The sequence below is a fragment of the Muntiacus reevesi genome, chromosome 4, assembly GCF_963930625.1.
Source record: "Muntiacus reevesi chromosome 4, mMunRee1.1, whole genome shotgun sequence".
In the NCBI taxonomy this organism is placed as follows: domain Eukaryota; kingdom Metazoa; phylum Chordata; class Mammalia; order Artiodactyla; family Cervidae; genus Muntiacus; species Muntiacus reevesi.
This window is the reverse complement of record NC_089252.1, coordinates 146,134,103-146,205,648: the sequence shown is the minus strand read 5'-3', so window position 1 is coordinate 146,205,648 and position 71,546 is coordinate 146,134,103. Positions and strand designations below refer to the sequence as shown.

The 71,546-nt window shown below is 48.5% G+C and overlaps 1 protein-coding gene across 1 annotated transcript; it reads right to left on the bottom strand.

Moving 5' to 3' along the window:
• Positions 1-15,067: 15,067 nt before the first annotated feature.
• FAIM2 (Fas apoptotic inhibitory molecule 2) lies at positions 15,068-50,511 on the bottom strand. The gene is made up of 12 exons (XM_065932119.1): positions 50,367-50,511; positions 46,823-47,015; positions 43,640-43,743; positions 43,160-43,224; positions 42,662-42,715; positions 36,538-36,588; positions 36,206-36,245; positions 35,678-35,715; positions 35,049-35,136; positions 34,671-34,766; positions 32,988-33,041; positions 15,068-18,615 (listed from the first exon to the last, which is right to left on the bottom strand). Exons 1-12 carry the CDS (start codon positions 50,379-50,381, stop codon positions 18,466-18,468), a joined length of 948 nt encoding a protein of 315 aa, XP_065788191.1. The 5' UTR covers positions 50,382-50,511; the 3' UTR covers positions 15,068-18,465.
• Positions 50,512-71,546: the final 21,035 nt, after the last annotated feature.

The window sequence follows — 71,546 nt, the reverse complement described above, 5'->3', positions numbered from 1 at the left end:
CACCTGAAGAGAAATAGGCAACAGTCCTAGATGGTGAATGGGAGGCCCCCCAGAGAAGCAAAGACAAAAGTGGCCTGGTAATATTACTGGGGACCTGAAATGCCTCAGAAGTGAGCCCATAGACGTTTGAATTGGACTCACTCTGGGCACTTTTTGAACCTATCCTCGTTTTCAGAGCCCAGTCAGCCTAAGTGACCTGACAATACTCAGCCTGAGCCTGAGTAATCAGCCTTCAAATAGCTGTTGTTGTTCAGTCACTAAATCGTGTCCTACTCTTTGTGACCCCATGGATTGCAGCACGCCAGGCTCCTCTGTCCTCCGCTATCTCCTGGAGTTTGCTCAAAATCATGTCCATCGAGCCAGTGGTGCTATCTAACCATCTCATCCTCTGCCACTCCCTTCTTCTGCCTTCAATCTTTCCCAGCATCAGAGAAATAGCTGTGATAGCACCAAAGAGCATGCTCTGTGCTGTATTTGGCTAGATTTTGTGGAGCCTGATGTTTACACAATTATAGGGGTGGGTTTGGTGACATAATTCCCTGATGGCTCAGTGGTAAAGAATCTGCCACTGATTCTTTAGAATTCACAGATTCAAAGAATCTGCTGCAATGAGGAGACCAGAAGATGAAGGTTTGATCTCTGGGTCAGGAAGATTGCCTGGAGGTGGAAATGGCAACCCACTCCAGTATTCTTGCCTGGAAAATCCCATAAACAGAAGACCCTCACAGTCTATAGTCCATAGGGTCGCAAAGAGTTGGACACAACTGAGCTTGCACATGCACGAACGCATGTAGTTTTTAAAGAAAAAAGATAGGTGTGAATGTGAATATTTACAATGAGAAAATAAATCACAACAAATTATAATTTTTAAAAATCTGAAAAATACTACAAACATCACAAAAATTCCCATTATAGTTGGATGAATCAAATGCCAGTCACACTTGAATATTACTTTTTTCTTACATTTTTTGGCTGTATATGCTTTGATGGCTTCTTCATATGATAATCTGAAAAGGAAACGGTAACCCACTCCAGTATTCTTGCCTGGGAAATCCCATGGATAGAGGAGTCTGGTGGGCTATACAGTCCATGGGGTGGGAAAGAGTTGGACATGACTGAGTGACTAACACTTTCAAATGATAATGATTTGAAAATAGCATTTTACTAAAAGGAATAGAAAGATGATTTAGTCTTTTCTTAGCTTGGCAGATAAAATTTGTCTTTTTATTATTTAATCATTTAGAAAAATTTCTTTCAAGGTTATGATTTATTATTGGCAATGTCATGTAAATGTTTAGGTTTGTTATCAAATTGGGAAAAAAACTTGATCAAGTTTCTTTCATCTTGGAAACTATATGATTTCAGAGCTTTTCAAATTTTCTTGTGCAGGGATTAATCTTAGATATATTCTTCAAATTGACTATGCTTACTGGCTAGTTTGTCTTTGAAAACCTCATTACAAATGGTGTATTTGAGTTATTTTATTATGTGTATTGGTATTAGTAATTTGTATCTTCAAAAACTGTAAAGATAGAAGTTTTGATAAATCATATTTTGAACAGTTCCTATAAAAGAGAAAAGAATGCATGGTACATTTATAATACTATGTGCTGTGTTATGAAGTATACGGATGACATAACAAAACTTATTTTGACTGAAATCAATAAGGACAGAGTCTTCTGCTTGTATTTTTTATTTTAAAATTTTATTTATTTTTTTATTTGTTGGAGGCTAATTACTTCACAACATTTCAGTGAGCTTGTATTTTTATATAGATGAAGAATAGAGTTTTCTTCAGACTAGCTTCATACATTTTCTTTTCTTTCTTTTTTTAAAAATGTGTTTATTTTTCTAGTATATGTTATTTTTAATTAATTTTTGTTAGAATATAGTTGATTTATAATGTGCTAGTTTCTGCTGAACAGAGAATTAAATCAGTTATGTATATCCACTCTTTTTTAGATTCATTTTCCATGTAAGTCATTACAGAGCATTGAGTAGAGTTCCCTGTGTTATACAATAGTTCTTATTAGTTATATAATTTATATGTACTGGTGTGTATATGTCAACCCCAGTCTCCCAGTTTATCCCTCCCTCTCTCTCCCTTGGTAACCACAAATTTGTTTTCTGTATCTGTGACTCTATTTCTGTTTTGTAAATAGGTTCATTTTTTTAAGATTCCAGATATAAGCAAAATCATATGATATTTGTCTTTCTCTGTCTGACTTTGACGTCATACATTCTCAAAACTTGATTTTCTTCTACTCCCACACACTTCCGGTACCAAGTGCAGTAGGTCACGTTTAGATCTTGATTTGACCTCTGGTCTTGCACCCTCAGGTCACAACTTCAGGTGAGTCAGAGTTATGAGTGGATAAGAGATTCCTGGAACTATTCCTTCATCTGAGCAGCAGGTCATAGCCATAATAGATCAACTATAAATAGAAGTGACTGTAAATTATGCGAATAGACCCCAAACTGGAGTGTATCCCCAGCTAAACTTCCCTTAGCTGGATTCCAGGAAAGTCTGTGGCCATTTCAGTGTTGTCTAACACAAGAGAAAGTGTGAAGGAGGGGAAGTCAAAGTGGAGATAGCTGTTTTAATCAACTGCCATTAATCAGCTACAATATTAACTGTTTCAAATTTTATAAAATCAAATGATCTTGTTAATACAAGGGCCTTGGAAGGGTCCTTTGTATGAGTGAGGACCCTGAAGGTTGAGTTTCATTAGTTCCATAGAAAATCCATCTTTGCTCTGCACAGAATATGTATCCGAGCACAGTTAAAATGAAGCAGTATATGTAGAACTGGAAATATCCAAGTTAGGAACATTCACATGTATAATGGCATCTATTGCCTCCCAAGGAAGCTTGTGCCACTGACATCCTGGCCCATGGTCCAGCCCATCCTGCCCACCCATCCAGTCCCTCTCTAATCATGCCCCAGAGCCTCTGCTCAGCCCCTGCTCTCCCACCTCACTCACTGCCTCAGAACTGAGGGTTAAGTGGGAATCTACACATATTTTAAAATATTGAATCTATATTACTGCAGAAACCATGTTCCAACAAGGGACTCGTACCTGGACTTCTGGAATACAATCTATAAATGGAGAATTTGCTGTTTATTATAGTTGAGAAATTCTGCTATTAATCCTTGTGGCATTTTAAACCCCTTGGGAATAATGGCCATACAATTTGTAAACGGAATATTATAGCCGAAAGGCAACCGACAGAGTACCGATTCTAAACCTCTCAGTTTCAGGTGAGGAGATAAAGTCAATTTCTCTGAAGACAGAGGTTAGTAAGGGTCAGTTAGGTGCTGTAACAAACAACCCCCAATCTCAGTGGCTTACCACAATAAAGATTTATTTCTTCCTCGTGTCTCAATTCATTGTGAGTCAAGAGTAGGATGGAGGGGACTTCTGCTTCTCAGAGACTTCACGGACACATCTAGAAGCTCTAAAAAACATTTGGAAATGTTTCACTGAAGACCAATAAACACATGAAAAAATGTTAAACATCACTAGCCATTAATGCAATGCAAACTAAGGCCATCACAAACATCTGTTGGAACAGTGAAAAATAAAAACATACTGACAGCAACAATCGCTTGAATTTTTGGATGCAGAGAAACTGGATCTGTCAAATATTTGTTGGTGAGAATGTGAAATGGCACATCCACTCTGGAAAAGAGTCAGGCACGTTCTTAAAAACAACCAACAACTGGAGTTGGGAAGAATGAGGACAGATATAACTTTTCTTTTAGGGAGACAAAGTGTTCTAAAATTAGATTGTAGTGATGGTTTATTCACACCCTTTAAATATACTAAAAAATGTTAAGTAGATAAATTGTGTGATTATTATATCTCAATAAATCTCTTTTTTAAAAAAAATGAACATGTACTTCCCCTATGACCCCAGCAATCATATTCCTGGGCATTTATCCTAGAGAAATGAAAGCTTGTATCCACGTAAAACCTCTACATGAATGTTCATAGTGGCTTTATTTGTTGTAGCTAAAAATGGAAAAGAACCAAATGCCCTTCAGTGACTGAATGGTTAAACAATCTGTGGTACATCTACAGCATGGACTGTTACTCAGCAATAAAAGGAACGAACTGCTGATACATGCAACAATTTGGGTGGATGTTAAAGCTTTATGTTGGGTGGGAAAAAAAATCTCAAAAAAGTAAAAACTGTACAGTTTCATTTATATAACATTTTAAAAATGGAAAAATTATAGAAAATGCAAAACAGATCAGTGGGGGCTTGCTAGGGTTAGAGATGATAGCGGCATGTATGTGAGTATCACATGGTAGCTTAATGGAGATTTGTATGACGGTGGAAGGGTTCTGTGTCTTGATTATAGTGGTGGCTTCATGAAGCTATGTGATAACATGCCACAGAATTATGTAAACACTTTGCACCCATGTTGATTTCCCAGTTTGAGTAGTGTCATGTAATTATATAAGATGTTATCATGGAGGGAAACAAGGAAGAGTATGGGGGAACCTCACTGTCCCTTTTTGTCCCTTTTTGTGACTTCTGGTACATCTATAAATGTTTCAAAATAAAAAGTTTTTAAAATATGAGGAATTATTAGAGAATCAATATAATTTCCTGAAAGTCCTGTTGGGAGTATAATAGATAAAAATAGTTCCACAATGAGACATAACATGGTACATTTTCAAAACATTGAGGACAAAGAGGAAATCCTACATGTTTCCAGAAAGATTAAAACAAAAGAAGCAGGCAAAGGATCAAGGATCATAATAGCACTGGATTTCTCAACAGCCATACTGGCAACCTAGAAGACAGTGAAACAATGCCTTGAATATTCTGAAGGAAAGGTTATTTCCAATCTTTCATTCTATATTCAGTCTAGTGATTAATGAAGTGTGAAGATAGAATGAAGACATTTCCAGACTCGCAAGAAGCCAAAACTGTTACCTTCAAAGAACTACTTCTCAGGACACTACTGAAAAATGTTTTCCACCAAAATGAGATAGGAAACCAAGAGAGAGAAATTCACGGAATCTAGATTGCAAGTTTCTAATAGAGGAGAGTGATGAAGGGAATCCTCAGTATGGGGATGAAGGAAGATTCCTGGATAATAGTTGTACAGTGGGTCTTTAGAGTAACCAATGCAAGTTAGAGGATTCAGGATATTCAGAAGAGAAGAGGGGCTCAACAAGATGAAACTGATAGAGCATCTAGTACATTTGAACATACTGAGAGAATGTTTACCCACTTAGGGGAGAGTTAAGAAATAAGTTGTTAATGGGAACATAAAAACTAAGCACGTGGAGACTTCCCTGGTAATCCAGTGGTTAAGAATCTGCCTTGCAATGCAGGGTAGCCAGGTTGGATCCCTGGTCTCGAAACTAAGATCCTACATGCTGTCGAGCAACTAATCACACGAGATAACAACAAAAGATCACGCTTGATGAAATGAAGATCCTGAATGCCACAACTGAGACATATTGCAGCCAAAAAAAAAAAACCTGTTAAAAAAATAAGCAAATGAAGAACAGCTAACAACAACAGCGATTAACCTCAAGAAAAACAAAATATGCAAGAAAGGAAAATAATCATTGTATACTACATAGTTCAGTGGTCACCAGGGTTTTGAGTCTTAACAATGGAAACATTAAATATTGATCAATCCATAATTATCCAAATCAGAAGAACTTGGGGTGGGGTGGGTAGGAGGAAGAATGTGTCACAAGTCCATGCACACAGGCACTTGATTTCCATCTCTCTCACAGTTTGTTTTTAATCTTTTCTGTTTCTTTCTCTGACTGCCCTTTTCTCTTTTCAAACTAATGTATTTCCCAAGCTTTCTATAATGAACATGTATTAATTTTGTAGTCATAAAAAATAAAGATTATTACAAAGGAAAAATTAGGAACTGTGTCTATGAACAGCCTCAGATCCTCTTCTAATTCACCTGGACTTAGCATCTGTGACTTTTTCTAAATGCTATTTGAGCCTACTTACATTTTTAGCATGTCCCACCGCTTGAATATAGTGAATTCCACAAGGGCACCCTGCTGCGCAAAGTGTTCTTTCATACAATCTTGTATTTTTCATTTATCATCTTTCAAATTCTTGGCATTCAAGAATTTTCTAAGGTGTATTCAGAATAATGTGACTGAGGCAAGATCTGTGAAGGGAAACAGTGGGAGAAAATATTTGCCAATGATATATCCAGTAAGGGTTGATATCCAAAATATATAAAGAATTCATACAGCTCAGCAACAAAAAAACAAATGATCTGATTAAAGAATGGGCAGAGGAGCTAAATAGACATTTTCCCAAAGAAGACATCAGTTCAGTTCAATTCAGTCGCTCAGTTGTGTCCGACTCTGTGACCCCATGAATCGCAGCACGCCAGGCCTCCCTGTCCATCACCAGCTCCTGGAGTCTACTCAAACTCATGTCCATTGAGTTGGTGATGCCATCCAGCCATCTCATCCTCTGTCTTCCCCTTCTCCTCCTGCCCCCAATCCCTCCCAGCATCAGGGTCTTTTCCAATAAGTCAACTTTTCGCATGAAGTGGCCAAAGTATTGGAGCTTCAGCTTCAGCATCAGTTCTTCCAATGAATATTCGGGGCTGATTTCCTTTACGATTGACAAGTTTGATCTTCTTGCAGTCCAAGGGACTCTCAAGAGTCTTCTCCAACACCACAGTTCAAAAGCATCAATTTTTCAGCGCTCAGCTCTCTTCACCGTCCAACTCTCACATCCGTACATGACCACTGGAAAAACTAGAGCCTTGACCAGATGGACCTTTGTTGGCAAAGTAATGTCTCTGCTTTTGAATATGCTATCCAGGTTGGTCATAACTTTCCTTCCAAGGAGTAAGTGTCTTTTAATTTCATGGCTGCAGTGATTTTGGAGCAAAAAAAAAATAAAGTCTGACACTGTTTCCACTGTTTCCCCATCTAGTTCCCATGAAGTGATGGGACCAGATGACATGATCTTAGTTTTCTGAATGTTGAGCTTTAAGCCAACTTTTTCACTCTTCTCTTTCACTTTCATCAAGAGGCTTTTTAGTTCCTCTTCACTTTCTGCCACAAGGGTGGTGTCATCTGCATATCTGAGGTTATTGATATTTCCCTCGGCAAACTTGATTCCAGCTTGTGCTTCAAAGAAGACATACAGATCGACACGTGAAGAGATGTTCATTGTCACTAACTATTGCTGCTGCTGCTGCTAAGTCGCTCCAGTCGTGTCTGACTCTGTGCAACCCCACAGAGGGCAGCCCACTATTAGGGACATGCAAATCAAAACCACGATGAGATATTACTTCATGCTTGTTAGAATAAATAACAAGGCAAGACCTAAGTGTTGGCAAGGAGGAGAAAAGGAAGCCCTTGTGCAGTGTTGGTGGGAATGTAAATTGGTGCAGTCAAATATACTGAACTCAGTATATTTTCAAAATATTAAAACTAGAAATGATCCAGAAATCCCAGTTCTGGGTATTTATCCAAAGTATGAAAATGCTAATTTGAAAAAATATAAGCACTTTTATGTTCATCACAGCATTATCTACAGTAGCCAAGATATGGAACCTAAATGCCCATCAATGGATGAATGGATAAAGAAAATGACACAATGGAATAGTACTCAGCCATAAAAAGGATGAAATTGTGCCGATTGTGACAACATGGATGAACCTGGAGTGTGTTATGCTGAGTGAAGCAAATCAGATGAAAAAAGAGAACTACCACATGATTTCATTCATATGTGTAATATAAAAACCAAATCAAGCAAAATAAATGAGCAAACCAAACAAAAATAAACTTGTAGAGAAAAAAAGTTACTAGAGAGAAAAAAAAAGTTACCTGTAGAGAAAAAAATAGTTACTAGAGGGGAAGGGGTAGTAGTGGGGGCAAATTGGATAAAGAGGATCAACTGTATGGTGATACATGGAAACTAAATTTTTGGTAGTGAGCATGCTGTATGGTATACAGAAGCAAAAATGTGGGGTGTACATGTGAAACTTATATGTACATGTGAAGCTTACGGTTTATAATGTTATAAACTGTTACCTCAAAAAGTCTTTTAAAAAAAAGAGGGAAGTAATTTGCATGGAGATCAGTTGAAACTATGTAAATATTCTGTCCTAATGAAACTTTCACCTAAAAGTTTAGCATTTTCATATGATGATTCTTTCCTGAATCAATTATTCAATTCAGTTCAGTTGCTCAGTCATGTCTGTCTTGTTGTGACCCCATGGACTGCAGCACACCAGGCCTCCCTGTCCATCACCAACTCCCGGAGTTTGCTCAGTCTCATGTGCATCGAGTCAGTGATGCCCTCCAACCATCTCATCCTCTGTCGCCCCCTTCTCCTGCCTTCAATCTTTCCCCAGTATCAGGGTCTTTTCCAGTGAGTCAGTTCTTTGCATCAGGTGGCCAAAGTGCTGGAACTTCAGCTTCAGCATCAGTCCTTCCAATGAATATTCAGGACTGATTTCCTTTAAGATTGACTGGTTTGATCTACTTGCAATCCAAAGGATCTCAAGAGTCTTCTCCAACACCACAGTTCAAAAGCATCAATTCTTCTGTGCTCAGCTTTCTTTATGTTCAGCTCTCACATCCATACATGACTACTGGAAAAACCATAGCTTTGACTAGATGGACCTTTGTTGGCAAAGAATGTCTCTGCTTTTTAGTATATGTGCTGCCGAAGCGAGCACCGTCTCTGTTTCTTAATATGCTGTCTAGATTGATCATAGCTTTTCTTCCAAGGAGCAAGCATCTTTTAATTTCATGACTGCAGTCACCATCTGCAGTGATTTTGGAGCCCAAGTCTATCACTGAATCACTTATTACTTTATTATAAAATGTAAATTTTCTGATTATCTCATTCCACCTATATTTATTTGTGGGCAGTTTACCATAGGAAAAGCCATAAAATATATTTTAAAAAATAAAAATGGGGATTATACTCTACATAATATTTTTCAATATTCTTTTTCATTTAATGTTATGCAATATTGTGATTCTGTGTAAATACTTACCCATATTATCACTCTTAATGACTGCTTAGTAGTTCATAGAACAAGTGTATCACAACTTCTTAGTCTCTTATTGTTTAACATATTTCCAAATTTTCACTCTGTTGGGAACAATATCCCAATGGACATCTTTTTATCTTTTTGGCATTTGTCCAGTTGTTTTCTTAGGATAGATAGCTAAAAATATGATTCCTGGGACACAAGGCATATAATTCTAAAAGTCACTTGATAAAGATGGCCAAATTCTCTTCCAGACTTGTTTCCCAAACACAGATCTAATCTTGTCATTAATCTACTTAATTGTCTACAGTGTTCTTACTGTCTACAGAATCTAGGTTCATCTCCTTGGCAGAGTGTTGCTGGGTCCCTCATATCCCAATTCCTCTCCAAGTTTTAGCATCCTTTCTTTCTATTCTCTTCCAATCACCTGTGTTCTAGTTATACGGGACAATTGCAGTCCTCTACACATTGTAACATTCCAAGGCACCAGGCCTTTGTTTCAGTTCTTCCCTTAGTCTGAAATACCCTCTTCTCTCTTGTCTTCTTGACCAAAGTGTTATCATTCTGTAAGTTCAAAGGTCTCTGAGAAGCCTTTTCTAGCTCCCTATATAACTATATATTATGGTGCTACAGAAGACTCTTGAGATTCCCTTGGACAGCAAGGAAATCAAATCAGTCAATCTTAAAGGAAATCAATTCTGAATATTCACTGGAAGGACTGATGCTGAAGCTGAAACTCCAATACTTTGGCTACCTGATGTGAAGAAGCAACTCACTAGAAAAGACCCTGATGCTGGGAAAGATTGAAGGCAGGAAGAGAAGAGGGTGACAGAGGATGGGATGGTTGGATAGCATCACCAACTCGATGGACATGAACTTGGGCAAGCTCCGGAAGATGGTGAGGGACAGGGAGGCCTGGCGTGCTGTAGTGCGTGGGGTTGCAAAGACAGCGACTAAACAACAACCGCATATAACTATAATAGAAGTGCACTTCATACATTAGTTACTTCCCTGACATTGCCACACTACTCTGCTGAGTCCCTTGAAGACAAGGTCTCTTTCCTCTGCTGGTGGACACTTGTTCTTTCTGCCTGCTTAGCATTCGGCTTTCTCCTGGGAACCATAGTCTGATTTTCCTTTGGGGAGATATCCCTCAGCTCTCTGATTCCCATCAATGAATGTGGCTCCAAGGATAAAGATATGACCTAGGTCCTCTCTGTCAGAGCATTCCACCCTAGTGCCGCAATGATTGGTCCGGCAGAGAACTTCTGAACCAAGGACGACCAATTAGAGTCGGTCAGGACTTCTGCTAGAATTCCTGGGTTAGAGAGCTCTTGGAACTCATACAGAAATATTTTTTATCAATTCTGTTGGCCAAAGAACATGTAGTCTTTGTTTTAAACTGCTCCATTCTATCCTCAAGCCTCATACAAAATATACCCAACATTTCCCAAGACCCTGAAGTCTTATCCCATTACAGCATCAGGCTCAAGCTTGAGGTCCAGAATCACATCGAAACCAAGTCTGTGCACTTCAGGTTCTTCAGGTTGGGTCCCAGGGTAAGACTGCTCTCAATCTGAAGACTTCAGAAAAAGAGAGACATCTCCCACCTCTCACTCCCCACCCACCACCACAGCATACAATAGGGGAACAGGGATAGGACAACCACAGTAGTTGCTCTGGTTCAAAAGCAAGGAAATGAGAGGTGTACAGAAGATGCTGTTTATGAACTCCGTCTGGGCACGTGTTGCCCATTCCTTGACTAGGGCCCAATATATCCCTCTGGCAATGATTCTCTGTGGCTCTTCACTGCACCCTCAGTCTGGCTTCTTGGTTTTGCCCCTGAGTCACTTTCTTTTCCATAGAAAGTATATTGCCTCGGAATTGTTTTCTCAGCCTGCTTCCTGTCCACATATGTTCAGGAGTTCAAAGTCTTCTCCATTTTGTACTGTTTCTGTCCCTTGGCATTTGAACTGGTGATGCTACTACAAATACAGCCATCTCAAAAACTGTGGTTTGTCTATGATTTATTGAGAATCGGACCAATAGGTGACAAGAGTCATACTCATAAGTCTCTTTAAGACAAGGCCATCTCTCTCTATCTTGGGCCTCCAGTGAGGTTGCTGAGGGATAATATTTTTAAGATCCTTCCGTGCTCAATCACTTTGTCATGTCCAACTTTTTGCAACCCTGTGGACTGCAACCAACTAGACTCTTCTGCCCAAGGGATTTTCCAGGCATGAATAGTGCAGTGGATTGCCATTTCCTTCTCCAGGGGATCCTCCCAACCCAGGGGTCTAACCGGCATCTCTTCATCTCTTTTGTCTCCTGCATTGACAGGCGGATTCTTTACCACTGTGCCACCTGGAAAGCCCATTTAAGATCCTTAGAGGCCCTATTGTTTAGCAGAGTGGGTCCTCCCCCTATCCTGCTCCCTGGCTGCCAGACAGCATGTGGGATCTTAGCTCCCTGACCAGGGATTGAAAAATATGCCCCAAGCATAGGAAGCATGAAATTTTAACTACTGGACCTCCAGGGAAGTCCCAACAGAGTGGGTTTGCAACAAATGCCTTCGAGATTCTTAGGAGTGCTTCTGTCTTTTGGAAAGATTCTATGAGGCACCAGCTTACAATGTTCTAAGGTCTTAACAAAGGGTTTTACAGTCACACCTTTGGCTTCATCTTTGCTAGGAGATCATGTTTTCCTGACAGTACCCCAGATTTAATCTTTGTCCTGAGGTCTTTAATAAAGTATTCTTTGCTGACTGGATAGACTGTCCCAAGGTTTTTATATCTCCTCCAAATTTTGTTTAGCAGAATAATTCCTTCTTTAGCTCTTCTCTCACTATCTGTTTCTTATTATTCAAAGCCCAAACAAGCCAACTGACATTTCAGCATTCTGCCTGGAAATAGTCTTAGTCAGATCCATCAGTTCATTAGATATTTTTCCTAGTTTTCACATTAAAAAGTTTTGACATAAAAAGGGTCTGTTTTCCTCTGGGTTTCAATTATATTTTCCTTTGAACCTTTATATGCAGTCTCCTGGTGGTCCTTCAAGTTTCCTTAACAGTCTCATTGAGACTTGTCAGGAATCTTCTACCATCTGGTCCCCAAACCAGTGCTGACTTTTGAAGTTTTTTGACAGCAGTGTCTCACTTCCAGGGACCAGATTCTGTTCCAGTTACCTGTTGTTGTTCAGTCACTAAGTTATGCCTGACTCTTTGTGACCCAAAGGACTGTGGCATGCCAGGCTTCTCAGTCCTTCGCTATCTCCTAGAGTTTGCTCAAACTCACCTCCATTGAGTTGATGAGCCATCCAACCATCTCATCCTCTGTCATCCCCTTTTCCTCCTGCCCTCAGTTTTTCTCAGCATTAGGATCTTATCCGATGAGTCAGCTCTTTGCATCAGGTGGCCAAAGTATTGGAGCTTCAGCTTCAGCATCAATCCTTCCAATGGATATTCAGGGTTGATATCCTTTAGGATTGACTGGTTTCATTTCCTTGCTGTCCAAGGGGCTCTCAAAAGTCTTCTCCAGCACCACAATTCAAAAGCATCAATTCTCTGGCACTCAGCCTTCTTTATGGTCCAACTCTCATATCTGTATATGACTACTGGAAAAAAAAACATAACTTTGATTCAACAGACTTTGCAGTGGCCACGGGACTGGAAAAGGCCAGTTTTCATTCCAATCCCAGGAAGGACAACACCGAGGAATGTTCAGACTACCGTACTATTGGCTCATTTCACATGCTAGCAAGGGAATGTTCAAAATCCTTCAATCTAGGCTTCAATGGTATGTGAACTGAGAACTTCCTAGATTTAAGGTGGGCCCTAAATCTGATGACAAGTATCATTATAAAGGAAAAGAGAGAAATTTGAGACTCAGAGACACAGAGGAAAAGGCCAGATGAAGACAGAGGCAAAGACTAGAGGGCAGCCACCAGCCAAGGAACACCAAGGATTGTCTGCAATCACCAGATGCTGGGAGAGAGACACGGAGTGAATTCTCCCTCAGAGTGTCCACAAGGAACCAACCCTCCCAACACCTGGATATCAGGCTTCAAGCCTCCGCAACGTGAGGGAATAACTTAGTTCTGTTGTTTTAAGCCAACCAGTTTGCAGTAATTTGTTATGGCAGCCCTAGCAACATGTATGGATGTGAGAGCTGGACCATAAAGAAGGCTGAGCACTGAAGAATTGATGCTTTTGAACTGTGGTGTTGAAGAAAACTCTTGAGAGTCCCTTGGACTGCAAGAAGATCAAACCAGTCAATCGTAAAGGAAATCAGCCCCGAATATTCATTGGAAGGACTGATGCTGAAGTTGAAACTCCAGTACTTTGGCCACCTGATGCAAAGAACTGACTCACTGAAGACCCTGATGCTGGGAAAGATTGAAGAGAAGAAGAGAAGAGGGCAACAGAGGATGAGATGGTTGGATGGCATCACTGACTTGATGGTCATGAGTTTGAGCAAGCTCTGGGAGTTGGTGATGGACAGGGAAGCCTAGCGTGCTGCCGTACATGGGGTCACAAAGAGTCAGACACGACTGAACGACTGAATAACATCAGCAACTAATGAAGATAGAATGGGTAAATAGATACAGTGAGACTGAAGGGCTGGTTGGAGGCAGGAGGTGGTGAGGGAGCCCAGTGTTGCCAACTTGGGCTTTGTCTTATTTATTTGTCTGCCACAGATCTTAGTTGTAGCACACAGGATCTTTGGTCTTCCTTGAGGCATGCAAACTCTTAGTTGCAGCATGTGGGATCTCATTCCCCAACCAGGGATTGAACCCAGGCTCCCTGCATCGGGAGCACAGAGTCTTAGTCACCTGGACACTGGATGGCAGGGAAGTCCCTGTCATTCATCTGTTTTTGCCAGTCCAGGCCTTTCAGCCTTCATTCACTTCCAGTCCCAATTCAGGCCTCCTTTTTCCACTGCTCCATATCTCCTCAGTACTTGCTTTCCTGCTGGGGCTGCTTTAAGGCACACTTATCTGGGACTCTCAGCTAAATGGTCTGGAGCTGTTGGGTATGTTTTCTCTCCTGCAGCACCAGTGGAGATTTCTCCTCCTATCTCCTGCCAGCTGTGGAAGTGCTTTGTATGCAGTAGGTGCTTAATAAATGTTATTCTTCCTTCAGAGTCCCCTAACTATTGCCCTGCTCCTTTCCCTGCTCCAGTTGAATTGATACCAAAAACTTGTCAGAGGTGAGATAAAGTTTTCTCCCTTTGCTCCAGTGTGACGTGTCCCTCCCATATGCCATCTGTAGCCCCAAGTTCCACAAAGGAATTTGGTAATGTCATCATCACCCCACATGTCTTGTAAAACTACCTCCAATCACTCACTTGTGTGTAAATTGGACAAGTCACTAACAACCTCTGCTCTTCAGTTTCCTGTTAGGTAAAATAGAAGAGTTGGAAGGGCTTCGTTCATTCCTTCCTTCATTTATTCGAAAGCTATTTATTGACACCATTTGCCGTAAGACGTATGAATTCAAGGGTGAACAAGACCTGGTTCACGCTTTCATGCATCTCAGATTTTATAGGAGGAGACAGAAGGAGGGATTAAAATGCACCTAGAGTGGTACAAGGCAGAGGGGCTCTGAGGAAGGAGCAATCAGGGCACCTGGAGGGAGAAGGGAGAAAGGTTTCATAGGAAAGGCAACTCTTACTACATAGGCTTCTAGGGAAACAGATTTTGGGTCAAAATAAGGAAGAATTTTCTAACAGAACTGCACACAAAGGAACAGGCTTTCATGGAAGGCCCCGTCGGGAGGAGCCTCTCACAGAGCTGACAGGTGCGAGGATCAAAGAGCCTCCACCGAGGGTCTATTATGTATCGACACAGGGACCAATGTGGACCGTGGAGATTTCACTCTCACTTAGCTACGCTGGGGACATCAGCTCTGGTGTGAATCTCTCCCACTAAATCTGAGTTAAACCTTACACACACATACACACACACACACTCCCCAAGCCAGAGCCATCTGAGGCGACAAGCAAAAGGCAAGAAAGGAGGCGTTTCTGTATCATTGTTACTTTTATTCTTATCTCCTGTCAGACACAGACCAGGAAGGTGAGGCCAGGGAAGGAAACAGCGCAGACCCCGGGAAACTTGAAGGAGCTGAGGCCTGAAAGATTTGTGTCTGGGAGTGTTCTCTGCCCTCAGACATCCGAGAGAAAGCTCTGGGGCTGGGGGGCACAGGGGTGTTTTCCAGCAGACAGGTAAAATAGTGTCTGAGTTGTGACAGTGATTGGACTAAAGGGAACAGCAGGAGAGTGGTCTGGGGTGATCTGAGAAGAGCGGGGAATGAAGGCCAATGGCCAGATCCTGCCTGCAAACCCCAGGCTCCGTCTGCTTTTCCTCAGGCAGCCACAGGGGGACAGCAAAGTGCTTGTGTGCAATCCCAGGTGGGTCAGGGAGAGAGACGTGGAGCCTCTTGGAATAAGAGTCTGGGTCATCCTGACTCCCCTGGCAGGTAAAGCTGAGGCTGGGAGAACCACGATTCCTGGGGCTTCCTCAGGTGATACAGGAGCCACACCTGAGCCTGGGGATTGGTGCTGGAGACCAGGGACTTGCGTGTACCTCCCTAGCCCCCCATCATCTACAGTCCCCAGGAGAGGATCCTTTGGTTTGTCTTCCCCTTAGTGAGAGATCTCCCACCCACATCACAGATGGTCAGGCTCCTGGCTGCCTCCAGCTTTATCAAATCAACCTGTCCCTTCCTAGGCCCAGCCCCACCCTTGCCAAAAATGTGAGGGGCCAACAGGTTCCCCTCCTCCTCGGCAGCTTGTGGCACCTGCCCAGCTTCGGTTTCTCTGTTTCTCGTAATCCTGCATTCCTGGTCCCCGCCCTTCCTCCTTCCAAGATCCATTCAGGTGTCCCCAGGCTCCTCATGCTTCGGTGCAGGTGGAACAGAGGGGCCTCAGTCCTGGCTCTGTCACCAGCTCAGCAGGTCACCCTCTCAGGACCCAGAACAGGGGCCTCTGCAACATATTCTGCTTTGAGGGGGCCCTTAATGGCCCCCTCAATGTCACTTATGGCTGAGTGGAGTGCTTGCCTCCCCCTCCCCATGCTTTCAGAGTTCAGCCTCAGAAGAGCTTCTCACCCCAGTGTCCTATGAAGAGGAAGGCTTGGATCAGTGGATTCTGAGAAGTATGACCAAGGCCCAAGCTGAAAGTTACAGGGCAAGGGGTGGTGGAGATAACCCCTCTAGAACTAGAAATCAGAAGAGGAATCAAGGGGCCCTCAGAGGAGAGATGATAAAAAAAAGTCAGTGCAAATAAGTGTTCTGGTGCCTCTCCCTGTGGCATTCTGGCCACGGTCTTCCATTTTGCTGATAGAAAAACTGAGTCATAGTTAGCAAGAATCACTTGCTTAATACCATGAGCCCCTTGGCAATGAGGCACCAGAATCCTTCTTCCCAGCTTGTGTCTAGAAGTTGGAAACAATAGAGTACAAACTCCGGTGGTGGGAGCGGGGGAGCGGGGAGATGGAAGGCCAGGGGTGGTTCTCAGGACCACAAACTCCCCCGAGCTGTCATGGCCTGACCACTCAGCCTCATTGCAGCCGCCATCCAGCCTGTTAGCTGTAGGATCTTGGGTTAAGCCTCTCTGTCACCTCAGCTCTCCTCTGTGCCATGGGCATGTGCAGAATACTTCCTTTGCAGGATCGCTGTAACGGGTTTATTTAGACAGCACACAGGGAGCATCCCACCCATGCTCCCAGTTATCTGTTTCATATACCACCACCACCACCATCCATTCTTGATTCCCTCTCTCCTCACATCCAAGATGGAACAAAGCTTCAAATGCTTCTACAATATTTCTTACAAGTTGGAGATAGGAAGGATGGAGAGGGAGGGGTTGGGAATACATAGATAACATACCTAGTTACCCTTCCCAGGGGCAAAGAGAGCCACTGGCATGTGGGGAAAGAGGCAACCCTGGAGGGAGCAGTCAAGGAAGGATCCAGGTATCCACTCTAAACCTCCCTGACTCCACCCAGTAACTTTCCACTGGCTGAGTTAGCCACTAGCCAAGGCAGCTTGCACACTTCCCCCAGGCGTGGTCCCCTGGTCCACTCTCCAGCAGACCTGAAGGGGGCTGGTGACTGACGCACACACTCTGCCTGAGATCTCAGCTGCCTGGAGGCTGATAAGGAGACCCGATCCCATCACATGGGACCAGCCGGAGGGACTTGCCCTGGTTGTTAACATCAGCTGGATGGTTTCCAAATTGGAGAGATGGGGAGATAGGAGTGGAATGGTTTGGACCTCTGAACTGAGTGGTCAGAGAAGCTAGGAGTAGGGACATGGGCACTGCCAGTGGAAGCCTCAGGAGGCCCAGCAGGGGATAAGCCAGCAACTGGCAGTGGATGAAGGAGGTTTTGGAAGTAAGATGGGCAGAAAGGCCTTGGGGAAGGGCTGGAGGAAGGGCCCAATATCCTCCGGGGTCGGGGGTGCTGCTGGCTCAGCAGCTGGAATAAGTCTCCTTTTCCCAGAATACCCAGTCTTCCAGCGCCCAAGCCCTTACTCAGCCTCAGGCCTGTGAGAGCAGGCTGGGGATTTAAGAGAAGGCAGTGAGAGGACGTCGGTCTCAGTCCTGCCACATCTCCCAGGTGGATGCAGGTCTGGGAGGGTCAGCAATGCTGCAGAGCCCAGCTGGTTGGCTGCTTGCTCCCTTGGAATCTCAGAACAGGTCTCCCCTTAGAAGCAGGGTTCCCCTACACCCACCTCTTGCCCTAGCGGTGCTGTGTTGTGACCCAGGAGGGTAGACCAAGGCAAGCACAGATGGTACTGGCTTCCTGCCCCTCTCTTCTGCCCCAGGGCTCAAGTGCCTAAAACAAGCCCCTGGTCCAAGAGCTGAGAAAGGCTGGGCAGCCTGGGACAGCCGTACTGTTTACCCAGGACCCCTGCCTCTCCGCGGAGCACTCACATCTTGTCTCCCAGTTGTCCTCCCCACCACTCCCTTACAGAATGTCAAAGCCTAAACTGGAAGGAGGGAGAGAGGCAGGGTTTGGGCACAGGACAGTGTGCCCCAGGGTCCCATACTGTGGTTGGCCCTGGGAGGAATCACGGTGGGGTGGCAGGCTTTAGCTGGGCTTCCTGGGGCCTCTTTCCCACATCTGAAATCCTGCTGGACTTCTCCCATGCATCCCTTGGATCCTCAAACCAGAGAGGCCTCCAGCCTTGATGGTCCCAGTTGGGGAGAGATAACTGGGGGAAGGGGCGGCACAGGGGACAGTATGACCGGGTTCCACAGGGCCCCTGGCGGCATGGGGACAAGCTGCAGAGGGTGGGGCTGAGGACAGTGAGCGGGTTGGCTGAAGGCTGGGCTGGCAGCTAGCTTTATATCTCGGCTTGCAGGAGCACAGGGAGGGTCCGAGGACCAGCAAGGGGGCATTCTCTGAAGGAAGGAAGGGGTGGGAAGGGCTCCTCATTCCCGGTTGGTGCCAAAAAGCTGCAGGAAGAAGGTGAAGATATAGATGATGTCTAGGTAAATGTTGAGGGCTCCAAAAATATACTCTTCGGGGCTCAGCGAGTGGCGTCGGCTACCCATCAGCAACTGGGTGTCAAATGCCAGGAACTGAGGGAAAGAGGAAGAGAGAGAGAGAGGTCAGAAGGTCTGCTCGCTGTGACACTGACCACTGACCCACCCAGGCCCACCCCCGATATTGTTATTACCTGTGCCCTGGCTGCCCAGTGATCCTCCTGTGAACTTTCCCAGCACCTTCCATCCCTAATTTGACACCTATTTACTGAGCACCTACGATGTGCCAGGCACCGAGGTGGCAAAGAACGAGACAGACAAGATCCCCGATCTCGCAGAGCTCAGAGTCTAGTGGGTAAGTAATTGTTAGTATGATGAGTAACCAAAGAGAAACCCAAGTGCCACCAGGGACTGATAACAGGAACCTGACCTATGTGAGTGTGTCAGGTGTCAAGGAAGGCTTCCTGGAGGAGGGGACCTTCAAGTTGAAGCATAGTCTTCTTGCCATTCTCCTCACGGCCCTACTCTTAGAGGATGAATAAATGCTCCGTGTAAAAGCGAGCAGGGAACAGGCACTTGTTCAGTGCTTTACAGACATTACCTACTTCATCCTAATAACATCAGTATCCAGTAAGGATTCTACCTTTCCGAGAGGAAACCAAGGCCCAGAGATGTTCAGTACATAACCAAGGTTACATAGCTGGGAAGTGACAAAGCCAGGATCTGAACCCAAGCAGGCTGACTCCGGAGCCCCCTCCTAGAACCACTCTGCTCTGTGGTTTATGGGCAGTACCCAGGGTTACTGTGTCTTCTGCCAGGAATCAGGCTCCCCCGAGAGCCCCAGCAACCTGTTCAGAACTGCAGAAACCACGAGGAACACCATGCCAAGCCTGCTTTCTGTGTCTCACCACTCAGTGGTGGGCACTTATGGATGATTACCACATAACCTCGGAAATGCCGTAACTAGGGCTGATTGGGCAGGAGGAAGGTGGCCCAGGAGAAGTGAGTCTTTACCTGGGGCTTACAGGATGAGTAGGGGTTTGCTAAATGAAGCGGACCTGGGGAAGCCCTGGAGGTGAGGGTGGTGGTGTGAAGAATGAGGAATTCACCATGGGGAGAAGTGGGGCAAAGGGACAGAGAGAGGCCAGAGCCCAGGGGGCAGAGGCTCCAACAGGGAGCAGCTCCAGCCTGTGGGACATCAAAGCACATCACCCTGGAGGGCGGGGAGGTGGGGGTGACTGCAAGTATGGGCTTGAGAGTCAGACCGGCTTGATTTTCAGTCTCAGTTCTGCCACTCACTCGCTCTGGGACTCTGGGCCAGGCTATTCAGTCGCTCTGAGCCGTTGAGTCCAACTCGGCAGAAGGGAGATGAGTGTGCTCACCTCCTGAGGTGGTTGTGAGAGTGAGATAATGCGTGCGAGGCACCTGGCCAGATGCCTAACACCTGGTAAGCACTTAATGAATGGTGGCTATTAGTGTGGATTTACTGCTATTGTCTGCAGAAGGAGAGGTGCCCTCTTGAGAACATGCATACGCTGTGCTGAGACGCAGGTGTCTCCTGCCACTCATCAAGGAGGCAGAACTGTCGCCAGGGGAAGCTGGGTGGCTTTCACAGCAGGCAAACAGAAACACAGCCAGGGCTGAGGGGGCCGTGTTCAAGGCACAAGAACACAAGACTGGAGTCGGAACACCTAGGTTTGGGCTTTAATACCTCAGAGCCATCCCCCACTTGACCTCAGTGTTATCATCTGCAAAATGGGACGGTAATGATGACCACACCATGGTGTGGTTTTGAGGGTTGATGTCTGACAGTGTATGTGGCATCAACTTATTATTCTTTAGTGTCATTTCACTCCATTCTATCTACTCTGCTCCTTCTCTTTTCTATTTGGATTCCAAGGTAAGCTTCCTTGTGTAGGGAGAACAAGCAGGAGAGGGGCCGACTCAAATGCTCCAGGCTGCTCAGTGGTCACAACTGCCAGCACAAGTTAATAAACTGCCGATCTGGCTTTCCAATCATTGCTTGCTTGGTTGATTTCCCACAGCCTGGTCACCCCTGGGTGAGCTAATGAAATCCAATCTCTCAACCTAGAAGGCTTGAACCTGACCCTGTTGGAGGGGTGGGGGGGTGGGTGCTCTCCAAGGAGCCTCTTAGAATAGCCAGCTAGCTTTTCTCTTAGAGAAAAGTATTAGTCACTCAGTCGTGTCCTACGTTTTGTGACCCCATAGACTGTAGCCCACCAGTCTCCTCTATCCCATGGAATTCTCCAAGCAAGAATACTGGAGTAGGTTGCCACTCCCTTCTCTGGGGATTTTCCTGACCCAGGGATCAAACCTGGGTCTCTTGCGTTGTGGGCAGATTCTCTTTTCTCTTAGAGAAAAGAGGGATGAAATGGATCCTGTCCCTGCCTTTGGCACATGGCCATGGATGCTGATCTCTGTGGGTTATGTGGGAGAGTTTGCTCCAGATTTCCACTCCACAGCCCAGTACCACCCACCACTGCAACCTCATGCCTGTTGAGCCAGCTGAAGGGTTTCCATTCATTTATTCCCAACAATATTTACTGAGCATCTACTATGCTACAGGGAATTGCCTTCAGAGCACTGACCACCTAATGAGAGCAAAAGACATGATCAGAGATTACACTATGAGCATGGATGCACATAGGGGAGAGTAACTTGATAATCCCTCTGGGTGATGAGCACTGTTAACTAACATCTTGGCTGAGAGCAGGTACCTTGGTTATAGTTAGCACCTTAGCTGGCAGCCAAGATCTCAGTTGAGAGCTAACAACTCAGTTGCCCGCTGACACCTAAAATGACAGCAGGTGCTTGAGTTGTGAGCCAGCTGGATATAAGACCCTGCAGGAGGGGCACAGCAGTCAGGGGTAGGAACAGGATGGGGGTACTATTAACTTACATCTGAGCAGTCTTCACACACTAGTCCTTTATCTCACTTGCCCAGTTCACCCTAGGAGGTCGACAGTATTATCACTACTTTACATAGGAGGAAGGGAGGCTCAGAGCAGGTGAGTAACTTGCTGATGGTCACTTATCCAGCTGGAATCAGATTACCTGTCTCCTACATTCTGAAAGAGACGGTGAGGGTGGGGTGGGCTTGCAGGGAGGGAAGAGGCATGTGCAAATGGCAGAGAAGACAAAGGCAGACTTTCCTGGTTCACCCTACTGGTCAGGGCTGGACCTGGCCAGGGCCACCCCAGGCCACACAGTCGGCCTGACCCTGTGGCACCCAAGCTTGTGTCTGCTGCCCTCCGGAGGTGAGCTGGAGGGGCTCTGAGCCATGCCATGGAAAGGGCAGCTCAGAGCCACCAACGAACAGGCACTGGATACAAAAAGCTGGGGTTACAATGGGTTGAATCAGCATAAAAAATAATATGCGGACCGTGTCCATCCCACAGAAATGCCAGCAACACACCCAAAGCTGTTCAAGGCAGCATTGCTTCTAACAGAGAAACCCTGGAAACAACCCCAAACTCTATCAACTGAGGCAGAAATATCTCTGATAACATCAATTACAAGAAACGAACTGACAGAAAAATCCATATCACATGAGCCCTTTTACCTAACAAAAAACCTATGACATAGAAGCTACTTAGCATATATCTATAAAATGTATATAGAAAGGTCTGGAAGGAGAGACAATTAATCACAGCAGTTACCACTGGGAAGGAAGAGAAGAATATGGCCTGATGACATTTGCTTTATATATATTATTTAAGGCTTTAAAAAATGAAATATATGAATAAATGTATTCAATCCCTGGGTTTGAAAAATCCCCTGGAGAAGGGCATGGCAACCCACTTAGTATTCTTGCCTGCAGAATCCCAGGGACAGAGGCGCCTGGTGGGTTACAGTCCATGGGGTTGCAAAGAGTTGGGCATGATTGAGTGACTAAGCACACACGCACATACTATATAATAGAAAATTTTAAAAGAAGGGTTAAAGTAACACAAAAAAAGAGTTCATGAACCCTTTCATTTAATTCTCACCACAAGCCCCTGGGGCAGATATTGCATAATCATCTCTATCAGGGAACTGAGAAGACTGAGGCCCTGAGAATGTAAGTGCCTCACCCACTTCACACAGCTGACAGGACAGTCAATCCCATTCTCTTTCCACTGTGTGACATCACATTGGGGCGTGGTGTGTGTGTGTGTGTGTGTGTGTGTGTGTGTGTGTGTGTGTGTGTGTGTGTGTGTGTGTGTGTTAAAGGATGGAAGAGGTGGGAAGAAAAGTGTACCCAAAGTTCATGGCTAAGAGCCCACCGGGCTATCTGAGGGGATGCAGGGAGCGCTGGGCCCCACCTGCTCCCCACTTTCTGGGCTAAAGAGTGAGACTGGGCTCTGAGGATTCCAGAGAAAAGAGACTAACTGCCAGCTTTAAGCCCTTATACCCTCGGGTGGAATGCAGGACAGGGAGAGGGCAGCTGAGTGGAGACCTGCTTCAGTCCCATAGAACATACTTCTCTTGTCTTCAGTAACCTGGGTGTTAAAAGTTTAAACAGCACAGGGGATTTCCTTTGTGGTGCAGTGGCTAAGATTCTCAGTTCCCAAGGGAGGGAGCCCAGGTTCAATCCCTGGTCAGGAAACTAGATCCTATATGCTGCAACCAAGAGTTCACATGCTATACCTAAGACCCAGTGCAGCCGAAGAAATAAATAAATATTTAAATAAAAGAGTAGTTCTGTTTTTTTTTTTTTTTTTTAAAGTTTAAATAGCACAGATGATCTCTGCATGCTGCAGTCCTGGGAAGCACCTTCAGGTGGGCCACCACTACCAAACAAACAGGGTCTGACAGGGTCTGGACAAGAGGGGAGCAATGTGAGAAGGCAAATGAAGGGTGTACATGTAACAGAGCTCAAGAACATGGACTGGGGAGTCCCATAGAGCTCGGTTCAAAGCTTCCCTCTGACCCTGGGCAACTGACAGCTACTAACAGGTAATACTATTGTTCACTGATGACATGCCGGGCACTTTCTCAGTGCTTTGCATATATTTGATTCACTTACAAGTCACAAGCTATGAGGTGGGAACTATTATCTGAATTTTATGGATAAGGAAACAGAAGTACAGAGAGTGACATGACTCAATCTACACAGCTTAAATGTTGCAGAGAATGGATTTGAACCCAGCTACTCTGCTCCAAGGGTTTCCCAAGGAGCGATAGTGGTAAAGAGCCTGCCTGCCAACGTAAGAGACTTAAGAGACAAAGGTTCGAGCCCTGAGTTGGGAAGATCCCCTGGAGGAGGGCATGGCAACCCACTCCAGTATTCTAGCCTGGGAAATCCCATGAACAGAGGAGCCTGGCAGGCTATAGTCCATGAGGTCGCAAACAGTTGGACACGACTGAAGCAATTTAGTATGCACACACACACTGTGCTCCAAAATCTGAGCTCTGAACTACAAGGTTAACATGTACGATAAGAGTGAAAGCTCCCAGGGTAGCTGAGAAACTACCACATTCCAGGTGCTCGGCTGTTTTCTTTTGTCCATTCATATATTATCTTATTAAGCATTACCACAGCCTTGTGAAACAGTTAACATTAGCCCCATTTTAAAAACCAGGCACAGAGAAATCAAGTAATTTGCCCAAAGGTCACAGTGGTAAGAGGATGAGTGAGACCTTGACTGTGGTTTGGGTGGGATACCCGTGGTCACCTGGAGAGCTCCCAGGAAGGCCTCCTGCAAGCACCTCCCCCACTCAGGCCCATGTAGATGCGTCCTGCCCTGAGCCCTACTGGGACTCTTAATCACCCCTCCTTCAGTCCACAAGCCCTGGGGCAGGGGGCTTCCTTCACCTTCTCCGAGTCAGGGTGTTGGTTTGAAGGGCTTGGTTTGAGCAGGGCGTTGGTTTCTGAGGATTAGTGTCTCAGGAAGTGAGACTGAGGCGAGGCCCAGGAGCGGGGCACAAGTGTACTTTCCCCCTGAAGGAGCAATTACTGGTCAATCTACCCTCCTTCCTCTTGCCCTCTGAGGAATTCATTTGGCCTCCAGGGTTCAGAGGAGGTCTCAGGTGGGGTATCAGGGCTGCTGTGGTGGCAGAGGGCGGGCAGCCGAACAGAGAAGGTTCTCTCGCTGGATCCCTTAGGCTCACGGAAACTAGTGAGGCAAAGGAGTCGCCAAATTCTGAATAAAATAAAGTCTGAAAGAAAATCATATCCCTGCCTCAGGTCTGTGTAGCCACTTTTACTTTTCAAAATGTTTCTCTAACTGTGAAGAAGGCTGGGCATCTACCATAGCCCCTATGAGAAAAGCAGGGCAAGTGGTGGGATGAGGCAGACTGGGTCTCTTCCCTGAGCCCCTCAAAGACTGGGGAAGAGTCCCAGGACACATGGATTCCTGGTTGGACCTGGATGAAGAGACTGCCTGAAGCCCAGTCTATGGATGACAGAGGCTGAGAAGGCCTTTCTGGACCTTCCTGATGTGAGGGGACAGACCTCTCCAGGCCTCCATCTTTCCATCTGTGAAATGGAAAGGGAGACAGAATAGAAAGAGTGCTGAGCTGAGAATCAGAAAAAGGGGCATTTTATCCAGCCTGGCAGTCAACACTGCATGTGTGTGGTGTGTCTGTGTGTCTGTGGTGTGTGTGTTATATGTTGTGTAAGTGATGTGTGGTGTGTATGTGTGATGTGTGTATGGTGTGCATGTGTGTGTGGTGTGTGTGTGAGTGTGTGGTATGTGTATGTGTGTGTGGACTATATGTGGTGTGTGCATGTGTGGTGTGCATGTGGTATGTGTGGTGTATGTATATGTGTGATGTGTGTAAATGCATGTGTGTGTGGTGTGTATGTGTCTAGTGTATATATGTGATGTATGTAGGTGTGCATGTAGTACATGTGGTATAGATGTGTGATGTATATATGGCATGTGTGTGTGTGTGTGATGTATATATGGCATGTATGTGTGATGTGTGCAGGTGTGTATGTGGTATATATGGTGTATATGTGTGACATGTATATAGTGTGCATGAATGTGGTGTGCATATGTGTATGGTGTGTGAAGTGTGTAGGTGTGTATGTGGTATGTGTGGTGTACATGTGTGATGTGTGTAGGTGTGCATGTGTGTGTGGTGTGTATGTGTGTGGTGTGTATACGTGTGATCTATGTGTGTGATATGTGTAGGTATGTATGTGGTATGTGTGCTGTAAGTGTGTGATGTGTGTATGGTGTGCATGTGTGTGTTTGAGAGTGCGGTGTGTATATGTGAGTGGTGTGTGTCTGTGTGATGTATGTAGGTGTGTATGTAGGTGTGTATATGGTATATGTGGTGTATATGTGACATGTGTATGGTGTGTATGTGTGTGTGGTGTGTATATGTGGGGTGTGTGTGTTATGTGTGTAGGTATGTATGTGGTATCTGTGCTGTATGTGTGTGATGTATATGGTGTGTATGTGTGTGTGGTGTGTGTGTGTGCATGTGTGTGGTGTGTATGTGTGTGGTGTGTGTGTATGTGGTATATGTGGTATATATATGTGATGTGTGTATGGTGTGCATGTGTGTATTTGTGTGTGGTGTGTGTATATGTGAGTGGTGTGTGTGTGATGTGTGTAGGTCTGTATGTGGTATATGTGGTGTATATATGACATGTCTATGGTGTGCATGTGTGTGGTGTGTGTGTATGTGGTATATGTGGTGTATGTGTGTGATGTGTGTATGGTGTGCATGTGTGTATTTGTGAGTGTGTGGTGTGTGTATATGTGAGTGGTGTGTGTGTGATGTGTGTAGGTCTGTATGTGGTATATGTGGTGTATATATGACATGTCTATGGTGTGCATGTGTGTGGTGTGTGTGTACGTGATATATGTGGTGTATGTGTGTGACGTGTGTATGGCGTCCATGTGTGTGTGAGTGTGTGGTGTGTGTATATGTGAGTGGTGTGTGTGTGTGAGGTATATAGATGTGTATATGGTATACGTGATGTATGTGTGACATGTGTATGGTGTGTATGTGTGTGGTGTGTGTGTATGTGGTATATGTGGTGTATGTGTGTGACGTGTGTATGGCGTGCATGTGTGTGTGTGTGTGTGGTGTGTGTATATGTGAGTGGTGTGTGTGTGTGAAGTATATAGATGTGTATAAGGTATACGTGGTGTATGTGTGACGTGTGTATGGTATGTATGTGTGTGGTGTGCGTGTATATGGTATATGTGGTGTATGTGTGTGATGTGTGTATGGTGTGCATGTGTGTGTTTGTGAGTGTGTGGTATGTGTATGTGTGAGTGGTGTGTGTCTGTGAGGTGTGTAGGTGTGTATATGGTATATGTGGTGTATGTGTGTGACGTGTGTATGGTGTGCCTGTGTGTGTGTGAGTGTGTGGTGTGTGTATGTGTGAGTGGTGTGTGTCTGTGAGGTGTGTAGGTGTGTATATGGTATACGTGGTGTATGTGTGTGACGTGTGTATGGTGTGCCTGTGTGTGTTTGTGAGTGTGTGGTGTGTATATATGTGAGTGGTGTGTGTCTGTGAGGTATGTAGATGTGTATATGGTATATGTGGTGTATGTGTGTGATGTGTGTGTGGTGTATGTGTGTGATGTGTGTATGGTGTGCATGTGTGTGTTTGTGAGTGTGTGGTGTGTGTATGTGTGAGTGGTGTGTGTCTGTGAGGTGTGTAGGTGTGTATATGGTATATGTGGTGTATGTGTGTGGCGTGTGTATGGTGTGCCTGTGTGTGTGTGAGTGTGTGGTGTGTGTATGTGTGAGTGGTGTGTGTCTGTGAGGTATGTAGATGTGTATATGGTATATGTGGTGTATGTGTGTGGCGTGTGTATGGTGTGCCTGTGTGTGTGTGAGTGTGTGGTGTGTGTATATGTGAGTGGTGTGTGTCTGTGAGGTATGTAGATGTGTATATGGTATACGTGGTGTATGTGTGTGATGTGTGTATGGTGTGCCTGTGTGTGGTATGCAGGCGTGTGGCGTGTAAGTCTGCTTGTGCTCTCTCTGGGTCTCAGCACAGGAAGGTCCCTGCCAGCTCTGAGCACTCACGGTCTCAGTGCTCCGCCTTCCCGGGGACTGAGGACAGATGGCTATGAGTGCCCCCTCAATGGCCAGGAGTCAATACCCACAACTGGAGGCCCAACCCCTCTACAGAAAAAGCATCTTCCCATCCAAGCTTCACTCATCCAGACACCATCAGACCCTGACGCATCCTGTACTGACAACGCAAATGCTCCGGGCCACCCTGTCCTTGACTCTGGGACACTGCAGCGGCCTCCTAACTAATCTCCCAGCCTCTGTCCTACTCATGAATCTGGCTTCTCACTCATCTTCCTTAAAGCACAGGAACGAAAGTTGCCAGAGGTCTTGAAACTGGCCAGGTGGGACAGGCAGAAGGGAGTTCTCTTCCCATTGGGCCTGTCACCTAAAGTCCTATTCCTGGTTTCTCCCCAGGTATCAGGGTTGGCTTCATGATTTCAGGGACTGGGAGACTTCACTTCCCCAGAGAAGGACCAGTTCTGAGGTAGAGCACCTGCCCACAGTCATGCAGGTCCAGAGGTGCTGCCACAGCAGGAAGGCAGCTGTCCAGGCCCTGCGGGCTCGCTCCCTCTCTCTTTCTCCCTGCCTCAACTCTCCTGCTCTGTCCCAGACCCTGCCCCTTGCCTCTCACCACCCCAGCCCACCCACCATGCTCCCCTGCCTCGCTTTCCATCAGCTTCTACAAAAATGCACTCAAGGAGGGGGCAATAGAAGGGAGAGGAGGACGGGGCCACCCTGAGGCCAGAAACTTCCGACTGACTCACCACTTCCACTGGCATTTTGAGTGTGGTGCCCAGAGCGGGGTTACAGGGTAGGGCAACGGAGAAAAACCCAAGCCTCTCGAGAATGTGCCAAGGCTAGTCAGGGTGAGGCCTAGGAGGGGCCCGTCCCTGCCAGCAGGACCACGGCTCCCCATCTCCCCAATCTCAGCCTAGTCCAGCTGGGAGGCCCTGCTATCCAAGACAGCAATCTTTCAGGGGAGGGGCTGAAGTCTGTAGGAGAAAGCCCTTTGCTTCTCACAGCCCTTCCAAGGCCCAGGCTGGTGGGCCTGGGGTGGTTCTCACTGGGGGCTGGGCCCTCCTCTAACACTTCTCTTCTCCCTTTTCTCACACATCCTCCCCGAGGCAGCAAGAGGGGAAGGGATTGCTGAGGGAAACATCCTTGACTAGCTGCAGTGCTGGGAGTGCCCTTCACGGTGATGAGAATTTGTCAAAGGCTAGGGTAGGAGAAGGCAGGATGGACAGACAGAGAGACCAGGGATGCTGGGCACCTGTTCTGGGGATAGGTTGGACCACAGATTCCAAAGGACAGAAGTGATGCTGGAAGCAGGATCAGATTGAGGTCAAGGACCTTCCGAGTTGAGGTTAATGGAAAGGCACAGGAACCTTAGTTCTTATGGGGCTGGGCCTCTGTGGGCCTCCATCCACATGAAACTGAGGGGGAGGGAGCGGAATGAGTCCAGAGGCCCCTCCTCAACCCTCCCCACACCATGGGATGGGCTGCAGCTCTTCCTTCCTTTGATCCAGGTAACAGAGGGCAGGGGATGGGGCTGGGGGACAGACGCCACTGCTCCTGACCACTGTTTACATGACTCGAAGGATGAGCCTGACTGAGGCCTGTTGGAGAGTCAGAGTGTCGCTCTCCTAATGAGACATTAATGGGTAATTAGGTGCAGTGGTTCCTCCTCCCCTGTGACTCATAGGAGATGGATGCCTAAGTCAGCTGTGCAGTCATGCTTTCTGTGCCTCACTCTTACAGTGCCTCAGCTGGACCTGGCCTCTCCGGAGTCCGTTCATTCTGAAAACATCTAGGGGTGCCTGCTGTGAACCCCTAGGCTGTGGGTAGAACAGCCACCCACTATTCTAGACACTGTGGGTGCAGCGACAAGCCAGCCAGACCCGAATCCCTGCCTTCAAGGAACTTAAATTCTGCTGGATGGAGACAATAAATAAACAAACCAGAAAAATATTCAGTATGTCAGAGGATGAGATGTGCAATGGAGAGAAATAAAGGGAGCAAACTGTAGGCATGCCTACATGTGCGTGTGTGTGTGTAAACACACTCAGCACACAAGACTGTAAACAAAGCAAACACTGAAGGAGGGGAGGTGGGGAGCTGTGAGAAGATCAGAAGGAATCGACAGAGGCAACCATGGGAGCAGGGGCCTGGGGCTGGGAGTGAGCCTGCCATCCTAGAGAGCAGCAAGGATGCTTGTGGCTGCAGCAGAGTGGGTGACCAGGAGCGGGAAGTCATGAGGTCAGGAGGGTCTGCGGGCGGTGGGCAGCGATTGCTGGAGGCCAAGTGCAGAAATGCTGCTGCTGCTGCTAAGTCGCTTCAGTGGTGTCCAACTCTGTGCGACCCCATAGACGGCAGCCCACCAGGCTCCTCTGTCCCTAGGATTCTCCAGGCAAGAACACTGGAGTGGGCTGCCATTTCCTTCTCCAAGTGCAGAAATGATCTGACCTCATTTCACAGTGAACAGGATCCCTCCCACTGCTGTGGTACTGGACACAGACTGCAGGGGGCAGCACCCACGGGAGGCCATTCCAAGAATCCAGGTGGGACATGACGGCAACATGGACCAGGGAGTAGCCATGAAGGCAGAGGAGAAGCAGTCAGATTCTAGGCAGGAGGTGGGGCCAACCAGATTTGCTGCTGGGCCAGTTGTGGGGTGTGGGGAGAGTGAGGATTTGAGATGTCATCAAAGCCTTTGGCCTGAGTGACTGAAAGGATGGAGCTGCCATTAACAGAGACGGGGAGGGTTGTGGGAGGAGCAGGGGTTCAAAAGAAGAGCAGGAGCTCAATTTTGTGCACATTAAGTCTGAGGTACCTATTAGATTTCCAAATGGGGATATGGAGTAGGCAACTGGAAATTCTAGTGAGGGATTCTAGGCCAGTGATGTAAAACATAGGATCATCATCCTAAAAAATGGTGTTCAAAGCCTTGAGATAGTCTGAGGTCCCCTAGGAAGCTAGGCTAGAAGGTCCACAGCCCTAGAACCCTCCAGTGTGATCCAGGAGGAAAACCAGGAGAGCTGGTGCTTGGATACCAAGTGAAGAAGATGCTTCTGGGAGGAGGGCACGAACAATTGTACCAAATGCTACCAAGAGTCGAGCAAGATAAAGGACTAAGAAATGACCACTGGATTCAGTCACAGGGAGCCCACTGGGGACCCTGATGAGAACATTTAAAGAGGATTCAGGCTTCCCTGGTAGCTCAGCCGGTAAAGAATCTGCCTGCAACGCAGGAGACCCGGGTTCGATTCCTGGGTCAGGAGTATCCCCTGGAGAAGGGATAGGCTACCCACTCCAGTATTCATGGGCTTTCCTGGTGTCTCAGATGGTAAAGAATCCATCTGCAGTGTGGGAGACTGGGGTTCAATCCCTGGGTTGGGAAGATCTCCTGGAGGAGGGCATGGCAACCCATTCCAGTATTCTTGCCTGGAGAATCCCCATGGACAAAGGAGCCTGGCGGGCTACCATCCATGGGGTCGCAAAGAGTCAGACATGCCTGAGCAACTAAGCACAGACAAGAATGATGGAGTGGAGAGAAGGGAGGAAGAGAGAAGAATTGGAGACAGCGTAGATTCCCTTATAAGAAGCTTTGCTCTACATGGGGGGACTAGGGGGAAGTGTGAGTTAAGGGTTTTTTGTATTGTTATTTTTTCATTTGGGAGAAATTAAAGCCCATTTTTATGCTGATGGAAATAATCCAGTAGAAAGGGCAATACAGATGGTGCAAGAGAAAGAGGGGGAACATTGCTAGAGAGATTGCCCCAGCCTCTCCCCACTTTAGGCCGATAGAAATTGTCCTCTTTGAGGGGGACGATGGAGGGTCTGGAAATGGCAGCAGGCTGGGCCCAGGACAATTGGGTCCTGCCCTAAATCTGCCCTTTACTGGCAGTGGGACTCTGTGCCAGCCCCTTAACACCCACGAGTATATCTAGAAAGCAGGTCTTCTATCAGCAGCATTGCCTCCCTCCCTGGGATGTGATGGAGATCCCATGAGGTAATATGTGTGAAAGTGCTTTGTAAAATGGAAAGGGTGGAACCGATGGTTGGGATTGTTTTTATTATTTCTAATAACAAGCGATTATTAAACAAATTTAAGGGATTACTGTTCATCCAACCCTACTTGTCTGCACAGTCTCCCCGCACAGCTGACGCACATGCAGCAGGAGGAAGCCAAGTACACTTCCTGACCCTCCCTCGGCGATTGCCCTCCTCCCACTCTGCCCTGCCTGGACCCCTCTTCTTCTTCCCATTTGTCCCTGCAAACACTGTTCTCTGAGGCTTCCCCAGTTTCACTCCCCTCAGTCTGATCCTCCTGCTTCCTTTCCTCCTAGGTTGACTCCCATGACCCATCCTTTTCATTGAGATTTGTCTTCAGCAGGTACTATCTGCAGGAAGGGCTTCCCTGATGGCTCAGTAGGTGAAAAATCTGCCTGCAGTGCAGGAGATATGAGATGTGGGTTCGATCCCTGGGTCAGAAAGATCCCCTGGAAAAGGACATGGCAACCCAGTCCAGTATTCTTGCCTGGAGAATCCCCGTGGACAGAGGAGCCTGGCAAGCTACAGTCCATGGGGTTGCAAAGAGTTGGACATCTCTGAGCGACTAAACACACACACATCTGCAGGAAAGACTGATGGTCCAGGAACCAAGACCAATTAGTGTCACAGGATAATCAACCATCCTGGTTTGTCCAACCTTGCAGTTCCTAGGGGGTTTCCCCCCAAGAAGGGGGACTTTCAATGCTGAAACCAGTAAAGTTTTGGGTAACCAGGATGAGTTGGCACCCCTAGTCTTGACCAAGGCTACACTAGTTGATTTACCATTCGTTTTCTTATGTCTCCTGCATTGGCAGGCGGCTTCTTTCCCACTAGTGCCACCTGGGGAGGGATTTAAAGTCTCTGAGCTCAAGCTCCTCATCTTAATTTGAGAACAGCAGAACCTATTTTATAGAGCTACGGTGAGGAGTTAGTATATGTGAAGAACTTGCTGTGGGAGAAGTGAGCGCTCAATAAAATATTAACTATCACTGTTATCGTTATCATCATCATTAACACTCTCAGCTTGGTGAGGGCAGCCAAGGACAAGTTCAATCTAAATGCATCTGTCACAGAGTACCTGGAATCTCCTTTGCTCCAAGAAGTCTTCCCAGATTACCTCCAGGAGACACCCAGGGCTAACTTAGTCCACCCTCACTTTCCTCCTCCCACAAGCAGCACTGAACCTCTCCCCAGGAACCAGGGGTACTTCTTCTCAGCTCTGTTTAAAGTGTCAATCCTGCTGTTACAGCCTTCCATGTCCGTGCACAGGTCAGCTGATCTGTCTTGGAGACCTGAGTAGCACTGAGTCCCGCCCCAGCCCACTGATGCTCCACGGGGGTTCAGAGAAGTGGACTATGAGGAAGATAGGGACAGAAGAGGGGCTTAAGGAGGTGGCGGGGGGCTGAGAAGCGGGGTACACTCACCAATGTAAACACACCCGCTCCCAGCACGGCATACACTGCATGGAGCCAGGGCACCTGCAAGGCAGGCAAAAATATGAACTCAGGGAGGGTGAGGGTGGGCGATGGAGGTAAGGGGCAGTGGGGAAGGGAGAAGGGCTCAGTCCTGAGAATGGAGGATGCAGGACAGACCTCCCCAGTGGGGGCCCTCTCTCTCACAGCCCCCCTAATGCAGCCCCAGACCGAGAGGTCCTTAAACCTCTGTGTGCTCATGGGGCTAGGGAAGCCCCAGAATAACAGTGATCATGAGGGGCTGGGAGGGGAACTCCTGACTGGCCAGCACTTCTTCATTCCACACAGGGCCCCAGGCTGAGGCTGGCCCAGGGGGACTCATCCTATAGGGCCCTGACATCCTCCCAGCCTGAGTCTGGCCGGGGGCTGCACCCTCCTCCCAGTGAGCACTCACTCCTGTGCTCTCGGCTCCCCTGTCGGGACTCCCTGGCTCTGCCTGTGAGGGTGAGGGTCTCAAGGAGAAGCGGATAGACTTGAGCCCGGGGAGGAGGGGCACCTGGAGTCCTTGTCGTTGAACTTGATGGGATTGTCTGCCCCCACTTCCCAACCTCTGCTTCCCCCGGGGGCCTCAGGGGCACCTTGCAAAGAGGTGCCAAACCAACCATGCCCTCTGTAGGGCCTTCCCCCAGAAGATTCCTGGAAACACAGGCATCCTGTGAGCCTGACCTGGGTCAATAAAGGGTTCTTTGAAGTTCTGGGGCCCTTCCTGTACCCCCTCCCCCATCCTAGATACACAGAAGGCCCCCAGGCCAGCTCCGGCTCCTCCCTTCGTCAACAGGATCCTGGGAAGAGCCAAAGAAATGTCAGAACCAATCCTGATGTCCTGGACTTGGAGCCAATACCTGGGGGCTGGGTAGGATGGGGTAGGGGAGGGGCAGTGAGGAAGGCTGCCCTTGGTCTGGAAGGCAAGGGGTGGTGGGGACCAAGAGGAGCCCGGGGGCAGGTACAGCACTGGGTTTTCAGCAGGGGTCTAGTAGCTGCCTTCTTGGGTTCCCAGGATTCAAATCCCCTCCCGTGATGCCCTCGGTCTGCCCTTTCTCCACCTGCAGCAGCCGAGTGCCTAGAATAGGTCACTGAGCTCTGAGCAGTCCTAGCTGGGTTTCCTGGGCAGGCCAGACACTTAAAGAGCTGAGATTCGACTGTTCCCATGGATACCCTCATGAGGTGAGGGAGTGCTTAGAGCCCTGCTGTCTCAATTTCCACCTGCCTGGCCAGCCAGATCCTGCCCCTCTGGACTTGACTGATGCCCCCAGAGTCCCAGGAGGCCTGTCCTCAGGGCCCCTCTGGGCTTTGGAGCCCCATGAAGCTCCAGAGCCCCTCCCCTGCCTAGGGTATAAATAAGCTCCTAGCCCTCCATCTCAGCCTCGCCTCCACCCTAGCGGGGAGGATGGGAAAGGTGAAGCCGGATGTGGCTTGTGGAGCGGGCAGGTGCCCAGACCTGTCAAGAAAAGCCTGTGTTTGCTTACACTGCCAACAAGCCCATGAAAGGTGCCAGGAGCAGCAGGACTGGATGGCAGGCTGTGAGGCCTTGGCTCTGGGCCTTCCCTGGAAGGAACAGGAGGAAAGGACGCCCTCGGGCCAGCGATCCCTTCCCCTTCATCCCCAAGGGGCCAGCTGGGAGACCCAGAGACTCACATATTGGAAGGGCAGGAGGATGGCCAGGATGAGTCCGCTGAAGAAGAGAGTCATGAGCAGCACGAAGAGCACACCTTGGCAGGATGTGAAGTCGAACTGCAGGGATGGGATGAGTGTCAGCTGCGGGCCCCTCAGGCCTGCACAGGATGGCTCAGCATTCCCTTGGGGCCGGGGCCAGGCAGTGCGCTGGCCGGAAGGCTGAGGCCTCTGGGGCAGGCTGCCTTCCAGGGCTCACCCCAGAACCTGGCGTTCCTCCCCATCTACTCCAGGTGCCCTCCCCACAGGCTTCTCATCCTTGTGACCTCTCCCCAGCCAGGGATCCAAGCTCGGAGCCTGCACCCCACCTGCCTTCCCGGGCCCAGGGGCCCCAGAGCTGACCTTGGTCTGGAAGCTGAAGACGGTGACCGAGAGGCAGACGAGGGCCGTGATGCTCAGGCACAGCAGCACAGACGTGGTGTTGTAGTAACTGCAGGACCCGCGGGCAGGGGCTCAGCTTCGGGGCAGGGTTTCTGGTCTTCCCCGGCCCTCCTCCCAGGCCCACCCCCTTCTGCAAGGACCTGATCCCACCACCTGGGGCCCCACCTTCTCTCCTTTCCCATGATCCTCCCTCTCCTGCCTCCCCATCCTTTCTGCTGGGACCCAACCTCCCAACATGCTTAAGACTCAAAATCCTGTTAGAAGGATCCTGAAGAGGTGGTGATCGGGGGGTGGGGTGGGGGGGTGGGGGTTGTGCTGGTGTATGGAGGTGGCTTTCAGGGAACTGCATGATCAGGAACCTGGTGTCCTTTCAGCTGCAGCTGGAGAAGTGTCACCTTGCTCTCCTCCATCTTCCACCCCAACCCCGCCAGCCTGGCCAGGTCTTGGAGGCACTGTCCAGTAGAATGCAGGAGGAGTGGGCTTGAAGTCGCATTTCCTACCTGCCTGCCCCTCCCCAACACCTGCCTATCCAGCGCTCCCAGGAGGGATAGAGTTTGGGGCAACTCCCCCATTCTGCCTGTCTGCTTTACCTGGACAACATTCCAGTGAGGTAGGCCATGGACAGGGTCTGAAAGGAGAAGAGCGTGAGGGAATGGTGGGGCCCAGACACCTTCAAGAGCCCGCCTGGGTCTCCAGCCCTTGTGTGTGCCCCTCAACTCTGAGTCTGCTTTGGGCACATGCGCTTACCTCCAGGCCTTCATCTGGGGAAGGAGGTCCCAAAAGGCCTTGAGCCAACTGTCCCTTTGCTGTTTGGCAGCCCTGTTCTTCCCCTTTCCTACAACCATCCCCCTTGTTACCCACTGCTCTAGGATTTCCCACACAAACCTCTTAAAAACACAATCATAGTGGAAAGAGAGAGTGGCTGGAGTGAAGGGAGAAAGCTCATTTGGAAAGAGAGGGTGAACTGTCTTTGAAGAAAAAGTGGGGTGAAAATACCCCTGCCTCCCTCAGTGACCTCACCTTGTCTGTTCCCAACTCCTGGCCCTCGAAACTCACGCTGCATCCCTCCTCCCTCCATCGCTACAGCATCTGTCCCCAGATACCCCCACGTCACTTACAAAGATGGTCAGGAGGATCAGGTTCCAGGGGAAATGCCTCCTGTAAGGCAAGCCGCCGAGTTCAGAGGAGAGTGGGGGTGCCCGAAGCAGAGACTGGGGCTCTGGAAACTCACCCCCACTCCTGGGGCACATCCCCATGGGCCCCTAGCTGTCCATTCACCCTCCCCCCACCTTTGAGGTGCCAAGGAAACAGGGGCAAGGCAGGCCTGCTTAACAGAGTCCAGAAAATGGGACTCTTAGGGTGCAGAGTACTGGTGGCAGGCAGGACTGGGGGCCAGAACTTCCAAAATCCTGCTCATGTTCCCACAAGTTCCCCCCTCCACTATCATTACCTGGGTCCAGAACAGCAGGCCAGGGTCAGGTAGGTCGCAAAGAACACAGCACTTCGAGAGACAGACAGACGGGGGAGTCAGCTGGTCTTTCCTGAAGGCTTTCCACTCAGGCCCCTGCTCAACCCACTCTCTGCCCACAGGGTACCAAGCAGGGTGCTGTGGGGCAGGGGCAGGGGATTGGTTAAGCCCACAACCATCCTAGAACCTTGTAACGGGCCGGGTGATAGTCCAGTTCCAAAAGAGAGAAAGGGGAATAAGATGAGCCTACTGCTAGAAATAATGAATCTTGGGTGCCATAGGATAGCTAACCACCCAATCCAAAGTGGTTTTCCTCCAGATAATATCTTATAACGTGTGTGTGTGTGTGTGTGTGTGTGTGTGTGTGTGTGTGTATACACAAACATATATATATGGGCTTCCCAGGTGGCCTGGTGGTGAAGAATCCACCTGTCAATGCAGGAGACACAAGAGATGCAAGTTTGATCCCTGGGTCGGGAAGCTCCCCTGGAATAGGGAATGGCAACTCACTCCAGTATTCTTGCCTGGAAGAGTCCATGGACAGAGGAGCCTGGCAGGCTGCAGTCCACAGAGTTGCAAAGAATCAGACATGACTGAGCACGCACACATGCATGCATATATATGTGTGTGTATATATATAGTTTCATATATGGAGTTCATATGGTGTTTTCTATGTGCCAGCCAGAGATAACATACTTTATGAATATTAACTAATATAATCCTCACATCATCTCTGTGAAGCATGTTCTTCACTTTATAACTGAGGCTCATTGAGGCCAGCTGACTTGTCCAAGGTCACACAGCTACCACACGGCAGAGGCAGGGTTAGAACCCAGGCATTCTGGCTCCAGTCCTCGCTTATAACCACTACCCCACACTGCCTCCTTCAGGCCTTTCCCTGGACCTGTTGCTGCTTGTAATGATCTTGTTTCTCCTGCCAGCACCTGGCACAGTGAGAAGTACCTATGGCATGAATTTCTGAACCAGGTGGCCATGTCCACCAGGAGACTGGCAGGAAGCTCAAGTAAAACCCAGAGACAAGGCTTGAGGATTGAGGATTTTCTGGAGAGCAGTGGAGATGGAGACCAGTCCAGGAGGTGGGAGATGAGGGCTGAGGACCCAAGGGTGGGGCAAGCTCATGCCTACCTAGATGGGTGCCAACACCAATGCATGGGCTCCAGTTCCCAATGTGCCATCAGACATGGCACCTGTCATCCTTCCCCATTTCTCTCCTCAGTTCTCTCACCCATCCGCTATGGCAGCAGTGCCAACCATCCTCCTCCATCTTCAAACCTCCCAGGCTGCCTCACTCTCCTGCCTGATCTGCCCTGATGTGTCCCAGGAAGATCTGAGATGAGGTGGGGCGCCCCTGGCTCCCTGTCTGCCACCTGGAAACATTGTGTCATGGATCTCTGTGCCCTCCCTCCTCTCATCGCAGACTAATCCCCCAAGCCTCTGGGTCCCACACCCTCCCTTGTCCTGCCATTGACTACCACGTCTTCTCCCTCACACACCTCCTCAGCTGTTCTCCATCTTTAAACAATACCTTTCATGGTTCTCGCTACTGCTACTGTATCCACCCTTACAGCCAAGCTTCTTGAAAAAGTTGTCTCTGTTCACGGCATTTTCTCCATCTCATGATCCCTCCTCAACTCAACAAACCAGCCTGAGCCCCAGCTTAAAGAGAGCTATCTTTGCAACATCACTATGACCTTGTTGAGTCCAGCTGACACTTATCCATCCTTATCTTTCCTGGCTTCTCAATATCTGATCTCTCCCTTGTTGCCCTGGTTCCACAATGACATAGCCTTAGGTCCCCGCCTAACTCCCTTGGTCACTCCTTCTCCACCCCCTTCAGCACCAGGTCTCTTCTGTCAGGCTGAGTCCCTTCCTGCTCCCCTTGGGTGGGTTCACTCATTCCTAGGACTCCCTTTATCAGGCAGATGCTCGTGACTTGCACACCCATACTTCTGATCTAGAATTTCCTTCTCAACCTCAGACCTGAATAACCAACTGCCAACTGGGGAGACACATTTAGAAACATGCCCAACACAGAAGGTTAGAATGGAACTTGCCCTCTTCCTTGCTCCTTCTTGGGCACCCCCCATTGCAGCTTTGGAGTCACCCACCCAGCAACTCAGTCAGCTGTAACTCCCAGCCTGCTACACCCAACTAATCACTTGGACCTGTAAGTCCTCTACCTAGGCAGCTCTCAAATCTGCTCCCTTTTCTCCATTCCTGCAACCACCCTTTTAGGTCGAGCCACCTCTGTCTATCTGGTCCTTCTGCCTCCAACTCTGACTGCCACTCTCCAAGCTATAGGCAGATCCCATCATGTGACTCTTCTGTTTAAAATTCCAAAGATCTGGCAATATCTTGAGTGATCTGCTCCCCGCCTACCTCTCCAGCCCATCCCGCACCAGAGTCCGCCCCTCCATCTACCCTCTCATCACCCTCCGCATCCTCACAGGGTGACCACCTCCCTCTGCCCCTGATGGAAAGGACCGACTGGTGAGGATGCCTGTGGCCGGGGCTGGAGGGGCTTGCTCTGTGCACCGTGGGTAGAACTCAACCAAAGCCTGCACCTCATACCCCACAGGCCTGCTCATCAGATCCGCACCCAGGTGTAACACCCAGGTGTAGCATCTATCATCTAATCCTCAGCCTGGCACAGATTAGGTGATCTTTAAATATTCCTGGATGAAAAACTTAGGGAATGCGGGAGTTGAGACAAGCCTACTGGATTTGGTGAACAGGAGCCCTCTGTCTTCACCCTTCCCTGTTCTTCAGTGGTTCTCAATTGCTGCGTCCCTGTTGTCACGGTGATGGAGGGGTTCTCAGTGCCGTGACCAGGGCTGCTGCAAGACATCCTGCTCTGTGAGGGACCGTGGCATCATCCTGCCCCAGCTGTTAAGAAACACTCCAGCACTTGCTTTCTTTGGGTCCCCCTTGAGTCACAGGTCAGTCACTTCAACTATAATGATAATAATAATACCTTAGTCTATGTGTATCCTGGGTGTGGGGCCTGTCTCCCTGGCCAGACTGGACGCTTCCTGAGGGCAAAGCTCAACCTCCTTTTCTCTCCAATCTAGAGCTCCTCAACCCTCAAGATGAGTGGTTGGGAAGAAGGGCAGAGGGACAGGTAACTTTGGGGCAGGTCACCCCTGGGGGCAGCCCTGGGACGAGGGACCTCGGGAGCCTGACCCTTACATTTCACATCCCAGCTCTGGCACCACTATCGTGTGACTTTGAACAAACTACTTAATTGCAGAGCCCCAGCTTTCTGCTTTGTAAAATAGGAATACTGACCAATTTCCTGGGCTGCAGTGAGAGTTGAATGGCAGCACCCAGTCCAGCCTTGAGCACCAAGGCCTGGTGAAGGGCAGGGACTTGAGGATGAGAGCTGTTGTTATTATGACTAGATCCTGGCTGACTGACAGCTTCCTGGAGACGCTGGGACCCACCTCCCTCTCAGTTCTGGGCTCACATTTGTCCTCCTCTGCCTGGCTCCCCCACCTCCAACCCATGGTCCTTACTCCCCCCACTGCAGGGAGGCACGCAGTTCCTGCTGCCACGACTCAGAGGAAGCAATCAGACAGTAAGGCAAGATCCCACTGAGGAAGGTAACTGGGGCCTGGAGAAAGTGAGGGCTGGGGGTGGGGGTGCTGGTAGGAGGCCATCCCAGGGAGTGGAGAACGAGTCACAGAAGGAGTGAGAGAAAGACAGACTCGTCAGATCCAGGGCCCCAGGGCCTGAGCTGGAGGCATGGTCTATTTACAGAATGTCAACACAGAGGCACGAGGCTCAGGTGGAGGCCAGCGTCCAAACCCAGCATCATCTCCCAACTTACGCTGCTCCGGGACCAGTTCCTGGCTGTGGGGGAGGCTGCTGGGCATGGAGGGGACATGCAACAGCTTTGCAGTCAGAAAGACAGGCTTCAATCCTGGCTCTGCTGCTTAGGAAGCAACCTCTTCACTCTGACCCTCAATTGTTTCATGTATAAAATGGTAATAATAACCGTATCTGCCTGGGAGGGTGTTGTTAGGGATCGGATGAAAAATATCTGCAAATCCCATGGCACAGTGCCTCATACAGAGAAAAAGACCTGTTTCATTTTTATTCCTATTAACGGCTTGGTATTTGGAGGGGGTGAGACCCACTAGATGTCAGCCCTGCTAGGTGTCCGACCCAGAGGCAGACTCAGGACCAAGGTGAGGTGGGGAGGGGGCTGGAAGGACAGAGCCACAGGCTGGTTTTTTGTAGGACAGCACAGCATCTCAGTGGTGAATTCATCAGCACCATTAAGGCTTTGCCATGCTCCAGGGAAAGCACAGGGCCCAGACCCAGTTCCAGCTTCTCTCCACCCCCATGCATCCCTGAGCCCAGCAGAGCATCTCTGTTTTCTGCCTGGAGATGCTGAGGAGGAAGGATGCTAAGTCTTGGCATTCAGAGGTCAGTCTCACACCCGCCCTCAGTGGGTTGACTCTGCCTCCTCTTCCTGAGCTGCTTATTCTTGGATTGTTCCCCTGCTCCATCTGCTCAGGGCACACAGTCCTGAAGACTCCCCCACAGAAGGCCTGACGAGGGACCTGGAAACTCCACTCTCGAGGTCTCAGGGCTCAGAGGCTGCCAGGAGGTGCCGACGTGCCGGGAGTCATGCCAACCCGCCACGTGGGCTGACTGGGCCGGCAGTCCCTGGGGCCTCATTAGCTTTACCCTCATTAGTGTCCCCGGTTCCCCTAGACGCTTGCCTCCCTGCCTGGTCTGCAGACAGGCCCTCTGTCCTGCACCCTAAGAAAGGTTTTGGGTGTGAATGTCTCCTCCCCTGGGACCCCCAGCTTGGGGCTCTTAAAGAGCCCCAGAGGCCAAGATGTCTCCTTCCTGTCAGTCTCTGGGCTGGCTTATGTTATCTCAAGGCCCACTGGGGGACTGTTCTGGGCTTGGGTGATCCAAGAAGCTCTGGGCTGAGTCTACATTTTCCACCAGATTCCTATTCAATAACGGACCTGGGACAGCTGTAGTACTCAAGCTCCTTGGGTGGGCATTCGGAGCCTGCATCCCAGAAGGCCCACTGCTCTGTGGGGTGTCCCAGATTCCCCTCCACGGAACCTTGCAGTGCTCTGCCAGCCTGCAACTCAACAAATGTACCCCGTGCACTCCCACTCCGGCTCCCACACACGCTTTTGCTTAAGCCACTCCAGTCCCCAATCCTCTTGGCCCCTCCTCTGAGGTATGTGCACCCTGACGTGGACTGAGGGCTGCCCCTCCTCTTTCACAGGCTGCCTGGCCCTGCAGAGGCTGCCTTCCCAGCAGCCCCAGTTCTGGCCTGGCCTCACAATGGGTGCAGAAGGAGATTTTACAGACAGTAGTTCTGCTTTGAGCCTATGGTGGTCCGGCCTGGCGTTATCCAGAACAATTTCTTAATTGCCCACCTGGGAGGGTCAGAATAGCCTTCTTTCAAGTTACTTGCCATGTTCCTTGCAGCATATAGGCTAGGTGGGAGCTGACTGCTCGAGGGGAAGGGAGTCTGCCAAGCAGAGGGATTAAGAGTGCAAGCCTCAACTTGAATCTTGGGTTTGAACCCCAGCTCCACCACTGTCTACCTGTGTGACCTTGGGCAAACTCAGCCTCTCCGAGCCTGAGTTTTCTGAGGTAATTATACCCAGTAGACCTGAGCGAATGCAATACTGTACATCAAGCACATCGAACAATGCCCAGCCCTTATTAGGCACTTTATAAGTGGCAGCTATTATGATTAATAATTCGTAAGCACTAATAACAACTATGTTAATAAGAGTAGCAACATTATTATTAGTGTAGGCCAAGGTGTCCCAGCCCCCTTCTGCTCAGGGCCAAGGTCTGGGTCTCTCCAGCCATGACCCCAGCTCCACCCTTCCCTCCTTATGCAGGCTCCAGAACCGACACCCCTCTCTCCCCTCCCCCTCAGACCTAAACATCTCAGAAGGGCCCTCTGGCCATACTCCTGTGAGAACAGTCCCCATGGCGTGGGGAGAGGCCATGGGCTGGGACTTGTCAGCAGAGACCTTCCACTCTGTGCTGCCATGGGTGCTCCCGGTGAGGGGGGTGGGTGGTGTGGAATACTCACTAGGATGCCCAGTACCAGCCTGGGTTGGCCTGGACATAGTCCTTAACGGGGTCACTGCAGAGAAGGGAGGAAGAGAGAATCCAAATTGACCCTCTGTCTCCATTTCTGGTTCTACATCTGCACCTGCCCCCCGCCCCCAGTTCACAGGACTGGAGAGGAAGAAAGGAGTGACTGCACCCCTGGTGGGGCAGGGGACCCCAGCCACAGTCTTGGGCTGAGACGTGGACATGCCTGGGTGTAGGGCTGGTGTGTCTGAGAGGAACAGCTGCTTCACAGACACTCACTGGCCTGGAAAGCATGGGGCCACCCCCACTGGATGGAGGACCCCTCCATGTACCCAGTCTAAAGTTCTTCCCAGCACCAGGGGGGCCGCTGCCCTGAACAAATATCCCTAGGCAAATATCCTCAGCCCTGTCTGATGCTGGATTCCACCGCCCCCCCAACCCCAGGCCTGGGCCCGCCACTCCTGGAGCATGCTGGTCCACATGGTCAACTCACCAGAAGGTAAAGAGAGCCACGACACCCAAGGTCACCAGCAGCTGAATCAGCAGAATGGTATAGACCTGGCGACAGGAAGGGGTTCCTCTCAGCTTAGGGGACCCTGTTGGAGGCTGGGGGGCTCAGGCCCCCAGCCAGGATCAGGTGGGCCCAGCTTCCTGGTGACTCGGTCTACCCTCCAGACCCACATCCTATGCCCTCCACCCTCTATCTTCAGAGTCACTGGGAGGAATCCAGGCCAAGAAGAAAAGAGAGCAAAGACGCTCCACAGCCTGCACCCAGGGGATCTGGAGAGAAGAGACCAGGTGTTCAGGCACAGCAGGGGGTGGTGGATGCCCCCATTTACCAGCAGGTACTATCAGCTGGGATCACAGTGAGGGGGAGAAGGATGGCCTCCGGGCAGAGGGTTGGGCCAGGGGTTTCTCGAGCGGATTTTCCCGCCTACCCTCCGAGTCTGGGAGAGCTGGGGGAGGCAGTTACCTTTCTGATGAAGACTCGGCGAACCTTCTGGTCGTCCCAGCTGAAGGTGGTGAAGAACTCATGGTCTCCAGTGGGGAAGCCACTCTCATAGCTGGAGCTGCTGTCTGGGTGGCAGGGGGAGGGCCATGAGTGCCCCCCAACACACAAGTGAACACTGCCCTCCACAGCCACCCGCTCAGAGCATTTGTCAGACTGGCTCCCAGGACCAGGCGAAGCCTCTCTCTCCAGCCCCATTCTCAAACCTCCCGCCCCACCCCATCTCTTCGCACAGAGGTCCCAGACCTTTTCCAGGGTGCCTCTCACCTCTCCTGTTCCGAATCCTGAGAAAGAACTGTCTCCCCAACCCCCTTCTTCCTGCCCCAGCTGGGGCTCCCTGGGAGCCACACTCTTTCATAGAGATGTGGCCTTTCCCTCTTGTGCCCCCCCATCCCCCTCCCTGGACACTCTAGCTCCCTCTCGACTGAGACTCAGAGAGGGACAGCCACTCCCCCAGGGCCACCTTGCACATCCCCAAGGTCACTGGTCCAACCCCAGGTTGCTCTGAGGCCCTTGGGGTGGGAAGTGGAGACTCCTGGGAAGATCAGACCTGCTGGTGCTCTAGCTGGGAACCAGAGAAGGGTAGTGATTGGAGGGGAAATAAAGTCAGGTGAAGTTTGGGAGGCTGGTCCTAGAACTTAGACTTTTACAAAAGCATGGGCTCCGTAGGAAAACATGTGGATCAGTCCTCAAGACTGCCTAGCTGTGTGACCTTAAGGGAGTCACCAGCCTTCTCTGAGTCCCTTCTATGATAGAGATCGGTGATACCCACCTACTGGCGATGAAACAAGATAAAAGTGAAAACTTTGCGCCTGATGCTGACCACACCAACTCTCCATCCCGCATCTGGGTCATTTCTAAGGCCTCAAATATGTCCACTCTATTCTCCCCAACTATCACTACCAGCTCTCCCCGACCTGATCCTCCACCACAATAGCCTCTGTCTTGGTCTTTCAAAGCTGATGTTGGCACTGCCCTGCTTCAAGTTCTTTGATGGCTCCCCACTGCCTTTTGGGCTTCCCCGGTGGCTCAGATGGTAAAGAATTTGCCTGCAGTCCAAGAGACGGGGGTTCCAACTCTGGGTTGGAAAGATCCCCTGGAAAAGGGAATGGCTACCCACTCCAATATTCTTGCCTGAAGAATTCCATGGACAGAGGAGCCTGGTGGGCTACAGTCCATGAGGTCACAAAGACTCAGACAGGACTTAGAGACTAACACACTGCCTTTTACTCAAGTTCCAGTTCCCTAACAAAGCCTCCTCAGCCTCCCATAAGCCCTCCAGCTCCACTGCACACTGCTCCCTGCTACTCTTCTCCAGTGGGACTACATTTTATTCAGTGATATGCTCTCGTGCCTCTGAGCCTCTGCATATTCTTTCTTTCAACCTCGGACACTCATTTTCCCACCTCTTCACCAAGCTAACACATGCCATCCTTCAGGACTCCATGTGGATACCCCTTCCTCCAGGAAGTCTTCCCTGACTGTCGGGCAGGTTAGTTGAATGGCTGAGGCCTCCATCACTGCACCTGTTTCCCTGTGTGGTGGTTGTCCATTTACTTGTCTACACAATCACTTCTGTGAGTGCAGGTCTTGCAAATCAATGCATCCCTAGAAACCAGCTCAGTGCCAGACACGATGCCTGGTGCAGGCTTAGGAAATGTTTGTCATCTGCTGACTAAAATGAGCTACTTTCCTCTGCCCTGACAGTTCTGTGGAAAACATTCCTTATAGCAGTCATTCCTCACAACCAGGACACAGGAAATGAGGAAGTGGGGAGGGAGGTGGACCCATTCCCAGCCCGGGGCTTGAAGACCCTAAACCTCTTATCCTTCACTCCTCTGTGTACTGTCTACATTTCCTGCCAAAGCCCAAATGTCCAGACCACAGAGGGGGAGAAAAGAGAAAAAGCAGTCCTGTGGGTAGCAGGGGCAGCAGGAAGGGCTCCCATGAACACCAAACCTTCGTAGGCCCTCCAGTAGGTCACAGTGGGGTGGGTCTGCTTGGCCCGAGGAGCTTTGTGGTGGGAGGTGCGAACCATGGTGGCCACTCCTTGTGAGTCAAGACTCTGTCTGAGGCATTGTTCTTGGGGTCGCTTCTAGAATTCCGTTGGGGGTGGGGATGGGGACTCAAGGAGGGGGAGGGGATCGAGGGGCTGTTGAGGGAGGTTGAAGGGGCTGAGGAAGACTTCATTACAGCTCATGGGGGGCTGTATGTTCCCAGCCCTGAGGCAAAGGTTCCCCAGGCTGCTCAGCCTAACAGAGGGATCCCTACCAGACACGAGTCTTAGTCTGCAAGGAGCTCGCGTCAGCTTGCATGGATCTGCTTAGGAACTGTACCTGACAGTAAGAGATGCTAAGGCTGGTGTGTGTTAGTCACTCAGTCGTGTCTGACTCTTTGCAACCCCATGGACTGTAGCCCACCAGGCTCCTCTGTCCATGGGATTTTCCAGGCAAGAAAACTGGAGTGGGTTGCTATGCCCTTCTCCAGGGGATCTTCCCAACCCAGGGATCGAACCCTGGTCTCCTGCATTGCAGGCGGATTCTCTACCGTCTGACCCACCAGGGAATCCCACTACAGCTGGTATTTGCTTCCAGTTAAGGCCTGGGGAAGGGAAAGAGTCAAGGAGAGTGATGGATGAAGGGGATCCTCAGGTCGGAGCCCCCAACAACCCTGGGGCCTCTATGCACACAGGTTTCAGATCAGCCCGCATGTAAGCAGACTGCGTCCCATTCACAGGGAGCCAGTCCCAGTTGAGGCCACGGTCAACTGTGGTCTTGCACTATTTCTTCCTGTGTCTGCTCTAACCTTGCCCACTCCTACTCTGCATCCCTTTCTTCTAGACCAGCTCCTGGTTTTTCTCCCCTATCTGTTCCCTCTTTTTGTCCTAGCTTGATGACTTGAAAAAAAAACCCCTCTTCCCTACCCAAGAGAACTGACTGTAGAAACTGTATCTCTCTTTTCTCATGGAGTTCTCCTTGACCAGGTATCCTTAGAACAGTTCTCCAAATCCCAAACCTTTGACATCACAGCCTCATCTGACAACCACACAGTGCATCTATTTCTGGGCAGCTTCCTCCTACACAGGTTTTTTCATATGGGCCCACTACTTCCCCGGAGGCTCCTGCCTCCAGGAACCCAGAGACTTACTAGGGTCCACATAGGCCCAGCTGGGGTGGAGAGGCATAGCCGGGGGGGCCGGGGGGAAGGCTCCTGCCTTGAGCCCCTCCCCAGAGGTGGCCTCCTCATAGGAGGGCGGGGCCGAGGGCACTGCCGGAGTCTCTTTCTTCTCACCATTCGTCTGCTGCCCCTCTGTCCCGGGGGCCTTGTTAGCCACGGAGAGCTGTGGAGGAGAGGCAGAGAAAGTCATCAGGGACAGGGCGCCACCCAAGTCCTCCGCACCAGCCCCTCCACTTCTGGAATTCCCCCAGGTACTTTCTCCCCTTACTAGAACGACAGGGGTGCAGACAAGTTCCCCTATTTTATGTGGGGTATATATACAATGGAATATTATTCAGCCTTAAAAAAGAAGGAATTCCTGTCATTTGCAACAGCATGAATGAACCAGGAGGACATTATGCTAAGTGAAATAAGCCAGACCCAGAAAGAAAAAACTGGAGGATCTCACTTATACATGGAACCTCAAATTGTCAGACTCACAGGAGCACAGAGTAGAATGATGGCTGCCAGGGTCAGGGGGTGGTGGGGTGGGGGGAGTGGGGAGATACTGGTCAAAGGGTGCAAAGGTTCAGTTATGCACGATGAATAAGCTGTGGAGATCTAATGCACAGCATGGTGGCTAGAGTTAACAATACTGTATTGTGTCCTTGAAATCTGCTGAGAGGGTAGATCATAAGTGTTCTTGCCACCAAAAAACAAAGAGAAAGTAACTATGTGAAGTGATGGATGTGCTAACTAGCTTGATTGGGGTGATCATTTTGCAAGTTACATGTACATCAAAATATCATACACCTTAGATATATACAATTTTTCTGTTGTTTTTGGCTGTGCCATGCGGCATGTGGGAACTTAGTTCTCCTACCAGGGATTGAACCTACACCTACTGCCGTGGAAGCGTGGAGTCTTAACCGTTGGACCACCAGGGAAGTCCCTATATACAATTTCTATTTGTCAATTCTAGCCCCAATAAAGCTGGAAAAAAGAATCTCCTTATTTTTTGGATGGGAGAACTGAGCTCTAGGAGGCTCGGGGCTGGCCAGAGGCACACAGACTGGAACAGGGGTAAGAAATGAGGAAGGGGGAAATTCTTAGGAGGGCCCACCATTGGGGGTCACAGTCCCTGGGGCAGTGCCTGGCTCTATACGGTTTCACCTTTTTCCTGGGGAGCAGAGAAGGGCCTCGCACAGAGCAGGCCCTTAAAAACTATTACTCAATGAAAGGTTCTCCCACTGAATCGCCCTGTTACCTTGCTAACTATATTTTGATCCCTGTTTTTAAATGAGGGAACTGAGGCTCAGAGAGGAAGAATGACTCAAAGCCCGCCATGGCCCACTGGGCTGCAGAGCCCAGACACAATCCACTGGGACTGGCCTCTTTCTCCTGGGCTGGAGATGACCAAGTAGGGCAGGGATTTGGAAATCAGGGAAACAGAAAGAGGAGAGGAGAGGGGGGAAGGAGGAAGAGGAATAGGGACTGCAGGGGAGTGGAAGGGCAAGAAGCCCTTGGCTAAGAGTCCATTTCGGAAATCTCATGGGATTCCCTAGTGGCTCAGTTGGTAAAGAATCTGCCTGCAATGCAGAAGACCAAGGTTCAATCCCTGGACCAGGAATGTCCGCTGGAGGAGGGAATGGCAACCCACTCCAGTACTCTTGCCTGGAGAAATCCAAGGACAGAGGAACTGGCGGGTTACAGCCCATGGGGTCGCAAAGAGTCGGACACGACTGAGTGACTAACTCTTTCTTTCTTTCTTTCTTTCTTATTGGAAATCTCAGCCTCTTTCCCTTAAACCAGAACAGAATCAGACTGTTACTAATGGAAGGGAAAGTGCCTTGTTCAGCCCCTTCTGTCATCTTACAGACAAGGAAACTAAGGCCCAGTGGGAAATGTCCCATGGAGGATGACAGGCCCCCACAATGTACAAGTTCAGCTTCCGTGAGAGGATATAGGCTTTGGGGGCCCGAATGAGGCTGCCAGGGAAGAGAGGACTTGGGAGGCAAGGGTGGTATGAAAAAAGAAACCACACCAGGATATTCTGCTTCTGTCCAGCCCTGGGGGCCACTGAACTAGAGGGGCCTTTTCCATCATCAGAAAGCCTGGGAGCAAGCTGGGGCGTGGGGGGCGGAGGAGGCAGGGGCAATACATTCACCCTAGGACAGGAAGCAGCGTCAGCAAAGTGACTGATGGAGGCAGGGGTGGGAAGTGGAGGAAAAGAATCCGCAGAGGGGGGAGTGCTTCATTTTCCCCATGGTGAACCCCCACCCCTCGATCCTCAGGGAAGGGCCTCAGAACCCAGGCCTGTGGGAATGGGGCCCTGGTTTATTTGCTTCCCTCCTACTTGCCAATCCCCTTCATCACCCAGATCAAAAGGGTCATGCCCAGGAAAATCCACTTCAGCCCACCAGAACCAAGGTCCTCTGAGCCCAGACCCAGGGCTCGTGCCTGGGAAAGGATTATCACCTCTGACTTCAGCCCAGTCCACACTGGTCCTCCTCGCCAAGAACCACCCTGCTGACCAGACCCCCCAGAGAATCCTGGGCCCTGCCCTCCCCACATCCAGCATTCCCAAGTGAAGTCTGCCCATATGGCAGGAGATGGTATCACCCAATGACATCATTTTTTTGGCCTGATGAGCTTGCAAACAAGGAAAAAAGAGGGTCTAAGAGCCCAGGAAAGATGCCATTGGCTCTGAGGCTCATCTCTGAGGAAAAAAAAGTGGGAGCAAAAGGGAAGCCCTTCTTCTGTTTCCTCTACCCAATCCTTAGCACCACCCCAGAGGACCTTCTTCCTTTGCCCAAGGCCCTGGTGGTTGTATAATTCCACAGGCTGTCAATGTTACATAACCCTACTAGGCCAGCCAAGCCTCTGCCCCAGTCCCCCTCCTCTACATTTCAGGCCTAAAACAGAAACAAAAAGAGAAGACGTTTTATCCGGTCCCATTCAGTACCATGTCTGGCCAAAACCAAAACAAAAATTAGAACATCCTGAAGCAGGGTTGCCATAGTAACGCCTCAGCCACAGGGGCTGTATCCAGAAATGGAAAGATGACAGGGAGTTGGAGGGGGGGGGGGTTCTGTGGAGGGTGTAAAAGATGAGTATAACATGGTTGGGGTTGGGATTGGACAAAAGAGGGAGATGCCACATAGAGACTGCCTCTCAGGGCTCATCCTGGGGATACACACACACACACACACACACACACACACACACACACACACACACAACTCCTCAGCTGACTCCTTAAGGAGACCTGGGCATCTGTGAAGGGTCCTGTGATGCCAAAGCATGGGTGGAATGTAGATGGAGGAGAGGAGAGCCTGGTGGGCAGGAAGAGGCCACAGCCCATTCCTTGAAATGGGCCTTTTGGTCCTCTGACTTCAGCAAGGACCACCCAGGACCTTCGCACAAGAGCCAAGCACAAGATGCTTACAGTGGTCCAGAGGGCTTGCTTAGGATGACAGGGAGATGGGGGAAACCTGAGGATGGAGGATGGTGTAGATGGGGGAGATGCCGGTACCTTTCCCTGGGTCATGGTGCCGTCTCTCGGGGAAGGGGTCCCTGAGGCAGAGGCGGCCGCTCGGGTCACCGCAGCCTGCCTGCGTCTCTTCCTTTCTCCGCGTGGGTTCTAGCAACATCCACTGCAGCCGGGCCAGGCGGACCGGAGCGTACCATCCAGGCACGGGGGGTGGGGGGAAGAGGGGGCGGGCCAGGAGGCTGCTGCGGAGGCCTCTGCGGAGCTGCAGGCGGCGGAGGAGGAGGTGGAGGAGCACCGCCCCCTCCTCCCACCCCCCTCCTCCCTGGTACCCTCACCCCCGGGGGCCAGGGAGCTCAGCGCTGCGGCACTGCCCAAGTGGATGTGCCCGCGCGGGCGGGAGCAGGCGCGGGGACTCCGTGACACCCGACCAGCTGATGCTGCCTGCCTGTAACTGGAGCTGGGTGACAGGGCCTTATCTCTGCACCATCTCTGCCGCTGACAGGCTCCATCGTACCTATGCCTTTCCCCCCTCCCTATTTGGATGCCGCCCTGGTTTCTATCTCCATCTCCACCTCCCCTCTCATCATCTCTGTTTCATCATTCAAACTGGAGTGGGAAAAGTCTCGGATGTCTTGTCTACCCTACTGTCTCCCTGGGCCCTAAGTTCCTGTGGGCCTTTAGGCAAACCATGTGGGCTTCTCTCCTTGCCTCCCTTTTCTCACCTGTGAAATGGAAGCAAGAGGCCCCTCCTGACCTTGTCACAGAGACATGGGCAGTGGGAGGATGCAGCTTCTATTTTTTCTCAACCCTGTTGGGACATTTTACCAGATCTTTCTGGAGAGACCTCTAGTTCTGTCTCAAAACCTTTCCACCCCCCTACATTGCTCCCTTTTTGCCTCCAATCTCAGCCTCCACCACCCCTGTTATCCATCTCCTCCCCTTTCCAGAGCTGGTCCCACCCCATTCCCCAGTCTTGTCCTTGGGACTCGGCCATCACTGAGCCCTGTTTTCTGCGGTTGCTGCAGTGTTGGTGTGGGATTTGCAACCTCAAGGGCTGGGCTCGAGTCCCAGAGTAGTCACCACTGGCCGTGTGACTTTGACAAAGCTTTAACCTCTCTGAGTTGCAGCATCTCCTGTGGGAAGGAGGCTAACAGTGGAGCTCTGTCCATCCTAGATGTACTGTGAGACACAGGGGTGACGGTGGTAGAAGCACATTGAAGACCACAAAGGGCTGTGGATGTTTGAGTTATCATTATTTGAAGAATCTCCTTTGAGAGTGTCTTGAGCTGCCCCAGGGTGAGGACTCAGAGATCTGCCTAAAGAAGGATCTGAACCCTGAAGGTTGGGAGGAGAAAACAAGATTTGGTGCAGGTGGGGGTGGCCTCCTGCCTTCTGCTTCCTTGTCATCTCCGAGCTTGACCCGCCTAGTGACCAGAGAGAAAGCAGGGCCCTGGGCTGGCAGGTAAATTGTTGATGTCTTTTTGCCATCTCCTACTCCATAACTACCAACTTCCCACACACTTGCTCAAACCTGGGCCTCCCTGTCCTGAGTCGTTGTCCGCAGCCCCCCACCCCCACCCCACAGACACAGTCTCCTCCCCATGCCCCTTCCTGTCCTGTCACTCTCCTCCCCAGCCCTTCTCCCTGACCCCTTCTTCCCACAAGCTGCCTCCTGGCCCTGGCACTGCTGAAGCTCTGCCCAGCATTCCAGATTCTGGCCTTCCCCTCCCTCCCTCTCTGATCCTGTGTTCCAGAGCATTTTCCTTCTCCTGTTTGGCAGCTTAAGTGCCATCTCCTCCAGGAAGCCTCTGTGGCCCCTAGTCTGGGTTGGATGTACTCTTCTATACTTTCAGAGTGCCCTGACATAGCACCTGTCACCTGGTACTTGTAGTTTGTCAATTTCCCCATTAGTCTCTAAGAGATCCTGTCTGTAGCAGTTTTTGTGTTAGCAGGGCTGAAGACTGTGCCAGGCATGTGGAATGAATGAATCTTATTACTGTTATCCAGACGTACAATGTTATGCAGAGCCTCAATTTACTTAGGCCTTGGCATCCTTCTGGGTTTGTGACTCTTGCCTACTCCTTGTATCCCCATTCCTCGGCTGTAGCTACACAGGCTTCTTGGATGTTCTAGACTGGATCAAGCATAGCACTTTGCACTTACTCTGTCCTCTGCCTGGGATCTCTACACACCCCCACTTTCTTCGCTGCCCTGCTCAGACATCATCTTACTAGGGGGAGGGATCTTCCTGTTGTCATACAAGCAGCAATGCCACCAGTGTACGTGTACTCAGTTCACTGGACAGTCCCCTTTTCCTGACTCACCTGTATTTTTTCTCATGGCAATTGTCACCTCTGATATTTATTTTTGTTTAGTTTTTTGGTCTCTTCTTCTCCCATCAGCTATATGAGAGGATTCATTTTGCCCTACACCCCTGGGTTAAAATAGTGCCTGGCATGGATGTAGAAGGTGCTTGATAAACATTTGGCTAAGGAAAGTGCAACATTATATACAATCCTCATATTCTTTAGACATTTTGACATTGTCAGTGCTATGATGTTTCTCAGATGTTGGGCTCTATGACCTTGACGTAGAGTTGGACTTATTGACTCTTGACTTTGCTTATATATCCCATTATGTAGTCTTCATTCATCATTCAGAAGTTGGATTGCTTGTCTAGTACTCCATTGGCCTCTGGAGGTAGTGAAGTCCAGTGATCAAGTTCACAGACTTGAGAGTCAGGCAGCCTAGTTTCAGATCCCAGCTTCTCTACTTGAAGACTGTCTGACTCCAGACAATTACTTCCCCTCTCAGAGCCTCAGTTTCTTCATTTGTAAAATGGGGGACAGTGATAGTACTGACTTCACAAGGCTGTAGAGAGGCTGAAGTGATATCTGTAAAGGGCTTCACACAGTGCCCAGCACATAACAAGGCCTCTGTAAGTAAGCTATTGGGCTTCCCAGGTGGCTTAGTGATAAAGAATCCACCTGCCAAGCAGGAGACACTGGTTCAATCGCTAGTCCAAGAAGATCCTCTGGAGAAAGAAATTGGAACCCACTCCAGTATTCTTGCCTGGGAAATTTCATGGACAGAAGAGGCTGGCAGTCACAAAGGTTCTGAGGGATCTCAAAAAGTTGGACATGACTTAGCGACTAAACAGCAGCAACAAGTAAGCTATCAACCTTAAGAGTTATACAAATGTTGTTGAATGAATAATTAATCCCCATCCTCATAAAGCACTCTGTTCCACTGTTATTCATTCTTGATGTGTGTAATGCTTACCTCTGTGTGACACTGTGTGGGGGACAGTGATTCAAAGAGAAATCAGACCTGCAGTCTTTCCTCAAGGAGGAACGATCCATCCCGAGCACGTTCAGAGCTCACCCCTGTGTATCGTGAGGGCTAGAGAAAGTGTAGTTGGGGAGGTTAGAGGGTGGGTGGGGTGCCTGAAGGGATCCAGAAGGGTAAGGAGCTCCCCACGGGAGTTGGGAGCTTGTGGGGTCACATCCTTGAACCCTCAGCCCAGGGAATGAGGTTTACTCCATGCTCATAAAGTAGGGAAATTGGGGCCAGGGGAGAAGGGGCAGGTTTCAAGGTTTTTTTGAGCAGGACATGCTCCAGGGCTTTCCCCATCTGCCAATGCAGGAGATGTAAGAGATATGGGTTCAGTCTCTGGGTCAGGAAGATCCCCTGGAGGAAGGCATTGGCAACAAGCTCCAGTATTCTTGCCTGGAGAATCCCATGGACAGAAGAGCCGGGTGGGCTACATTCTATAGGGTTGCAAAGAGTCAGACACGACTGAAGCAGCTTAGCACAGCACAGCACATGCTCCAGAAAGACCACACTACTGGAGTCATCTTTTTCATTAAAGCATTTTCTTAAACAAGAAGGGCAGGATGGAGGCTTCCCTAGTGGTCCAGTGGTTAAGAATCCGCCTTACAGTATAGGGGACGCCAGTTTGATCCCTGGCCTGGGAAGATCCCACTTGCCGCGGGGCAATTAAGCCAGTGGGCCACCACTACTGCAGCCCATACGCCCTAGGACCCGTGCTCTGCCACAAGAGAGGAACCCCCACTCGCTGCCACTAGAGATAGCCCACACACAGCAATGAAGACCCAGAGCAGCCAAAAATAAATAGATTTTTAAAAAGAAAGTGAGCAACACGTGGGAAGGACTGAATGAGGGAGAGGCTGCACCTCTGGAGGTGCAGAGACATCATGGAGACTTCAGGAGACTTCTGGTGATGGGCATTCAGAGCCCAGGCTGACTGAGCTGGGCTGAGCTCAAGTGTGGGGCCTGCATGAGATGCTTCACTTCTGCATGCCTCAGGTTCCTCTTCTGTGAAGTGAAGGTGGAGAGTTAGCGTTGGTAAAGCGCTCAGAACAGGGCCGGGCATATAGCAAGTACTCCATATGTGTTTGGTGATTTTAAAGTGAGACAAATGATCCAGGGACAAAGATGGAGAGAGGCAGATGGCTTGGAGCAGAATTGACCACACTTGGGAAGAGGCTGGACGTAGATAAGAAGTGAAGGGGCATCAGAAAAGACCGGAGCTTGGAGACCAAGTCCCTGGGTGAATGGTGCTATTATGAGAAGCGAGGAGATGCTGATGCGCTCAGGTGGGGTCGGGTTGAGTTTGCGGTGCCTGTGGGACACCCAGGTGGTGATATCCCATAGGCGGTCAGCTGGAGGTCTTGGGCAGGACCTTACATGGCTCAGGGGACAGTAGGCACGGATTCTAGCGGAACACCTCTGCCCTTCCTGCCCTGGAGCCCAGTCCTGGGGCCTCGTGGAGTCTAGCAGTGGGTCACCAGGGACTAAGTGGCCACTGGTCATTAGCATGTGGACAGTGGCTGGATCACCGGGAACATGAGCAGAGCGAAGCCAAAGAAGGAAGAGGAGGGCAAGCAGGCCTGGAACATCATCTGAGGTATGCAGGGGGTGGAAGGAAATTATTTACCTCCCTCCAGAATCCCCTCACCATCTTCAACCTCCAGGCTGAGGTGGAAATGGAGAGATCTGAAGACCACACGTCAGTGTCTTCAGGGCTACTCTTCGGGCAAGGGAGCTCATAGGCCCCCGCTGTTTCTGTTTCAGGCCCCCTCCCCTGTCAGGTGCACACCGTGGTGGCCCATCCGGATATTTGTTCTGCTGTGGTTCCCAGTCAGTTCCGTTTTGGGGCAGGTGCCAGGGGAGGGGGCTGAAGGTGTGGACAGAGGCGTCACTTCTCATTTTACAGCCATAGAAGCAAAAAGCCAAAGAGGGCTAGTGACTAACCCAATGTTACATGACAGGTTGGGGGCCGTGCCAAGGTAAAAAGCGTGAATGTGACCCCGGCTCGGGGACCATCAGCCCAGGAGTGATTCAAAATGACAACACTTAGAATAGGTGTGGAGGACGAGTTGGAGGGGTTCCCAGGCTTCCTAGGTGGGCACAATCAGAGTCATTCCGTCTCCCCTCCCCAGATCCACACCCATACCCCTAGTACACCCAGCCAGTAGCAGCACCTGCCCCCGAGGGTGAAGAGAGAACTGCAGAGGCAGGGGCTGGAGCTTGGGTGGCTCAGCGCAGGTGGATCTCAGGCTGGGCTGCAGGAGGCTGCGGTCCAGGCGTGCTCTGGGTACCAGCGCACCTCCCTGCGTATACCAGGGCCCCAGGTGTGCAGCCACCCACAAATATTGAAGCCTGCCATTACTTTGCAGGTCCCTGGCCCCCTACCCCTCTCACTGCTATCCTTGCAGGCCCTTTCAAATTCCTCCCTTTCTCCCCCCTCTACCCCCAATAGCCCTACAGCAAAGAAACCAACATCCGGTCCAGGCCAGTCATAGCCTGGTTGCACAACTCCTCTATGCTGGGGTGTCCATTCCTGCCTCCCCCTCCTTCACCCCAGGACATACTGCCTCCCCAGACACGGTCTGCAAAGCACGGGAACACGACGTCTCTGGCAGGCACCAACACCCTGAATCACCTTCCAGCTGTAGGAATTGCTTACGGTGTGAAATTGCATTCCTGCTGCTCTCGGCAGTATTGGGGGCCCCTGAGAAGTCATTTCCTTCCCCCTGGGTCTTGGTGTGGGTGCCCGCCCTCCCTGATTCCTGGGATAGTCACAGGTTGTTACGATCACTTGTTGTGTTCTGTGTTCTATGCGCGTGCATTTCTGCTTCTCCACCAGATGCTCCTTAAAGGTAGGCTCTGTCTCTTGATCCTTAGAGCAGTCCCCGCTCCCCAGTCTCTTCCACCTGCTCGAGTTCAGTGATAAAGTATACAGGTTTTGGATCTAGGTCCATTTGGGTGCGAATTCTGACCTTGCTACTTATTATATGAGTGACTTTAGGCAAGTCACTAAACTTCTCTGAGCTTAGTAATGGATATCCATTGATTTCATTCATTCGTTCAACCAATATTTACTGAGCTCTTACTACATCTCAAGCACTAATGTATATACAACAGCCAACACAAAAGATGCAATTCTCTGCCTTTGGGGATTTACTTTTTAGTGGGGAATATTAACATTTGTCTCATTGGGCAATTGTGAGGACTTGATGAACCATCATATGGAAAAGGCTGAAACAGCGCCTGACATGGTAGGCTTGACACACTGGAGCTGTTGCCATGCACGTCCATTCAGGACCATTTGCTGAGAACTTACTATGCGTCAGCTCCCTGCTGGCTATCAGGGAGACAGAGATGGGCAGAACGCCCATCCATGCCCACAAGGAGCTCGCAGTCGAACACACGTACTGTGTAACAACGGGCTCTGTCTGAGTCATTGTTCAGAAGCTTGTAACCAGCATCAGTTGGTATTGCTTTCACAAAGAACCATAAGTTTCTAGAATGTTAGGTAGATGAGAGAAAGCTGTTTGTCCCCCAATATCCCTCAGATAAAGCCATACATGATTGATGGTTATCAACACTATGGTTTGGGGAGGTTCAGAAAGAGGTGTGGTTATATTTGGTTGGGAGATCAGAAGGGATTGGGGGAGGTGACTTTTGAACTGCATCTGGAAGAGTGAAATTTAATAGAAACAATAGTGGCAGAAAGAGGAAGAGACCCCCATCCCCTTTCCCAACCCTCTATCCTTGGCCAAGATGATACCAGGCTCAAGATTCCACCATTAGAAATACATTTCTTTGGATGAGACTCCAGGAGGTTGCTGACAGGGGGCAAAGCATTCCTGTAGAAATAACATGGAAGGATGCATCTGAACCATGAGAAGAATGGTGGGGAAAAGAGACCTAGAAACAGTGGCGAGCAGGGTAATATGACTGGGGGAATAATAATAATAGCTAAAATTTATCGAGCACTTAAGTGTTGGGCACTGAAGTAAGTGTGCTGCATGGATTGTTTCATTTAGCCCTTGGCAGCAGAGGTAGGTCCTCTTATCTCCATTTTACAGATAAAGAAACTGAGACTTGGAGAGGTGAAGTGACTTGCCCAAAGTCTCCCACACCTGGCAGTCATCAGCCAGAGCCCAGCTCTCAACCACATGTGGTCCCACCTCAGTTACTGTTTTCTAACCAGTCAGACGGGGTTAATGGCAGCTCCTCTACTGAGCTGCAAGGCTTTGGTGATGGACATAAAACTCCCTGAGTGGTGTGACATGCTGTAGGTCTTCACATGGGCCATGTCCCTTCTCTTTCTCCAGAGTGGAAAGCTCTGTTTCATGAGCCTGATAAATATTTCAGTGGTATCTATGTGGTCGAGGCTATGCAGCCGGTTCCCTGTAACACTTGTGATCAAACTGGGAGACGTCCTGGGCCTGTTGCAAGTGTTCGATCAGTCTCACTTAAAAAGAAAAAAAGGCCTCTTGCTTGAACAGTTGATAGTCGTCACTGGCACAAGACAGATCTGCAGGCTTTTCTGGAGAGAGGTCAGAGCATGAGCCAACCCAGGGTCCCATTTCCCAAGCAAAGACACAGCCAACCCAACAGCTATCGATGGGCTCCTCCTTCCAACCCGGATGCCATGCCAAGGGCTCCGTCACGCTTGGGGTCCTGGAAGGGTTGCATGGAGCCCAGAAAAGAAAACAAGGAACACAAACCGTGCCCCGAAGGCAGGGGCATAGAATTGAGGGCAAGTTGACCTGGGTTGATGCCTCTTGAGCACTTTTTAAAAAAATGCTTGGTTGCAGTAAGAGTATTTAATATGTGATCTACCTTCTTAACGAGTTTTTAAGGGCACAATCCAGTATTGTTAACTATAGGCATGATATTATATAGCAGATGTGTAGAACTTATTCATCTTGCATAACTGAAACTTGATACTCATTAAATAGCAACTCTCCACTTCCGCCTTCCGCCAGCTCCTGGCAGCCGCCATTTGACTCCCTGCTTCTGTGAGTTTGACTTAGACATCTCACAAAAGGTAATCACGAGGAATCTCTCCTTCTGCAACTGGCTTATTTTCATTTAACATAATGTCCTCAAGCTTCATCCATGTTGTCATATATAGAAGAATTTCCCCCCCTTTTAAGGTTGACTAGCACTTTACTATATATGTATAATATATATATGTATATTTAGAAACATAGAGAAAAGGTGATATATATAGATAGAGAAAAGGTGATATATATATCACCTTCTATTCTTTCAGGCATTCATGCATTGTTGGACATTTAGATTATTTCCACATCTTGGCTATTGTGAATAATGCTGTAATGAATGTGGGAGTCTAAATAGCTCTTTGAGATCCTAATTTCAGTTCTTTTGGATAAACACCCAAAAGTGGGATTGCTGGACCATATGGTAGTTCTAGTTTTAATTTTTTGAGGAACTGCTATACTGCTTTCCATAGAGGCTGCACCATTTTACATTTCTCCCAACTGTGTACAGGGTTCCAGAGTCTCAACATCCTCCCCAACATTTATTATTGTTTTTTTCTTTACTAAAAGCCCTCCTAACAGGTGTGATGTATCTCATTGTGTTTTTGATTTATTTTCCCTGATGGTTAGTGACTTTATATTTTCATATACTTGTTGGCCATTTGTCTTTTTTGGAGAAATGTCTATTCAAGTCCTTTCCCTATTAAAAAAATGATAGAAGTATAGCTGATTTACAGTGTTGTGTTATTTTCTGCTGTATAGTAGAGTGAATGTTATACATATACATATACGCCTGCATGTGAAGTTACCTTGATTGTATCTGACTCTTTACGATCCTATGGACTGTAGCCCACTAGGACAGACTAGGCTCCTCTGTCCATGGGATTTTCCAGGCAAGAAAACTGGAGTAGATTGCCATACCCTCCTCCAGGGGATCTTCCTGAATCAGGGCTCTAACCAAGGTCTCTTAAGCCTCTTACACTGGTAGGCAAGTTCTTTACCATTAATGCCACCTGGGAAGCCCCACATATCCATACATATCCACTCTTTTTCAGATCTTTTTCTATATAGGTCATTACAGAGTATTGAGTAGAGTTCCCTGTGCTATACAGTAAGCTCTTATTAGTTAATCTATTTTATATATAGTCATGTGTATATGTCAGTCTCCCAATTTATCCCTCCTCCCCCCACATCTTTGCCTGTTTTTTTTTTAATCAATATTATCTGGAGCTTTTTTGCTATTGAGACAGGATGACAAGCGAATGTAAAATGTCTTATTCATAAGTTTTTATGTTAACTACATAATGAAGTGATAATATTTGGGGCATATTGGATTAAATAAAATATTAAAGCTAATTCTACTTGTTCTTTTTGCTTTTTCATATGAGTATTAAACAGTTTAAATTACGAATGTGCTCGCATTTTTGTCTCACATATTTCTTTCTATTGAACCTTGCCGATCTAGACTGATCCCTTCCCCACCGCCCACTCTTCTGAGGGGAACTCCATGGGAAGATGTCATGGGGGAGACTCAGATGGAGAGGGTCTGTGACAAGTTGATATAAGATCTATCCAGACTAGGCTGGAAATGCAGAAAGATGCTCGAGGGGAGAGCTGTTCTATCCCAGAAGTGGGGGTTCGGAACAGGTACTTTTCTCTTTCACACTCCATATTTCTCTGTTCATACATCTGCCTCCATAGGAGACTATGAGCTCCAGGACAAATAAGACCTTGTTTTATTCATCTTCATATCCTCAGTGCCAAGCACAGTGCCTGCCATAGAATGAGTTATTGAAAACATGCCTGCTGGGCCTTCCCTGGTGGGCCAGTGGTTAAGAATCCACCTTCCAATGCGGGAGACGTGGGTTCTATCCCTGGTTGGGAAACTAAGATCACACATGCCCGGGGGGCCACAAAGCCCACGAACTACAACTAGAGGTGCCTGCGTGCCACAAGGAAGACCCAGCATAGCCAGAAACAAAGAAAGAGAAAAAAGAAGACCTGTACTACTCTAAGGATTGACACGAGGGACAGATGGGGAGAGAATCCAGACAGCAGAGCATGGTGCTGAGATGGTGCCAGGCCCACCTGGGTGGCTACAGCACTTGGAGATTTTAATCTTTAAATCTTTGAAATTATAATCTCCAGAGAAGAGTCAGGTTGAACTCATCTACACTCCTGAGGAGCTGAAGACAGCTGAGAACAGGCCGTGACCCTGAGGTCATTGCATCCAGCCTCCTGCCTCTGTACTCCCTTCAAAGAATCGAGTCCTGTTCCTCCTGTGGTCAGCTCTGGCCCAGTGCTTCCCCGGGTGTGCACACACATCTGGGAGAGAGATCACTGGGTCTCTTCACACTCGGGCCAGGGTGGTAAAGGCTGCTAGTGCAGCCCACGGAAGGCGGAAGCGTTCAGCTATTCCTACCTGGCACAGCTCTGCCTCCTTTTCAAGTTCGGGCCCAACCCTTGCCCAATTCATGGATCAGCGATTCTCAAGAGCACACTTCTCACACACCTTAAGTCTCGAGGTGGGGTCTAGTTGGCAGGTTCCCACAGTTCCCACCCTTGATGAGCCTCTTCTGCCCAGTCACAGGCAAGGTAAAGAGGCAGCAAGATCCAGGAGGGATTGAGTACACAGGAAGGACCCCAGAGGAGCTCAGAGGGACAGATGGTAGGACTGTGTGTTGAGCAGCCTACTGTGGAACGTAGGCACCAGGATTCTGGAGCTGGAATGCCTGGTTTTGAAACTCAGCTTCTCCACTTGCTGTATGTGACCTTGGGAAAGTTAGCTAACCTCTTTAGACCTTAGGTCCTCACCTCAGAAATGAGCACAATGCAGGTCCCCAGCTCAGAGGGTGGTTCAGAGATTCCATGATTGAAAATAAATCAAGCACTTAGAACTGGACCCGGCACATGGCAAATAGTGTTAGAGGTAGTCTAGATCCCTCACATCACACTTGGGGAAACAAGGCTCAAAGAGAAGTGATAACTAGGGCACAGTTATCCAGACAAAATGGTTTTATATCATTCAGTTTTTTCTTTTAGTTTTTAGTATGGAAATTTTTAACTTAAAAATGAAGTAATAATATGATGAACTCATTATGAAGAAGGGTACGCATAACTTTATTTTAATGACTGTCAGACCCACCTACACTTCTACCATACCTCTAGTGGTTTTTTTAGCCATGCTCCACATGGCATGTGCAAACTTCATTCTCCAACCAGGGGTCGAACCTGTGCCTCCTGTGGAGGAAGCGTGGAATCTTAACCACTGAACCACCAAGGAAGTTCACCCCTGGATTCTTCTGAAGCAAATCTCAGCTGTTATATCAGTTCATTTGTAAATATTCCAGTATGTATCTCTAAAAATAGCCGTGCATGCGTGCCAAGTTGCTTCAGTCGTGTCCAACTCTTTCAAACCCATGGACTATAGCCCTCCAGGCTCCTCTGTCCATGGGGATTCTCTAGGCAAGAATACTAGCGTGAGTTGCCAGTACCTCCTCCAGGGTACTTTTCTGACCCAGGGATCGAATCTGCATCTCTTATGTCTCCTGCATTGGCAGGCAGGTTATTTACCACTGGCACCAACTGGGAAGCCCCTAAAATAGCCGCATTACCATTATTACTAAAATATTAACAATAATGTGTTAATATCATCAAATATTCATTCATTGTTCAAATTCTCTCTCATTTCTAAAACAGCTTGTTTAAATCAGAGTCCAAATAAGTCCACTCCACATCAAGAGGCCAAAGTATTGGAGCTTCAGCTTCAGTATCAGTCCTTCCAATGAATATTCAGGACTGATTTCCTTTAGGATTGACTGGCTTGATCTCCTTGCTGTCCAAGGGACTCCCAAGAGTCTTCTCCAGCACCACAATTCAAAAGCATCAATTCTTCAGCGCTCAGCCTTCTTTAGGGTCCAATTGTCACATCATATATGACTACTAAAAAAACTATAGCTTTGACTAGTCGGAACTTTGTCAGCAAAGTAATGTCTGTGCTTTTTAATATGCTGTTTATGTTGGTCATAGCTTTCCTTCCAAGGAGCAAGCATCTTTTAATTTCATGGCTGCAGTTACCATCCACAGTGATTTTGCAATACAGGAAAATAAAATCTGTCACTGCTTCCACTTTTTCCCATTCTATTTGCTCTGAAGTGATGAGACCAGATGCCATGATCTTAAGTTTTTTGAATATTGAGTTTCAAGCCGGTTTTTACTCTCCTCTTTCACCCTCATCAAAAGGTTACTTCTTAGCATCCCCAAAAGTGATCAGTTTTTTTTTAAATCATGAACTTGTGAATTCAAATGTATTTGAAGGGTTTTAAATTATTGCCACTATAGTTAGGATATATTTAAAAACTTGTTTTATGGCTTAAATTTATTGAATGAAGGTAATAAAAAATAAAGATAACCATTGAAAAACCTAGAGAACTCCAACTCTGGAATCAAATAACCCAGGGGTTGAATCCTGGCTGTACCACTTATGAGCTTGGTGACCTTGGTCGAGTTACTTAATTTCTCTATTTTTTTCCTATCTCCCCATGCCCCAAAGAGGAAAATGGTTAATAATAACTAACATTTATTAAGTGTTTACCATCTTTAAAGCATCATGCTAAGTGCTGTAAAGACATAGTCGTGTCTGACTCTTTGTGACCCATTGGACTGTAACCCACCAGGCTCCCCTGTCCCTGAGATTTTTCAGGTAAGAATCGTGGGGTGAGTTTCCATTTTCACCTCCAGGGGATCTTCCCTACCCAGGAATTGAACCCGTGTCTCCTGTGTCTCCTGCACTGCAGGCAGATTCTTTACTGTTGAGCCATTGGGGAAGCCCGGTAATCCTCCTATCAGCTCCATAAGGTAGGAGCTATTATCATCCTTATTTTAGGGATAAGGAGGAGACTAAAACATAAACTGGTTGAGTAATTTGTCAAGGTTGCATACCTAGAAAGAGGTGGAACTGGGACTTGAACCCAGGACAGTCTGGCTTCAAAGTATACCATACTGTAATGGTTATTGTGAAGATTTGAGATGGCAATGACCATTCATTGGATACCTACTGTATGCCAAGCACTTGGCCTGACTCCAAAGCCCACACATATAGCTGGTACCCTATTTTCATAGTGTTGGCTTGTGGTAGGTGAGTAATTAGTGAGGCTTATTGGTGGTTGTAGAAGTAATGGCTGCAGGAATGAAAGATGGGACAAGGAACTAACCAGGAAAATGGCAGGTCCTGGCAGACAAGAAAATCACCGCAACAGGGCAATTGTTGGTCCTGGCACTTCGCCTCCGAAATGGAGCAGGGTCAGGTCTGGCACCTGGTGGAGAGGGCAAGACTCCTGCTGCAGCTGGGCTCTCTCCCTCCCCAGGTTCCCCCTCACCTGCTGAGACGCAGGCCTCTTGCCTAAGAACGCAGCTGTTCTTGGTGGGTTCTACGTCCACTGCCATTATGGTTCTCATCCTACTTGCTTCATTAATCAATTAGGACAGGAAAGTTCCCTCTGCTTCCCCAGAGAGGCCAGGATGGCCCTCAGGTAGTCTTAGAGGACAGTCCAGGTCCTACCTGGCTGGTGGGGAGAACAGAGAGCCTGGGTACAGTTGGGAGTAGGGAAATATCAATAAAAACACAAGAGCAGCTTTTCCCAAGCACCTGCTGGGTGCCAGGTGAGGGTCAGACCCTCACAGTGCCCAGAGAACGTGGATGTTCTTATCATCTCCGTTTTGCAGATGAGCTAAGAGAGGTTAAGCAACTTTACCCGAGGCAGGTGGCAGATCCAGGAATCTCATCCATCTCATCTCATCTCATACCCAACTCCACATCGGGTACAGACAGACCAGGAAGCAGAGTGCTGTGGAGGCAGGCGATGCTGGAGCTCTCTGGGTAGTGAAGGGAGGAGAGCATTCCCGGCAGGAGGAACAGTCTGTACAGAGGTATGGAGGCGTGAGAGGGTATGGCCTGTTCAGGGCGGCGATTAACTCTGTGGCCAGACTGAAGGGTGTGTGAGGAGGAGTGGCAGGAAATGGAGTGAGAGGGGCTGCTAGGGCCAAGGTAGAAACCTCAGGTTCTAGGCCAGGGAGCTGCAGTTTTGTTCTTGGGAGGCGGAGATGTAGGGCCATGGTGGGCATTAAGCAAGAGGACTGACGACAGTGATAGCTGGGTTTGCAGGGTGATCTGGGTTTACAAGGAGCTTTTTGAGGTACATTATCAGGTGGAAACTCATGTCAATTCTAAGAACTACACATTTTGCAGTTTAGAAAACAGACTCAGAAGAGTTCTGAGACATGCTTTACCGAGAATATGACAGCAAGTAATAGGAACAAGAGCTTCCCAGGTGGTGCTAGAGGTAAAGAACCCACCTGCCAATGCAGGATATGTAAGAGATGCAGGTTCAATTCCTGGGTCAGGAAGATCCCCTGGAGGAGGACGTGGCAACCCACTCCAGTATTCTTGCCTGGAGAATCCCTGTGTCATAGGCCTCACAGAGGAGTCTGCAACCTCCATAGAGTCTCAAAAAGTCGGATATGACTGAAGCAACTCAGCACAGCACAGCAAATTAGAAACAAACATTCACTGAGCTCCAACCATGTACTAGGTACGGGATACATCAGAGAACAAAATATAAGATAAATCAGTAAAATGTCTAGCAGTTAGAGGTGCTCTGGAGAAAACCGGATGGAACAAAAGAAGCGAATATTCTTTCTGATAACTAATATTCTGTACTAAGGGTTACCCGTGCTGGACTAGGAGATGCCCCAGGTCTGCCTCAAGAGCTAGTAAGGGCCCCAGTGGGGGAGAGTTTGGGGATGCCAACTTAGACCCTGATTTCTCTGTGACCTTGAACAAGGCAGACCCTCAGTAAACTTGTTGCTAAGTAAGGGGACTATACTAGACAAGGGGTTTTTCATGTCAGAAGCCTCAAGAAACATCTCAAGCTGACCCAAGAGGTCCAGGGAAGGGACACTAATTGGAGTATTTTATTTATTTATTTTATGTTTATTTGTTTTGCATTTTTTTGTTTGGTCACTTTTTTTTTTTTTTTTTTTTGCTGTGCCACATAGCATGTGGGTTCTCAGTTTCCCAACCAGAACCTGAACCTGTACTCTCTGCATTGGAAGCGCAATCTTAACCACTGGACCATCAGGGACTTCCCTGGTTGGTATATTTCAACAAGTCCATGGGAAACTCTGAAAGTACATCTGATTAAAAACAACTAGATTATCAAGGTCCCTTCCAAATCCAGTTCAATAAATTCAATATGACACATGTTTACTGAGTATCCCCTATGCCAGACACTGCCCTGCAGGTTTGAGATAAACTAATTGGAGTATTTTATTTATTTATTTTATGTTTATTTGTTTTGCATTTTTTTGTTTGTTTGCTCACTTTTTTTTTTTTTTGCTGTGCCACATAGCATGTGGGTTCTCAGTTCCCCAACCAGGACCTGAACCTGTACTCTCTGCATTGGAAGCGCAATCTTAACCACTGGACCATCAGGGACTTCCCTGGTTGGTATATTTCAACAAGCCCCATGGGAAACTCTGAAAGTACATCTGATTAGAAACAACTAGATTATCAAGGTCCCTTCCAAATCCAGTTCAATAAATTCAATATGACACATGCTTATTGAGTATCCCCTGAGCCAGACACTGCCCTGCAGATGTGAGATAAACCAGTGCACAAAATAGAAGATAAATTAGTAGAAGTTTCTAGTAGTTACAGCAGCACTGGCCAAGTGTGATGAGGAGAGCTGGTTCGGGGAGAAGTCGCAGGGTTCGATAGTATAAGCAAGGTGACTTGAAGGAGACGAAGGAGTAGCTGAGTGTATATCTGGGGGAAGGATGTTCGGAGCAGTCAGCAGCTAGAGCAAGGGGCCTGGAACAGCAGTGTGCTTGCCAGGTCCAGTGGGTGAGAACGAGAGGTGGAATAAGGGGACAAGGATGGCCATGGAATGCTGCTGAGCATGCTAAGACACCCTCAGCCCTGCCCTGAATATCTTGACTCTGATCTTGACCCTGAATCCGTCTCTGCCATGACCTCTTCCCTACTAAACTTTCATTTTAGGGACCACTCATCATAGTAAAGGGCTTTCCAGGTGGTGCTAGTGGTAAAGAACCTGCCTGCCAATTCAGGAGACCCAAGAGCTTCGGGTTCAATTTCTGGGTCAGGAAGATAGCCTGGAGCGGGGCATGGCAACCCACTCCAGCACTCATGCTTGGAGAATCCCATGGACAGAGGAGCCTGGTAGGCTACAATCCATAGGGTCACTAGAGTTGGACACAACTGAAGCGACTTACCATGCACACACGCATCATAGTAAATGCCAGTACTGCTAATGCCAAAACAGTTACTTGTATGGGTGAGCATTTTGCATTTTCCCTCCTTAAACCTAAGTGTGTTCAGCCTCACCTAGTCTTCTGTCCCATCCAAATCTTCTGTCCTTCCCTTCCTAACTCCTTCCTGGGGCCCCAGGTATGCATAGCCTGGAGGAAGGGGAACAAGGCAGGTGGCGAGCATGTGGCCAGTGTCATTCTTATTGTCCCAACCAGGCAGCAGCTTAAGGTACAGTATCCCGGAAAGAGAGAACCCCCAAATATAACTGTCCCAGAAATTAATCACTCTGAGTTTCTGGCCTAGAATCCCAAGGTAAGTAAGACCAAGCCCTCCTGGAGATCCCAGGCTAAGGCAGTGGGCTGGAAGGAGTGGAACTGGGTAGGAAAGGAGAAAAACACAGACACTGAAAATTCAAATGTATATACAGTGTGTTGTTTCAGATTCTCAACCGAGAGGTAAGTGACCCCCAGGGATACAGGGTTCAACTGATCATTATCTACCCATTGGGGGACCTTGTGTGAATCAGTTAACCTCTCCTCTTGGGCCTTGAAAAGCATCACGCTCAATACATATATTTAAATAAGTGTGTTTCAGTTCCTTTGCATGTTGTGTGTGCATACACACTAAGTCACTTCAGTTGTGTTCGACTCTTTGCTACCCTGTGGATTGTAACCCACCAGGCTCTGTCCATGGGACTCTCCAGGCAAGAATACTGGAGTGGGTTGCCCTCCTTGCATGTTAAATGGGAGTAATAATAATACAGATGACTGAGGGCTACCCAGAGCCAGCTCATTCTCTGGTCCTGCTCGTGACCCCCACCCCCAGCCACACTTGCAGGTCCCCCCCCACTGAAGTGTCAAGTGGGCCACCAGGCCATATCTGTTGAGAGGAAGGTCATACCAGTTCATGGATGTGAACTTGACTGCAGAAGCCAGCACACAACTGATGTAATAGTCATCAAAGTGTTCTACTGGCTGCCTATTTTAATAAATAAAAATCCAGGAAACCCAGTTACATTTGAATTTCAGATAAAGAACTAAAGATTTTTTATTGTTATAAGTATGTCTCACATGATACTTGGGACTGTAGAGGAGGCAAAAATTTACCCCATCCTCTTAAGGTTTTTTGGCTGGACCTGAGAATTAAACTGCCATAAGACAGAGTAACAGGAGAAAATCATACACATTTCTATAAATTTTATTGCTAAAAAACCCAAAGAAATGGTGAAAACTACATGTCTTTATATTGGATTGAACAAAGACAAACAATTGTGGAGAAGTAACCAAACTAAATGGTGAGGCTGAAGGAAGATAAGAGTTTGCTTTTTTTCTTGGTACAGGGAAGGCATCTTTCACATGGAAGTTGTTATCTCCCGTTTTCAGGAAGAAAAGAGGAGATTAGGACGCCCTTCTTAAATCTGCTGTCTTTCAAGTGCCTTTAGCTCAAAGTCGGACACAACTGAAGCGACTTAGCAGCAGCAGGAGCAGCAGCAAACCTTTATTTATGTCAATGGGGTCTATTTGGGGATGACATATTTATAATACAAAAATATTACTTATTGTGTACCTGAAATTCAAATTTGTCTGTTCATCCTAAATTTTATCTGGAAAACCTACTGATGACAGTTTATGGGCTGGCTGAGATGATAGGGATGTGGGGCCAGAAAATGGCTCTGCAGTGGTCGAACTGAACTTGAGGATAAGGGTTAAGACATTCACCAGGGCTGTGGGGTTATTGCTGTGTCATTGTCTTAGGCTGTATTTGCTAGTGAATCCTGCCGACTCAGAGGCTTTCCAGGTGGCACTAGTGGTAAAGAACCAGCCTGGCAAGGCAGGAGACATAAGAGACATGGGTCTGATCCCCAGGCTGGGAAGATCCCCTGGAGGAGGGCACGGCAACACACTCCAGTATTTGTGCCTGGAGAATCTAATGAACAGATGAGCCTGGCAGGTTACAGTCTGTGGGGTCGCATAGAGTCGGACACAACTGAAGCGATTTAGCACTCAAGCATTCACCCTCAGACTCAGCCCTCTTGGGGCTCCCAGTCAATCTCTCTTTCCTCCGATCTAGGCAACTTGTCCTCTCAGGACCTGCCTGGATGCTGCACTCTGTAAGCCCAGAGCTGTACTGAGTGATAATATTAGTGCCACTTACTGTGTGCCCCCCAGGGGTCCAGAGTCATGCTGCTCGCCCTAGAGATGGAAGCTCATGAAGCTGGGTGCTGGCCTGACTCCAAAGCCCAGATCTCCTTCTCTTGTGCTGTGACCTGTTCAAAGACTCCAGCATCCAGGAAGGTGGGGGAAGGAACAGGAGTTGACATGGCATATCCTGGTCTCCCACCGTGTCCCAGGTGCTGTGTTAGAATTCACTGAGCTGTCACAAAAATCTAATAAAGTTAATTCTCTAGGAGATGCTAGAAGTAGGAAGTATCTGAGGTCATACAGATGAAGAGGTGGAGCACGGATTTGAACCCACATCTGTCTCATCTCAAAGCAAAATTTTGCCCTCCTTTGTGCGTACACATTGTTGACATGTGTGCATGCGTGTGTGTGTGTGTGCACGTGTGTGCACATTGTGGACACTCATAGTCACTTCCACCTTTCAGAGTAGGGCTTTCCAGTCCTTTCCTGGCCTTCCTCTCTTGGGAAAGTCCAGGGCCTTGGAGTGGGCACCCCAGGGGTGCTCACCCAGGCGACTTTCTCAGGGACCTGTGCCATCTGTCCACCAGCCCTCAATCAGCAGCTTCTCTGGGGTGTTGCCTTCCTGTACCAGAACCGGTGTCTCTCAGGGTGCCAGGCACTTGGTTCCCAAGCCCTGGGCCTTGGGCAGAGGAGAGGGGAGTGTGGGCTGTGAGGGGACAGGGCTGGCACTAAGACTCACAAACACTGCGATGCCTCCATCTCCTCTTTTGGCTCACTTGCTCCTGTGCCGAGTCTCTCGGGAATCTCTAGACTTGAACAGTATTAAAACTGGATGGGACTTTAGAAACATCAAATCTTATCTCTTCATCTTATGGACAGAAGAAACGGGGGCCCAGAAAGCAGAAATGACTTAAGATCACTCATCAAAGCAATATCATATGGTATTTGTCTTTCTCTATCTGACTTATTTCACTCACTATGACAATCTGTAGGTCCATCCATGTTGCTGCAAATGGCATTATTCTGTTCTTTTTTAATGACTGAGTAATATTCCTATATATATATATATATATATATATATATATATATATATATATATATATTCACACACCACATCTTCTTTATCCATTCCTCCATCAGTGGACATTTAGGTGGCTTCCATGTCTTGGCTATTGTAAGTAGAGTTGCAATGAACATTTGGAGTCTATGTATCTTTTCTAATTATGGTTTTCTCCAATATATGCCCAGAAATGGGACTGTTGGATCATATGGTAGTATTTCAATAAAAAGATTTTTAATTGAGAAAAAAAGAGATCAGTCACAAGGCTAAGGGTCCAGAGGTTCAGAACCCAGGCTGACTACCTCCTGGTCCAGTGCCCTCCTCTACATTCACCCCTTATCTCCTCCAGCAGATTGGCATCCATCCCAACATGTTAAGACCAAAGGAGTCTTAGATTAGGGAAAGGGCTGGGGACTATCTCAAATAGACAGGGAAATAAGAATATTCAATAAATGGTGTTGAGATACAAGAATTGTTGTTTGGGGGGGATAATAAAGATGGGGCCAAAACAAATTCTATTTCAATCATGATAAGTGTATTCACTGGGAGGACTGATGCTGAAGCTGAAGCTCCAATCTTTTGACCACCTAATTCAAAGAGCTGACTCATTCTAAGAGACTCTGATGATGGGAAAGATTGAAGGCAAAAGGAGAAGGAAATGGCCGAGGATGAGATTGTTAGATAGCATCACCAACTCAATGGACATGAATTTGATCAAACTCCAGGAGATAGTGAAGGACAGGGAAGCCTGGCATGCTGCAGTCCATGAAGTTGCAAAGAGTCGGACGCTATTTAGCAGCTGAACAACAACAACAATAAAGCATATTTAAGTGTAATAAAACTGTAGAAGTTCTATAAGAAAGTACAGGTGAACTGATTTATAATTTTGGAGCTGGAAGGTTTTTCTAATCAGGGTGGAAAACCCAGAAGTCATATAGGAAAAGGTTGATACATTTGACTACATAACAATTTTTTAAAACAATCCTAAATGGAAGACTACCATAAAAACATTTCACAATAATGAAAAAGCATACGATAAAGGGATTATTCCTTAATTTACAAGGAAACTCACATAACGTCTAATCATCACAAAAACTAATATCTAATCATTTACTATGTACTAGACACTATTTTAAGCACATAGATTATTTTATTTAAATCTCACAGTAGGTAGCCCTATCAGATAAGTACTATAATTATCTGATTTATAGATGAGGACATGGAAACAGTTTTTTAAAATAGTCAAAGAGGGTTTCACTAGTGGCTTAGTGGTGAAGACTCTGCCTGCCAATGCAGGAGATACGGGTTTGATCCCAGATTGGGGAAGATCGATCTCACGTACCACAGAACGACTTAGCCCGTGTGCCACAG

Bases quoted from the DNA above. Each gene is read 5' to 3' on its own strand.
- FAIM2 (XM_065932119.1), bottom strand. The intron at 42,716-43,159 runs GTGAGTTGACCA...CCTTCTCTGCAG, and splicing joins GTGGCTCTCTTTACCTTCTG to TGACCCCGTTAAGGACTATG. The intron at 18,616-32,987 runs GTGAGTGTACCC...TCTTTCCCTCAG, and splicing joins GAGCGGGTGTGTTTACATTG to TTCCTGGCATTTGACACCCA.